We start from the raw sequence: 72,089 nt of genomic DNA on the forward strand, positions 1-72,089 counted from the left end.
ATATGCAAATTGGCCCTTATAAAGGCCTACGAGGCCCAAAACATACATTGGGGGATAGTTCGGGACTAAACCAAAAACTTTCAGAACTTCTGCTACACTTAGAAAATTTTCTTACTTTAGAGAGTCACACGCCCATGTGGGTAGGCCATGTGGTCACACACGGCCATGTGGCTTGGGACACGTTCGTGTCCTCAGCCCGTGTAACTCTCTGACTATGACGTCATCAACAAAATAAGGTCGCACAGCCAAGTCACACGCCGTAGGCCGTGTGGCGAATTAAATTCTCGAAATTAAGTGCAGACTTCACACGGCCTAGGCAGACGCCCATGTCCTGAGGCCGTGTCCTTCACACGGTTAAGACACATGGTCGTGTTTCTGCCCGTGTGTTACTACTGGGCATTCTGTTTGCATTAATTAGGGTGCATGGGACACACTGCCGGATCACACGCCTGTGGGGCAAACCATGTGTCACACACGGCCTAGATACATGCCCATGTGTCTAACTGTGTAGACAATTTTTAGGCTATTTTCCAAGCCATTTGCCACTATTAAACACTCACATACTTACACTCACTTCATGGCATGAAACATGGCATATTTGAATACTCAATCATCTATATTCATGGTTAGATTATGACTTGGTAATGTTCATATATCACCTATTCAATCTCTCATGCTCCCATATGGCATTCCACACCAATTTCATATTTATCTATCATCTTTACTAACCTATTTTTAAGTTACACACTTACATCACCTTTATTGTCATTCACATTAATTCATATTTCATACACCAAACATACATGCCATTCATCACACACTTATTAGCCATAAGCAACAATAACCACATTAAAGCCTAAGCACATTTGTATGCATGCACCAATAAATAGGGTTACAACCCAAAATAATCAATATGAGCCACCTCTCTTGGTCATATACAAAATAATCATAATACTTTCATAAGCCAATACTTTTGGCTAATCAATATGACACATAACAAAAAGTCCAGGTCCCTATACATGCCATACTCAAAATGTTGAGACTTACTATACCCAAATATCCAGTTGATAGTGTGATCGAGCCTCCGATATCCTTCGATCCCCAAGCTAGCTTGGTGATACTACAAGAAAATGGAAAAGAAAAGGGAGTAAACAAAAATCTTAGTAAGTTCATATGCAAATAAATAGCAACATAATCACATATATCTAAATACTGATGACATAACATAGTTTACTTATGTGTTATCATAAACTCATAGGCTTAACTTACACAATTTCAATCTTACCAAAAGTTCATCACATAATAAGCTCATTCATATAAGTTTTTCGTACATATCTGTACCAACTCGTAACACATTGTCACATTTCTTTATCATTGACTTACTTGTCATAATTCACTAATTTACCCGTTGAACACTTGGAACACTATCGGATACATGGAAAGCTTGCACATAGTGCCTCATACGTAGCCACTTGCTACCTCATATCACATATCACACATTGCTCGCTCTTGAACTAATCACGGGCCTACTCACACAAGCTGACAGTTAGGACGTAAATACACGGGCTACTCACACAAGCTGACAGGTACTCACAACACATGCCGGGCTACCCAACCATCTGTAGAACGTACAAGACTAGCACCCGGATTCACATAGTCACATATACACATAATCTCATAAGCTTATAATCACATAGTTCCTAGTGACATGTCACTTGTATCCTAAACTATTCCTAAGGTTCAAACGGGATTCTTCGATACCACATTTCTATCGAACTTGCTCGTAACGTCAATTTCAATACTCATAGCACCAATCCCATATTCATGGAGTAATCAAAGTATAAATCATGATACAATTTAGGAAATAAACACATGATACAACATCACATTAAATATGTTTGTACTTACCATACATGAAATATTAAAGCATTTAAAGTATGGTACATGTTCCATTATTTGCAAATGAACTCACCTCAGCACAAAATATGGACAATTAATTCGGTTTAGTCTAAAATCTTGTTCTTTCCCCGGTCTAGGTCCGGACTCTATTTTTCTTGATCTATAATAGCAAATTCAGCTCATTTAATCATCGTATTATTCAAACCAGTCCAAAAACTATATTTTGGCAAAATTATAGTTTCACCCCTTAACTTTCATATATTTACAAATTAGTCCTTAGGCTCGTAAAATGAAATGTGTTCATTTTCTTTGTTACCCAAGCCTAGCCGAACCTATTCTATGCTTATATCAGCTCACATTTTCCTTTATTTCACATTTTACTACTCATTTTTACACCTTTTTACAAACAAGTCCTTTCCATGCATTTCTATAAAAAATCACTTAGTAAAAGATGTTAAACACACATCAAACTTTCATATTCTTCCATTAAACATCAAAATACAAACATGTCACACATGGGTAAGTTTTTGAACATGAATCCTAGCTCAAAATATGGCTATAAATGGATAGATCATACTTCAAAGACTTCAAAAATGCAAAGAACATAAAAAAAGGGGCTAGGAAGCACTTACAATCAAGCTTGAAAAGTTGAAAAAACCTAGCTATGGAGAGCTTGAGAATTTCGGCTATGGCATGGAGAATATGAACAAATTTTCTTGATTTTTCCCTTTTTATTATTTTATTAACCAAATGACCAAAATGCCCTTTTCACTAAACTTTCAAATTTTATCCATGCATGCCTATCTTTGTCCAAAATTTTAGAACTTGGTCAAATTGCTATTTAAGGACCTCTAATTAATGATCCAATGCAATTTCATGCTTGAAGCTTCTAGAACACAATTTTTACAACTTATTCAATTTAGTCCCTAAAGTCAAATTGGACACTTTACTCATAAAAATTCATCATGAAATTTTTACACAAGCATGGAATCATATCATAAACCTCATAATAATCATAAAATATTTATTTCTAGTTTCAAATTTGTGGTCTTGAAACCACTGTTCAAACTAGGCCGTAATTCGGGGTGTTACAATTCTCTTTCCTTAGGGATTTTAATCCCCGAAAATCTTATCTGTAAATTGGGTATTGGTTTCTCATATTTTCTTCGGTCTCCCATGTAACGTCTTCAACTCCATGTCTTTGCCATAAAGTTTTCACAAGGGCAATACTTTTGTTTCTCAATTGTTTGACTTCCTAGGCAAAAATCTTAATCGGCTCTTCGCCATAAGTCATATCTGGTCAGATCTCGACCTCCGTCAGTGAAATCACATGTGAAAGATCAGATCAGTATCGGCGCAACATAGACAAATGGAACACATCATGAATCTTTTCCAATTCAGCTGGTAAGGCTAATCGATAGGCAATTGACGCTACTCTCTCGGTGATTTCATACGGTCCAATAAAGCGTGGACTTAATTTGCCTTTCCTACCAAATCTCAAAACCTTTTTCCATGGTGACACTTTCAAAATCACCGACCTCAAACTCAATCTCTTTTCGTTTCAAACCGCGTGGGATTTTTGTCTATCCGAAATGACTTTCAAGCAATCATGTATTATCTTTACTTTTTCTTCGACTTCTCAGACTAAATCAACTCCATGAATCTGATTCTCTCTGAGTGCAGTCCAATTCAAGGGCATGCGACACTTACGCCCATACAATGTCTTATAAGGCTCCATTTTCAAACTCGACTAAACACTATTGTTGTAGGCAAATTCTACCAATGATAAATACTTTTTTCAATTACCTTGGAACTCAAGAACACAACACCAAAACATATCCTTGAGAATTTGAATTACTCACTCAGACTGATCATCGGTCTGCGGGTGAAAAGCGGTACTGAAATTCAATTTTGTACCTAAAGTCTCCTACAACTTCTTCCAAAATTGTGGATCTCTATCTAATATAATTGATAAAGGTACTCCGTGCAACCTCACTATTTCAGAAATATACAACTCGGCTAACTTATCAAGTGAATAGTCAGTGTGTACCGGGATGAAATGAGTCGACTTTGTTAATCGATCAATAATAACCCATACAACATCTTTCTTTCTCGGTATCAAAGGCAAACCCATCACAAAGTCCATAGTAATACGGTCCCATTTCTATTTGGGAACCATAACAGGCTGATGTAAGCCTGAAGATACTTGGTGTTCAGCTTTCACTTATTGACAAATCAGACATCTCAAAACGAACTCAGAAATATCTCTTTTTATACTCGGCCACTAATATAATTTCTTCAAGTCATGGTACATTTTCGTACTATCCGTATGCATAGATAAATGACCACTATGGGCCTCAAGCAAAATATTCTGAATCAACTCGGTATTCTTACCATCAGAACTAATCCAAAAATCTGATTCCATACCTAATTCACATTGGACTCTTTTGGCTTGCAAATCATCGTCACTTTGCTAGGCTTCATAAATCTATTGGAGAAACATTGATCTAGCTCTTAACTCGACTAGAATCGAACCGTCATCTGTTAAGGCGAACTGAGTGTTCATAACCCTCAATGCAAACAAGGATTTTCTACTTAATGCATCGACGACCACGTTCGCCTTTCCCGGGTGATAATCAACCACTAAGTCATAATCTTTTATCAACTCTAGCCATCTCCTTTGTCGTAGGTTCAAGTTCGTTTGAGTCATCAAGTACTTTAGACTTTTATGGTCAGTATACACAGGAAATTTCTCGCCATACAAATGATGTCTCTAAATCTTCAACGCAAACACGATGGCAGCCAATTCCAAATCGTGTGTTAGATAATTCTTCTCATATGGTTTTAACTGCTTTGAGGCATAAGCTATGACCTTGCCTTCTTGTATAAGTACACAACCCAATCCATTCAAGAATGCATCACTATAAACCATAAATTCTTTTCCCGGTTTAGGTTGTACTAAAATTGGAACCTCAGTCAACAATGCCTTTAGTTTCTCAAAACTCTGTTGGCATTTTTCCGTCCATTCGAACTTAACATTTTTTTGTAACAATATCATCATTGAAGTAGCAATCATATAAAATCTTTTAACAAACCGTCTATAATAACCGGCTAAGCCTAGGAAGCTTCTAACCTCTGACACATTCCTCGGCGGTTTCCATTCAACAATAGTCGAAATCTTACTTGGATCTACTCGAATGCCATCACCCGAAACAATGTGCCCCAAGAATCCAACTTCTTGAAGCCAAAAATCGCTTTTACTAAACTTAGCATACAACTGCTTGTCTTTTAAAGGTTTGCAAAACCGTTCTCAAGTGCTCGACGTGCTCGGCCTCATCATGCGAATAAATCAGTATATCGTCAATAAAAACAATCACAAATTTATCTAAGTATGGTTAGAAAATATGGTTCATTATATCCATAAATACCACAGGAGCATTTGTTAAACCAAAAGGCATAACCAAAAATTCATAATGACCATACCTCATCCGAAATACAGTCTTCGGTACATCTGATTCTTTAACTATCAATTGGTAGTAGCCGGACCTTAAGTCAATCTTGGAAAATATTGTGGCTCCCTTCAATTGGTCAAATAAGTCATCGATTCTTGGTAAGGGGTACTTGTTCTTTATGGTTGCGTAATTAAGTTGTCGGTAGTCAATGCACAATCTCATTGAACCATATTTCTTTTTCACAAATAGCATCGGCGCGCCCCACGGAGAATAACTGCATCTCGTAAAACCTTTATCCATTAAATCTTGTAATTGGACTTTTAACTGCTTTAACTTTGTCGGAGCCATCCTATATGGAGTAATTAAAATAGGTGAGTACCCGGAACTAATTCAATTCCAAACTCAACTTCCCTAATTGGAGGCAATTCGGGCAACTCTTCCGGGAAAACATTTGGATATTCGCATACTACTGGCACTGACTCAATTTTCAACTCAGACTTCTTTATGTTCAACACAAAGGCAAGATAAGTTTCATAACCTTTTCTTCGACATCTCTGAGCAGTCATAGAAGAAATCACTACAGGTGAGCTATCCGATTCATCTGACTCAACTCAAAGAATGTTACCGCTTTCACATTTCAATTCAATGATTTTCCTTCCACAGTTCACTACTATATCATGCATGGTCAACCAATCCATACCAAGTATAATATCAAATTTATCAAACGGAAAAAGCATGAGATTAGCTGGAAAACAATGACATCTAATCATTAAAGGGAAATTCTTACATAATTTGTCAACTATCACATGGTTGCCTAGGGGGGTTCGACACTTTTATCACAAATTCTGTAGACTCAACGGGCATATTCATACTAGACACCAATTTCACATACATATATGAATGGGTAGATCCCAGATCAATTAAAGCAACAACAGAAGTATCATAGAGAGAAAAAGTACCCGTAATCACATCAGGGGATGAAGCCTCTTCGCAAGTGCGAATGGCATAAGTCCTCACAGGTGCTCTACCCTCGGGCCAAAAAGCTAAATCCCTAGGTGTACTCTTACTACTTGCCCCATTTCCCGAATTCTTCTGTGGTTTCCCTCTAGAAGCAGTATTGTTCGATCTTGCCCTCTGAAATTTTTCCTTTTCAACTGTTTCAGGACAATCCTTGATAAAATAATCATGTGAAACACACTTGAAACATGCCTGGCTATTCATCCAGCATTCACCACGATGACGTCTTGTAATAGCCCAGTTTAGACCCTATTCGAAACAGTGGTTTTGGGACCAGAAATCCAAGTCAGAAAAATATTTTAATATTCTTTTTGGTGTCTACAAAATGTTAATTTATATGTGTGAAATTTTCTTGATTTAATTTTATCGTTTGAGTGTTCTATTTAATAAAAGGACTTAATCGCGTAAAATGTAAAAGTGACTAGCTAATTGTTAAAGTGCTACATTGTTATTGTTTTTATAATGTGGAGTCCTTAAGATGTAATTTTACCTTTGGAAACATGCATGGACGGTTATGGGCATTGATTGTAATGTTTTCAAATTAATTTATAAAGGTTAATTTAGTAAATTATGTGTTAAAATGATATTAAATAAAAATAAAACATAACAAAACATGCATGTGTTCATCTTGGTTGCCAAAACTTCAAAATAAAGAGAAAGAAAAGAGTTTTAAATGTTTGACCTTTGTATTCTTCAAATTAGGTATGTGTTAAACTTGGTTTTTGATAATTTTTACGTTTTTGAGATCGTTGCTTCGTGTTTTAGCTAGCCCATGCTTTAATTTTTAGAATTGATAATGAATTTGAGATTTTTCATTGTTGAAAGCTTGATTATTTTTGTGTTTGATGATGAAAAATAAATAGGTGTTAATAGATTTTCATGTTTGATTAAGTGATTTTTAGTAAAAATGTCTATTTAGGATTAAATTGTGAATTTTGTAAATTGAGGGGTCAAAATGTGAAATAAATGAAAGAAATGGGCTGCTAAGGACCTTAGTGAAATTCAGCCAAGCATAGGTGTGGTGAAATTTTGAATATTTTGTGTTTTGTGAAATAGGGAATAAATTGTAAAAACAGTGAAATTTTAGGGGCAAAAGTGTAATTTTCCCATTTATGTGTTTTTGGATGAATTTGAATGAATATATGATTAAATAAGTCAAATTTATATTGAATTAGATCAAGAAAAGAGGAAATCGGATTTGGATCTTGGGAAATCTAAAGTTGTCGAATAGTCGTTCTGATTCGTTTGTCTTTGTCCGAGGTAAGTTCATAAGTAAATAAATGTCGTTAAATTCGATTGCATATATTTTATTTGTGCCGAATTAAATTATTACTTGAATATATATGTCCAAGCCGAATTTTTATAAGTGTGGGAGAAGTATTTATGAGTCTGAATTAATCGAGTTACGACGTCCGAAAGCCCTGTACGAACCTCAGGAATAGTTAGGATACATATGTCATGATATAGGATTTCGATATGTGTTTTCATGTAAGACCACGTCTGGGACGTTGGCATCAATATGTGATTTACGTGTAAAACCATGTCTGGGACATCGGCATTGTATTTGATTTCATGTAAGACCACGTCTGGGACGTTGACATTGTACGAGCTTTTTAACTATCCGAGTATCCTTATAATTCCGAATGGCTCCACAGGCAATATTGAGTAATGATCGAATGTGAAATCGAGATAAGAGGTCAGGTACGTGCTAAGTTAAATGATTGGGAAAATAAGGTAAGTGTGTACTTGTGATTTATATATGAAATATGCATTATAAAATTGAGAATTATTTATGTTTATGAGTATATGTACATTCGGCCATTGATATTATAATGTTAATGTTTATGAGATAATAATTGAGTTTGTAAGCATAATACATGTACATTTGGTTAAAATTTGTTTGGTTTGGTCTAGTTTAATTAATATATGTATGTCATTAAAATAAATTATTTGCTTATGACTTACTAAGCTATTTAAGCTTATTGTGTGAGTGTATTCATTGTTTTATAGATTTTTGAAAGCTAGTTACGAGCTCAGGGATCGTCACAGAAATCCGTCACACTATCGATTGCTATTTTGGTATTTTTTTTTAAAGTTGAACTTTGAATCTATGGCATGTTTAGGCTAGCTTGTGTTTTGGTTAGTGTTGAAATTGTAAATATAAAGCCATGCAAAAATGACTAGTTATGATGTTTAAGTTTATGCAAATTTCGGTCATGATATATATATATGTGAGGTGTTTGGCATATTTGTTAATGGTTGTGTAATTTGATTATGGTTTAAGCCTATTTTGAAAGCAACATGCATATTATATATATATATGATGTACTTGGTATATGCATGATATAGTCTAGTGGGTTGGTATGATTAAGTAGATGAAAAGTTTATATTATATGTGTATGAAATTGATTTGATTACTTAGGTTTGGATTATAAATGATTTTGGATGTTGAACGAGTGATGTTTAGACATGTTTCATAGTATATGAAAAAGACATGATATGAGTTAATGTGATTGTTCAAAAATGACTCAAATTGATATGATCATATGTGCATAGATTTGTGATGAGTTAAAAGGAATATTTGATCTAGATATAGTGCTTGTTATTTGTTATTAATATAAACGTATGTCTAGTATGCCGTGTGGATATTATAATATAAGTTAATATACTGGCCGAATAGATGATGTGATGAATGGCAAAGTAGGTACATGTTTTAGGCTTAATTGGTTGGCTATATAGGTGCGGTGGATAAAAGAAAATAATTATTATGATTTATAATAAACTTGGTATTTGGTAAATAGGTGTTTTAGGAATGAATGTATTTCGGCAAGTATGTTTAAGTTGGTGGTTAGTGCTTTAGTAAAATGCATATTGAACATTGACATAAAATGTACATTCGGTTATATTATTGGATTCCAAATGTCGCATATGTGATTGGTTGAGTATATATATATTGGTTTGATTAGTTTCAATAAGTGTATGTGCAAGAGTATTAAAATGAAATATTTAATATTATAGCAAATGCATAATGGTTTACTTAGTGATAATTAAACTTTTAAATTGCATTAAAAGATATCTTTATGTAATTTATGTTTATGAAATGGGAAAATGTTTGATTTATTTCATTTGGGTATTCGAATACCATTATAGTGACGAATATATAGGTTGAGTTATGTATTTATAAAGTGTATATTATAAGACATTAAGACATGTTTATTAACTTGAGAACATGATATATGTTTGATATGAATTCGGTCGAACTATAAGATATGAATAATTTATGCAGTATGATTTTTGTTTATTATTTAATTAGTAATATGTTATATATATATATATATGAATATGATCTATGTTTTGCATGATGATTAAAATGTGCTATTATGTTCGGTAATGCCTCAACCCTAGTTTGGCAACGGATACGGGTTAGGGGTGTTACATGTCTGCCACAATGTTGACATTCAAGTCTATTAGGCCGAGCGTCACCCACACTCGCTATCGAAGTAGTTTGAGCCTTATGACCCGAATACTGTTTCCCATGGTCCCTGTCTGAAAACCCAGCTGAAACACTTGATCAAGTATTAAACTCTCTCGGTTTCTTAGTTGAGGACTGAAATGATTTACCCATCTATCTCTTCTTCAAATCTTGAGACTCTAACACAGCTTTTCTCTTCTCTTTAGCCAATTCCTCGGCTTTACAAGCTCTCTCTACGAGCACAATGAAATTTCTCAGTTCAAGACCAACAATCGGATGTCTTCGTTTAATCCATCTTCAAATCTTTTGCACATGATGGCCTCAGTTGATACACATTCTCGAGCATATTTGCTTAGTCTCACGAATTCACGCCCATATTCCGTTACCATCATTCGACCCTGTTTTAACTTGAAGAATTCCTTCCTTTTCTGATCAATAAATCTCTGGCTAATGTACTTCTTACGAAATTCTTCTTGGAAGAATTCCTAGTTAACTCCCTCCCTTGGTTCAACCAACACAAGAGTGTTCCACCACTGATAAGTTGAGTCTCTCAAGAGGGACACAACACACTTCATGCATTCCTCAGGTGTGCATGATAACTCATCAAACACCCTAATGGTGTTCCCGAGCCAGAACTCTACCCTCTCAGGGTTATCATCTTTACTAGCTCGAAACTCTTCAGCTCCTTGTTTCCGAATCTTATCAACTGGAGGTATACTCAGTCTCACGAAGTTCATACCTTGGGGTGCTACGGGGATAGGTTAAGGAATAAGTGGAGGCGGAGGGGGTTGAGCGTTCAGGTTCATTCGAACGAACTCCGTGTACTAGGCATCCATCATGTGGAGAAATGCTTCCCTGCCTTCTTCTCCTCGACTAACTATAGGGGGTCTACTATCAGATGGCGCTACCCCTTCAGGGGTGCAGGCGCGTTACTTTGAACATCATCCGCCACTGCTCTGTCGAGATCCATTTACTATATAAAAACATATTTCTAAATCGTCAAGAGTCGTAACACTATCATAACGTATGTATGGCATGTATAGCTAGACTCGTACACCTGCTATGTTAGTCCAAGAATTGACTAAACCATAGCTCTGATACCACTAAATGTAACACCCTTTATCCGTTTCTTACGCCGGGACATGATTTGAGGCATTACCGGACTTAAATTTAAACTAACATACAATGCCAAGCCATAAAATTTCATCCAAATTTAAAACTTTCAATCACATGCAAATTGACCCTTATAAAGACCTATGAGGCCCAAAACATACGTTGGGGGTAGTTTGGGACTAAATCAAAAACTTTTAGAACTTATGCTACACTTAGAAGAATTTCTTACTTTAAAGAGTCACTGGAACGATGGAAATGTGCAAGTGTACACAATCGCAACAAGTAATAAAGTGACAAGTAAATGTCGAGTTATCGTTATCACAGGGACTGTGAAAAGAATTATTTATGAATGCAATTTAAAACACTTTGGTAAAAAAAATATTTTATTTTGAAAAGGGTGATTAAAAAAATAAGATTTTAAACTTAATAAAAATAAAATTTCTAATGGACGATTTCAAAATATGATTTAATCAAGATGACATAATTGTGTTGGATTAATTATATTTCTTTAACTTAGAATTATTAAACTCATGTTTATGTTGTTACGAATAAATTCACGGCAACTCGGTAATTTGCTAACTTATGAACATACTTACCTACACAAATCCATTCATCTCTTAACATATCCCTATGTTAATTCAATCGATTAAACAAATTCTAATAAGCAAACATGTTATTGCACATACATACTCATTAAATTGAACTAATCTCTTGTATATTCCTATTTCAATTCAAACGATTAATTAAATCTAATAAGCACATAAAAGACTATGTGAGGTAACAAGGTATCCTTACCTTGAAACAGTTTAATCACAATAATCTTGCAAGTTATGCAAGGAAAATGTATCGGCAGATACAATGCTAACAATAAACATGCACTAATTAAGTACTGTATCCATTAATTACAATTTCAATCCATTTAAATAATTAATTCATTAGTTACCTAACAATTGTAATGCAAGAATAACTTAGTCATGATTTTACTTAATCAAGCATCTTACCAAGGCTTACAACAGCATAAACACAACTTTAATAATTTAAGAGGATGAAATGCAATCAGCCCAACATGAATTAAATTCAAGCTAAGCTGATTAAATTAACCATTCCAACAACATAAATATTCATATATATATATATATATATATATATATATATGTGTTCATCACAAAAACAACAAAAATAAAAGAGATAGGGAACAAGAATAAAATCCGGTGTTTTTTTGTAGCTTGACTAGGCTGCTCCGTTCTTTCTTCTTTGTTGTCCTTGCTGATCAAGGCTACTATGAACACTCAATTGCTACTTCAATATGGCTGAAGAAGAACCCTTTCTCAAGGGGAGAAATCGGCAAAAGATTAAGGAACTTTGAATGGAAAAAATGAGAGAAAAAGTGAAAGAGGAGAGAAGAATTGTGAGAGAAGAGATGTGAATGAGGGATGTGTTGAATGATCAACCAAGGGGGGTTTTTATAGCTGAATGTGGCAGCTGATATTTGCTAAAAATAGCAACCAAAAAGCCACCCCTTGGCCGGCCTCCTATGTGGCAAAGTTGATGGCTTCAACTTTGCTAAAAATGGCTTGGGGCAAATCTACAAAGCCACCAATTGTGAAGGGGTTTAATTGCAATTTGAATAAGTCTTCAAAGGCTTCTTTGCAGCTTAAATAATCAGTTAATGAGCTGAATTGGTCAGCACTTGGACAGTTTTGGGCTGTCCTTTTCTTGGCCTATTCGGTTTACTCGGTTCGGTTTAATCGGACCACTTCTTCATAATTAATTAACCATAATTTATTAACCCAAATTAAATTGGATATAAATTAAAATTAATTATATTATGAATAAATACATATAATTTTGGAAAGTCTTAGGCTAAAATTTAATTTTCCTCGATACTTCAAATTGCTTCTCGGTTTCGTGCTTCTAGTAGTGTCTACCGAGCCAATTTTCGCCCTTTGTGTAAATCTGTCGAAAATAACCAAAATTCATAAAAAATAATTATGAAATTAACTAAAATTTAACATGTTCATATTTTAAGTGCACTTTAATTATTTTATAAAAATTAATTATTTTTCGACAAGAATTTAACCGAATTCGCATGAATTTAAGTTAAAAACAGTATGAAAAAGTGTGTAAATTTTTGTGTTTCCAAACCCCCAAACTTAATTCATTACTCATCCCGAGTAATGCATAAATTGAAAAGAATTTCTCATAAACACCTTTGAAAATTTCCTTCAGAACAACATTCTTCCCAGAATTATGAATTTAATATACTTATGCTAAAAAAAAGGGAAATTTGATAGTTATGCTTACTTAAGTATACATATCGTTCAAATTAATCTCAATCATTCTTATGATAGCAAAAAATAGACTAAATGCTTCCTAATAAAGTCATGTTAAACCTTACCAATTTAATTTTATTCCCTTACTTAAGATTAAGCTGCAATCATTAAGTTTAACTTATGCCTTTATATGTTGAACGTAGCAATTTCTCTCCACTAATGTAGGTAGCATTGGAACTTTGAATCAATAGGTCTTTAACAAGGTTGTGACATGTCTCGGCTTAGGGGTAGGTAAAAGTTAGATAAATTTAGGCTTTTAAACCCTAGACTTAGCTTCAATTGGACCTTTGGAATGATTTCCCTTAATACACCAACTTACTTTGCTTTTATATGATCTTTTGTACATCTTATTTTAAGAAATCATGCTCTCTCTTTTTTTTAACACGAGCATTTTACTGAATGTACTATAATTTTAGAGCATTTGATATTTCTTTTCAATTCCCCCAAACTTATTTTTAAAGAATACTTTGAATAATACTGAGTGTAGTGTTTGGGACAATTTTAAGATAGTTAAGAGAGAAGTGATGGCTAAATTTGTAAGGGTTCAAATAAAATTAGGCCATATAGTCTCAAAGTTGGGTTTCAAAGGATAAAAATTTCATCATGGTTAGCTTGAAAGGCTCAAATGGTCCAAACAAAAGTTAACTAAATCATTTTCAATGTTCCATGCTTTCTAGGATTTCGCCTCAAGAAACTACTAAGTCAATTCTAAAGACTTAAATTTTCATGCATGCCTAACTTTCGTAAGGAACTAAAAATTTATGGTACGATTTGCATGATTTATTAGAAATACATTCATATCATTATTAAGCTAAGATAATAATTTATTGAAATAATAGAACTTTATTTATACTGAAGTTTAACATACTTAACAAAATTTCCAATTATTGAACAAAATATATCCTAATCATAATTAAAAGAAAAATTTATTCTGAGTGGAAATAATTTAATTTTTCGGTCCCCCTACTTAAGATGAACAATGCCCTCATTGTTTAAAGTGAATAGATATTATACACCAGGTAGGATTCTAGAAAAGAGGAGGTGAGTGAAATTGACTGCTTAAGTACCAAGCTCTCTCTAGATCCAATCCTAGACATGTATATACCTATTGCCACACTTTATACCTTACGACTTGTTCATTATTCATGATTTCCATCTCTTGCTTGATTATGCGAAAATAAAAATTCCTAATTAAACTTAACCCTAAAATGACCTAAGAACATAAATAAAATAAAGTCAAGATCCCCCTTTTATTTATTTGCAGATCCTTCCGAATTCGACTTATCTTTTGCTCCATCATTATTGCCTTTGCATGAATCGCTTCACTCCTTCTTCGATAATGGAATCCATGGTTCGAATATAAAATCTAGAAATTCAGGCACAAAAATATATGGGTCATTGTAAATTTTCTTAAGAGCACTTCTCATTGAGTCATCCTTTATTTTTTAGTATCTTTAGTAAGCTTGTTGCTACCATTGCATATGCTGCATTATGTCCATCAATTTTGACAGCTCATCTCGAAGATCTGGGCGAGGTGATTGAGCTCTGAACATTGAAGTTTCGACATTAGGTTCCACTTCTGATTCCATTGGTTCCGCCTTATCTGGGACTTCAGCTGATTGCATTGTGGCATCTTCTTCTTCTTCTTCGGGATCCTCACTTTCTTGAACTCGTTGCTGTAGAACAGATTCTCTAGCTATTCGATAGGGGTCCCAATCTGTGATTGTGCCTTGGCTATAACCTGTCTTCTTTACGTTTGCAAGAATTTTAGCTTTCAAGCATAGGATTGTTATTGTAAAATGAAAGTAGGCTGGGCCAGAACGTCTAACGGCATAATTCTGCATCTCTCTCAGGATGATTTTTCCCACATCAATGGTCTTTCCAGTTAAAATCGAGTATAATAAGACCATTATTTTTCCCACATCAATGGTCTTTCCAGTTAAAATCGAGTATAATAAGACCATTCGCTCTAATGAAATTGTAGTGCCATGTGAGCTAGGCATAAGACTGAAACGGATGGAATAAAACCATACCTTTGCCAGTGGTGTCAGATATTCTCTTCGACAAGTGTGGATTCCTTGCTTTGACACAGTTCACTTAGAACCTAGAACTGTAAGTTCCTCGAGAATTTCTTATAAATTTTCAGGCTCTATATTGCTCATGAAGGAAGAATAATCATCGTTTTTGAAATCAGGCAATTCAAAGAACTCATTAATAGCGTTTGAAGTTATTGGTACCTTGATTCCACGAACTGGAACTTCTGTCCACTCGCTTGAGGTTAAATTTGAATAAAATTCGTGCACTAACTCCTCATCCACACTAGGTCTCTTCTCGTAAAACAATTCCCAATTGAGGGCTTCAGTAACTTGACGAATACGTGCCAAAAAGTCTTTGTAGTTGCTCTCTTTCAATGTAAAGCCTTTCTCTGGATGCATCTATTAATTTTTGAAGATACTCTGGTATCTTGCTTTGGCTTCTTCACAATGGAACTGGTTTTATGTTTCATCAATTTAGACGCAGGCAGCGTGATTAACCACCTTTTTTTTAAGAACTCCTAAAAAAATAGTTAGAAAGCAAAAGAGGTCGATTTAAGGTAGAATGGAGGATTTAGCTAAGAATGGGTGAAGGTGTGTGCCGCTCGGGTGTTGGAACGCTACTAGATGCTTGCAGTGGAAGGGCTACTGGAGCAGAACAACAACGTCTTGGAGTGGGCTGAGTGTGGCGTGTAGGCGCTAGGTGCATGTCTTGAACACGACACAGGCAAATGAGGTCGGGCAAGCAGAAGGCCGAAAGGTAGGCAGTGCACGCAATGCAATGCAAGGCGATGGGCAGGCATGCATGAGGTTTACTGGGCATTTGTTGGCTGACTGCTGGGTGATGTTGTGGCTAGAGGCTTGTGACACTTAAGGATTTGGTGCTTTGGGGTTTTGAGTGATGAATTCATAGAGGGAAGTAATGGTGGAATTTATAGTGAGAATAGTAGAAATTAGAATAGAATTCTTAGTATAATTTAACAATTAAAAAAATCTAAATCTAATTCTACTCAAAGTTAACAACAATTAATAATCAAATATATGCATATTAATTTATTAATGCTATTAATTTATTAAAACAAGATTAAAATTAAACTAATCCTAATTTCATGTAAGTTGATAAAAATTAATATATAAATTATAATAGATATAATTATATATTAAAGATTATCATCTTACTATTTTTGTGTAAAATTTTTAATTAAAACATTTATTCTAGATGCCTTTTGGAAATATTTACAAAAAGAGACAGCTAATTTTTATTATTTAAGAAAAAGCAACCAAAATTTAAAATAATTCAATTAAGTCCCTGGACTTAAAGAAAATTTGAAATTGAGTTGCAATTTAAAACTTGGATCAAAATTGACCTTTTTATTTGAAAAACCAAAAATTTAGTTTTCTATTTAGGGAATAATTTCTTGAAAAATTATGTTAAAATCAATTCCCATGAAAGATTGGAGGGGTCACAAGCGGTCCCGCTTAAGTTCCAATCTCCTAGACATAATTTATTTAAACATACTAATCCTGGAAATATACCCTAAATCATTTATTAAAAAAGGAAAATAAGAAAATTTAAACATCCAATAAGATGAACGAAATTTGATTCCGTTCAATCTTTCTCCCTAGTAATGTTTCAGACGCTGAGCATTAACTTGAAAATTACCTTCCTTACCTTGGAGTTCAACAACTCCGTATGGATAGACGCAATGAATCTTAAATAGACCGGACCAACGTGATTTTAGTTTACCTAGAAAGAATCTTAATCTGGAATTAAATAACAAGACTTGCTGACCTGCTTCAAATTATCGAACTCGAATGTGCTCGTCATGCCATTTCTTAAGTCTCTCCTTGAGTAATTTGGCATTTTCGTACGAGAACATTTGGAATTCCTTTAGCTCATTGAGTTGGAGCATCCATTTCTGTTTAGCAAGTTTAAGATCCACGTTGAGTTGTCGAAGGGCCCAGTAAGCTTTGTGATCTAACTCCAAGGGCAGATGACAGGCTTTCCTAAAGACCAGCTTGTAGGGTAACATCCCTAAAGGTGTCTTGTATGCTGTTCTGTAATACCATAAAGCATCATCCAGTCTTTTGGACCAATCTCGTCGGTTCGGGAAAACTACCTTCTCAAGTATGCCTTTGATCTCATTGTTTGCCAGTTCAGCTTACCCATTCGTCTGCGGATGGTAAGCTGTAGCGACCTTGTGTTTCACTCCATGTTTATCTATTAACCATTTCAACCACTTGCTCTTGGGGTTCTAAACATCACAACCTTAGCATCGTTTGTCAGATGTCCTTCAGCCTTAATCTACTTAGAGACGTAGTCTATAGCTACCAAGATGTACTTGTGACCAAAAGACAAAGGGAAAGGACCGAGAAAATCAATATCCCAAACATCGAATAATTCTACCTCAATGATGTTTGTTCGAGGCATCTCATTTCTACTGGTGACATTTCTGACCCTTTGACATCTATCACAACTCTTTACGTAGGCATATGTGTCTTTGGATAGTCTTGCCCAAAATAATTCGACTTGCAATACCTTGGCTGCAGTACGTGTTCCTCCGAAGTGTGCCCCACTCGGAGCTGAATGACAATGATATAGAATCTTATGTACTTCATCTTCTGCCACGTATCTCTTGATCATTTGATCTGCACACTTCTTAAACAAGTACGGCTCTTTCTAGAAATAGTACTTCACATCGTGAATAAACTTTTTCTTTTGATGATACGTCTTATCAATTGGCATAAAACCACAAGCTAAAAAGCTAGCAATATTAGCAAAACCAATGAGTATTATGGACATGATTTACCTTCAATATGTGTTCATCTAGAAACGTCTCTCGAATTGGTATAAGAGGAGAGTTCTCTTCTTACGGCTCCAATCTAGACAAATGGTCTGCTACTTGATTTTTTACTCCCTTTTGATCTTAAATTTCTAGATCAAACTCTTGAAGTAGAAGTACCCATCGGATCAACCTCGGTTTAGCGTCTTTCTTGGCAAGTAAGTACTTGTCAAATTTAAACACAATAGCAAGTAACTCTTTTTCTGTTACCGTTAATTCAGTTGAGCTTTTGTCAGAGTTTGACTTGAGTAGTAGATGGGATGAAAAACTTTGTTCCTTCGCTGACTCATGACAGCTCCTATCGCGAAGTCACTTGCGTCACAGATCAATTCAAATGGCAAATCCCAGTTTGGTGTGACGATTATGGGGGCCGAAACTAGTCGAATCTTCAAATCGTTGAAAGCTCTTAAGCACTCTTCATCAAATTTAAACGTCGTGTCCTTCTCTAATAATTTGCATAAGGGTTTAGCAACTTTCGAGAAGTCCTTGATGAATCTTCAAAAGAAATCAGCATGGCCCAAAAAGCTCCTAACACCTTTTACAGATGTTAGAGCTGGGAGTTTTTTAAAAACATCTACCTTTGCTATATCAACCTCTATTCCATGTCTTGTTATTCGATGCCCAAGAACAATCCCTTCTCGTACCATGAAATGACACTTTTCCCAATTGAGTACTAGGTTTGTTTCTTCGCATCGCCTTAGTACCTTGGCTAGATTGGCTAGACAATCATCATAAAAACTGAAAAATCATCCATAAAAACTTCCAAATACTTCCCAACCATGTCAGTAAAAATAGACATTATACATCTTTGAAATGTAGCAGGTGCATTATATAAACCAAATGGCATGCGTATAAATGCAATTGTACCGTACAGGCAGGTGAATCTTGTGTTGATCTTCCGGTGCTATTGTAATCTGATTATACCCTAAGTATCTATCGAGAAAACAGTAATAGTCTCGCCCTATGAGTCTATCTAGCATCTGGTCCAAAAACAGCAAAGGAAAGTGATCTTTCCTACTCGCCTTGTTCAGCTTCCGATAATCGATGCAAATTCTTCATCCCGTGCCCGTTCTAGTCGGTATCAACTCGTTATTCTCATTTTTAATGACCGTGATACCTCCTTTCTTTGGCACACACTGGACCGGACTTACCCATGAATTATCTGAGATGGGGTAAATTATACCCGCATCTAACCACTTAATGATTTCTTTCTTTACTATGTCATTCATAATGGGGTTCAATCTTCGTTGTCCATCAATCGTCCCTTTCTCGCCATCTTCTAGTATGATCTTGTGCATGCATACAGATGGACTAATACCATGAATATCAGCTTTGGTCTATCCGATAACCTTCTTGAATTGTTTCAATACAATGAAGAGTTTCTCTTCTTGCTCACTAGTTAATTCGGCTAAAACAATCACAGGAAAAGTAGAAGCATTACCTAAATAAACATATTTTAAATGTGAAGGAAGTACCTTGAGTTCTAATTTAGGTGACTCCTCGATTGACACTTTTGGTTGGGCATAATCCCTTTTCTCTAATTCCAAAGATTCAAAACGGGATTGCAGATTAAATCCCTTTTGATTAGCTTCTAACAACACTAAGTATCCATACTCCTCTTCATCATTCAGAGGATCTAATTTCAAAATTTGTTCCAACGGATCCTCAACATAGTTGAGCTCCTTCTCTACTATTAAATCCTCTAAATTGGAGACTGTAGAACAATCATCAATTGTGTCAGGAAATCGCATAAGCTTAAAAATGTTAAATGCTACGTGATCGTCCTGAACACGCATAGTAAGCTCGCCCTTCTGTACATCGATAAGGGTCCTTCCAGTTGCTAAGAACGGTCTTCCTAAGATAATTGGCACTTCTTTGTCTGCTTCAAAGTCTAGAATAACAAAATCAACAGGGAAGATAAATTTATCTATACGTACCAATACATCCTCGATTTTTCCTTCTGGATGTGCTAAGGATCGATCCGCTAATTGAAGTGTAACTGTAGTTAGTCTAACTTCACCTATCCCCAACTTTCTAAATATTAACATAGGCATCAAGTTAATACTCGCACCTAAGTCACATAATGCCCTACCACAATATGTTGCTCCAATGTTGCAAGGTATGGTAAAATATCTAGGATCCTTTAACTTTGGGGGTAATTTGTCTTAAAGATATGCACTGAATTCCTTCGTCAGAGAAACCCTCTCAAATTCTCTAAGCCTTTGTTTTTTGGACAGGATATCCTTAATGAATTTGACGTAGTTCGGCATTTGCTCAAGTGCTTCAACCAACGGGATATTGATATGAAGTTGTTTGAGTACGTCTAGGAACTTCTTGAATTGAATCTCCTGCTTTTTCTTTTGAAGTCTTTGAGGGTAAGGTGGTGGTGGTTTCTTTATTAGAACTGGTTGATTCGTCTTCTGTGGCAATTTTGCATCTAACGGAGTTATTAGTTGACCAGAATTAGCTGGTTTTGAAATTACCTTGTTGGGTTTTGCAGATGCTGGTTCTTGTGAAACTGGAATTTCAACACTCAGTTGAACTTCCTTTGAATCTAGAACGTCAGTTTGCTCCTTTTCAGCTTCAATGGTGTTGGGCTCTACTATCTTTCTACTCCTCAATATCAATGCTTTGCAATGCTTCTTCCCCCGATTCCTCGGATTCTTCATATCACTAGGTAAAGCACCTTGTGGTCTGTTCCTGAGTTCATTAGCAAGCTGGCCCACTTGATTCTCCAAATTCGTTAGAGTGGCCTAGTTTTTCATCATGTATGCCTTCAATAAATTCTCTAAGCTATTGGATGATTTAGCTTGAGCTGATTTTTGAACTTGTTGGGGAAAACTAGAAGGCTGGGTTAGTCTAGGTTGGGCGTAAGTGTTACTGGTTCCAGCTCCTTAGTTACTCTAGGAAAAATTAGGGTGATTTCATCATGATGGGTTATAGAAATTAGATTGCAGTCCTTGCTTTCCTCGATTTTGGTTCCAGTTACCCATATAATACATGGATTCTGGGTCTTATGGGCATTCTTCGAACAAATGTTCTTCCCCACAATAAACACAGGCTATACTTTCAAATTGATTTGGTGGTTGTGCTGCAAAACTATTAGACCCATTAGTAGTAAGATTTTTTAACATTGAGGATATTGATGATACCTGAGATGAGAGTGAAGTAAGAGCATCTACTTCATGTTTTCCAGCAACTCGTCTTCCTAACGCTGCTCGATTGGCTGGCCATTGATAATTTTTACTAGCAATCCTCTCAATGATTTCATAAGCCTCATTATAAGAATTAGAAATGAGAGCATCGTTAGTAAAAGCGTCTACTACCATCCTCGTGTGAGCATTGAGACCATTATAAAATGTCTCAAGTTGGATGCAATGTGGGGTTCCATGATGAGGGAACTTCCATAATAATTCTTTGTACCTTTCCCATGCCTCATACAAGGACTCATCATCCATTTGTTGGAAAGCAGTGATCTCGTTCCTCAACTCAGCATTCTTGCTAGGCAAGAAATACTTCATAAGGAATCTTTCTGCTAACTCTTTCCATGTGGAAATTGAGTTTGGTGGCAATGAGTTCAACCAGGCTCGAGCTCTGTCCCTTAGCGAATACGGGAACAACTTCAATCGTAATGCATCTTCGGGTACTTCAGCTAACTTGAAAAGGTCGCTCACCTTCATGAAATTTTCACACAAGCATGGAATCATATCATAAACCTCATAATAATCATAAAATATTTATTTCTATTTTCAGATTTGTGGTCTAATACCATTGTTCCAACTAGACACTAATTCGGGATGTTACACTATATTTATCCACAATTTGCAATATTTTCTTTGATTTTTACCATTTTCATAAATAAGTCTCTAAACTTGAAAATTATCAAGAATTACTTAACAAATAATTATATTTAACAATCAAGTTTAATAATCTATTATAAAATTTCAAAAACACTTCAATTTCATCCGTGGCAAGTTCCTAGACTTTTAACAAATGTACAAATTGACCCCCGTGCTAGCTAGATTAAGCTAATACGATAACAAAAACATAAAAATTACTAAAAAATATTAAAATCACTTACATGAAAGCAAGATTCTTCCAAGCTTACTTCTAGGGTATTTTGGCTAGAACAATACCAATTTGAGAAGATGATAGCTTCTTTTTCTTTTTAGTCTTTTGTTTTTTTAATTTATTTATTAAATTACCATTATAACCTTTATAATTTAAGTAGAAATGCTTAAATTGACACCTTGAAACTATCCACTATAAAAAATAAGGTATATTTACCTCTTTAAACCCTTAATTCATGGTTCTTTAGCCATTTAATACAATTAAGCTAATAGCGATTAACTTCTGCATCCTTTACGATTTAGTCATTTTTCCTCAATAAACTATCTAAACATTAAAATTTCTTAACCAAATTTTAATAAGACCTTAATAAGACTCCATAAATATTTAATAAAATATTTACAGCTCGATTTATAGAAACGAGGTCTCGATATCTCATTTTCTAAAACTACTTAACTTTAGAAACATACCACTTAAACCTAATTATTCTTTCCTTCAACAAAAATCATTAAATCAAATTTCATTATTACACTATATATTTGACTCATAAATATTAAATAGTAAATATTTACGAACTCACACATTGGATTTATGGCCTCAAAACCACTATTCCGACACCATAAATAAATAGGTTGTTACATTGATTGTACCTTCTTCTTCCCTTTGGGCTTCCATTTTCATCTGGTTTACGTTTATCTTCTCGCTTCCAACACCACTGACGATCATAACCCTTCTTCTGTCGTCAACCATGGGAAACACGACGGTGGATTATCGTTGCCCGACGATGGGTGTTTCTTTTTTTACGTACAGGTTTTGCCATCTTCTACAACTGGAACATTTCCAGCTCAAGCTTTGAATTGGAAACCCAGTTCTGGTAATAACTAGTAAAAAGTCAAACGAGAAGACAAAAGTTACACTGATTTCTCTTTCCAAACCTTTCAATCATCAACCAACACAAATGAGACCATGTAATTCAACTCAAAGTATTATCCTTGATCTTTGAAAATATAAAGGAAAGGATTTTGATTGAGTTTTTTTTTTCCCAATTTGTAGGAGCAACAACAAGCATGGAGCTTCAAAGAGTTTGTAAAGGAAGATGATTTTTCCTCAAGGAAGAACATGGTGAAATCAAAATACAACCATATGCAGAGCTTTTTCCAATGGCGTGCCACATAAACACGAAGTCATAGATGACATCATAGATGATGATTCTCCACCGAAAAATAGCCGGTAAACAAAACCATGTTACTGTGGTACTGCTGCTATTACTGTTGTTAGGGACTAAATTAAGTCATTTGGTGATGAATTTGTGGCAACAACTAGAACATCGAATAAGGAAAGTAAATAAGATTCTGAGTTGCATCGAAAGTGAAAGGGAAAACCATTCTCGAAGAAGGTAAAAAAGCATTCAAAGAAGACGAAGAAGGTAAAGAACTAGTTAAAGAAAGCGAACTAGAAGGTAACAAAGCCGACTGGTCTACCATTGAACCAATTAATCAAACAGGTTCTTGACATTGAGTAATCTTCTTATTAGGTCATTCCGACATGGAAGCTTCACCAAAAATTGACTTCCATTGTCGCTTCTCAAACTCAAAATCAAGCTTGTTCCCTTTCTCAACCTTCCAATCTTGCACATCACCAAAACCCTTGTTAGATTCACCACTATTTTCAATAGCAACCATTGATAAAATATATATTTTAAAAAACCACTGAAAACCATTTGCTCTCTCTATCAAAAAACACAAAAAACTTTCAAAATCAAACAACCCAAATTGGAATAAGGTCAAGTTTCAAAAAAAAATTGAAAGACCAAAATTAGAATCTAGAAACTGAATTCAAAAACTAATAAATATAGAATCTATCGAAAAGAATCGAATTCAAATTCATGATCTTTGACCCCATCTTAAAATAGAGAGAGCGAGCTTTTTTTTACTTAGATTATGCAACGAGCAAATCCAAAACAGGTGTTGAAGGTGTTGGTTTTTTTTTTTAAATTAAGCAAATTCTGGAGGTTTTTTTAGTAGAGTGTTGAGAGGAATTTATGAATTTAGAAGAAACTTTTGGAAAAAAAATGGGAGAGGGCTCTGTTTTTTTAGAGCTTATGTTCGTTGCAGTTTGACTAATGATCAACTAACGTCTTCCATTAAAGTTGGGTTGATTTATAGAAAAATTTTAATGTTGAGGGCGTCAATAAAAAAAGGTCAATGGCTCAAACCCAAAAACCCATAAACGTTGAGGGTCTTTTTTGCAATTATGCCTCTTCTAAATTTTGATTCAAATATGATTATTGTTTGTATCAAAGTGTATAGTAGGTTTAGATTTCTTTGGTTATTGTCTGCCATGTGCATACAAATAGACTTAGGAAAGAGACAAACCAGTTCCTATTTTTATGACTAACAGTATCAAGTTTCTTTGGATTCACATATGACTCAAATATGATTTAAATATGAATCAAATATGACAAATCAGTTCCTAGTTGTTAAGAACATTTTTTAAATGTCGATTCAATTATGATTATTGTTTGTATCAAAGTGTATGGCAGGTTTAAATTTCTTTGGTTATTGTCTGTCATATGCATGAAAGAAACAAATTTTTTTGTATTAAATTGTTTGGTTATTGTACTTGACAAAAATGGATTTCTTTAAATTAAAGTGTATGGCATGTGCATGATAGAAATGACTTTGTTTGTATTAAATTGTTTGGTTATTGTACATGACAGAAATGGATTTATTTGCACTAAAGTGAATGACATGTACAAGACAAAAATGAATTTGTTTGTATTAAATTGTTTTTTGTATTGGTTATTGTCTGCCACTGTCTTTATTGAGGTTAAATTTGTTTGGCAGGTTAACTTGATGATGAATTTAATGAGAGTGAAGAAGAACTGTCTGAATTTGATGTGTCTAATATGGTTAGGGTTAAATTAGATGGCTTAAGCATAGATGATACAAAAGTAGGGGAACTATCTGATAGTGATGATTATGAGAGGTTAAATAGTGCACATGAATTTGAGATGACCAAAATTGGCCTAAGTTCAACTCAGACAGTGACATGAATAATCCAAAGCTTGAGGTTGGAATGTTATTTTCAACTAAAGATAGTCTAAAAGAAGCTACCAGGGAGTATGGTAGATTAAATAGTTATTTTATTAAGTTCCTTAAAAATGATCAAAAGAGGTTAAAGGCAATTTGCATTTCAAATTGTTCTTGGTACATATGGGCCTTTAAACTACACCCTAATAACCCTACTAACCAGACTTAGCAAATTAGAAGTTTAAACCCTAACCATACTTGCTCTAAAGCCTATAAAAATAAAAATATAACCTCAGCTTGGCTAGCTCAACATTATAAAGACAAGTTCATTGTTGATCCCAATTATTCTTTGACATCATTACAACAAGATGTTAAAGGAGATTTATTTTACCTTGTCTCATTAACCAAATGTAGGAAGCCTAAACTTAGGGCAGTGGAATTACTTAAAAGGGGTTATGAGGCATAATATAAGAAGATATATAAGTATCTGTTGGAGGTTAGGACCTAAAATGTTGGAATAACAACAATCTGTTATATGCATAACCGGTTGTATCAAAGTATGTATGTCTATTTGCAAGCATGCAAAGATGGGTATAAGGCTGGTTGTAGGAGGATAATAGGTTTAGATGGATATTTCTTGAAGGGATACTTTGGTGGCTACCTTCTGGCGACTGTTGGGATAGATACAAATAATGACATCTATCCTATTACATATACTGCTGTTGAAAGTAAAAACATAGCATCATTGTGATGATTCTTGGAGTTGCTCACATTGGACTTAGAAATTTTGAGCTCCTATCAGATATATTTCATGTCTGACAATTAGAAGGTAAAACTCCATTTTTTTGCTTTGTTTTATGCTTTTTCTGTTTAGGATGTATGCTAAAGAATTAAATTGTTTCTCTTCTATTTGTAAGGACTTGTAGAAGCAATATCCATGTTGTTTCCTAATGTAGAAACAAGACACTGTATTAGACACTTACATGTTCAAGAAAGTTGGTTTCAAAAAAAAAGAATTGAAAGATTTACTTTGGAAAGCTGCTAAAGCAAGTACTCTAAGGGATTTTAAGGATGACATGGCTAAACTGAAGAACACCAATCAACATGCTTATGATTGGTTAAAGGGAAAGAACCCTGGTCACTGGTCAAGGTCCCACTTCTTATTTAGGAGCCAGTCTGACATATTGGATAAATAATCTTTGTGAATGCTTTAACAAGGTATACCCTTATTTATTTTCTATATGTAGTTCATTAAGGAGCAAGTTCATTAAGAAAGAAGGATGCCTATTCTAACAATGATGATTGTTGGAAAATTGGCTTTGGAAAACGCAGCAGAAAATACGTTTCAGGGAAATAAGAGTTTTAAAAATTTTCCAAAAGAAGAACTTGGTTTTGTTATCTAAAGTAATAAACACTTAATCAAAACCGTACCCTTTGATTTGTCTAGGATGAGCGCTTTGACCGAGTAGTCTTCTCCGCTATCTTCAAGCTCACGTCTATTGAGTGTGGGCTCACTTCGAATCATAATTTTTTTCACAAAAATTACCAGTGGGGTAATTTCACAATTTCTCTAAACTTTTGGGTCAAGTTGTAAGTAAAAAAATATCTCTAGAAATTTTCTAAAATAATTTCTTCAGAGAATTTTCCCTCTACAACTTTCTCTTAAATTCAAGTATGAAAAATAATACCTCATGGCTCTCTTTATATAGAGAGAGTTTTGAGAGTTCAACTATGATTAAACTTAATCACTTTAATATTAAATTAATATAATACTTATCAAGATAAATATTCTATTAATTAATACTTATCTATAAGATAAATATTAAATTAAATTTAATATTAAGATAATCACTTTAATATTAAATTAATAAAATACTATCAAGATAAATATTACATTTAATTTAATATTAAAGTTTATTAAAATAATATCATTTTTTGAATGGTTAATTTGAAATCAAATTATTCGATAGAGTCCCAGAAGTAGTGTGATTCCTCCACTGCTCAACCGCCGAAAGACCACTTGCCGACCATCGGAATGCCACCATCGTCGTCGTCGGCACCGTTGTGTCCAATGATGCCATCGTAGGTACGACACCCTCACGGCACCCTGAATTGATTCGGCTATTGCTGGTTTGGTCCAGGCCAATAACAGTCCAACAGGTTTGGTCTAGTCGGTCAACCAAATTTCACATGCCAGATCTGGTTCAACCAATTTTTGGGTCTCAGTCTCAGTTTTTGGTTCTTAGGCCCAATTTTCGATCTCAAGTTCAATTTTCAAATTCAATTATCCATTGGGCCAATTATCTAACTTGAAAATTAATTTCCAAAAATATCATATTTATTTTAATTAATTTGATTAGTTTAATTTTTCTTAATCAAAATTAATTTTCCCAAAAATCACTAAGATTTTCCAAATTAATTTTTCAAGAAAAATTTTTAATTAAAATTTCTAGTTGAACAATTCTCACAACTGTCTAATTTAATTTCACATCGAATAAATTGACTCAATTAAATTATTTCCAAAGTTGTAGAACTTCCTTCTGATTCAAATGCAGTCCGATCGAGCTTTTGTTAAGCCAGCGGAAGGACTAATTGGATATATATAATTAGGCTCGAATAATTGCAATTATGTCCAGAAGCATTGTTCCGATAATTTACAATTTACTTAATCATGGAGTCAGTTCACAAGAAGTAACATGATTGAAAACTCCTTATTGTATACTTTTTTACGAAAACAATTCATCCAACTACTTTGTACAATGACCTCATCATGTGTGTGCTACCCTTATATGATATCCTTGATTCTTGTGAGTTAAATCCACTTACTCAATATAATCATATTTTATCTCATTATCACCATTGTGTCTTCTTAATGATTAATATGATCACTGTCAACAAATGATTGTGATAAATTACTCGCTCGAGAACAAACAACCCGTGGCCATGTTCCATATTTATCAATCCACACAATACCAATGAGAGAATATCATTAACTCTTAATGTAACACCACTAACCCTTATCCGTTGCCAAAATAGTTTTACGAAGCATTACTGAACTTTACGAAATAAATTCAGACATTTCACAACCTTTATTATACATATAAAAAATCATTTATTTAACACTCATATTGTCTCTTAGATGGGCCCTCGAGGCCCCAATATACAACTTAGAAATGGATCGGGACTAAACTGGATACTCAAAGAATTTTTCTCAAAATCTCAAAACTTTTCTTAGGAGTAGGGGACACACGCCCGTGTGGCCGACCGTGTGAACCATACACATGTGTCTTAGGCCATGTGGGCATTCAATATGAGACACACGGCCACATCCCAGCCCGTGTCCTTACCTGTGTAACTCTCTGACTTGGGTCACACGGCCAACCACACGTCCGTGTGCTAGGCCATGTGCAAGGTGCAGGTGTCACACGACCAAGCCACACGCCCGTGTGCTAGGCCGTGTACAAATACTTGGGCATTTTGTTTTGAAATTTCAAGGTGCAGATGACACATGGCCAGACTACACACCCATGTACATGGCTATGTGTCACACACGGCTGAGACACACGCCCGTGTCTCTGCCCGTGTAGATGAAAATAGGCCATTTTAAGGCAACTTTTCTCACCCTTTTTGACATCAACCTAAACACAATATTTAAATACACTAATATATCCCAACCAAGCAAACAAAACCAACCAATACATGTTCTAAAAATAATATAACGATTACATAAACATCAATTACTTTTATTTACCTATTTAACTCATTTCATTGATTTATCAACTTCTACTACTAATTACACACATACAAACATTTAAGATTCATAACCATAATTCAAACTATTTCATTGCCAAACCAACCCTATATATGCCATATAAACCAAAATTTACATTTCAAAAACTACCGGATTAAACTGGATAGTGTGGCTTGATGTGTTGATTCGATCTCCCAATCACACGTTAATCTACAAGAACATAAAACGACACAAGTAAGCTTAATGAAGCTTAGTAAGTTCAATAGATTAAACGTTGATCTTTCTGAACTTAATACATTAAACTAAATTGTAAATAAATCATACATTATCCCTGTCAAATACAACATAAGTCAATGAATACACTTCCTTCAGATCAATACAATTAATAATCAATATATCTTTCAATTCATTCACATAGGTCTTTGACCAATTCTTATTGAATCGAGGAACAGCTTACGGATATGAGTACATCATTTTCTTTATGCCATAGTCCAACTATAGTCGTACACATGCATTGCCAAGGCCCAGCCATGGTCTTACATTCATAGTGCCATAACTCAGTTATGGTCTTATTGTCAGAATGCCATAGCCCAGCTATGGTCTTACTTATAAATACTGCCATGGTCCCACCATGGTCCTAAATTCAAAGTGCCATAACCCAGTTATAGTCTTTTCATTAAAATGCCATAGCCCAGCTATGATCTTACATAAAAACATTGCCATGGTCCAACCATGGTCTTATCCGTCAATCCATCCTTTGCTATAAAACAATTGTACTCAATCCTACGTTCTACTTGTTTTAAGCATTCATTTCAATTTCTTATTTTAATAATAAATGTTAATTTCAATAATAAAAGTATGAATAAATACATTATATCATTCATAAATTAATAAATAATCATGAAAGTTTAACCTTACGAACTTACCTGGGTTGGATTGTAAAAATGATAATAGTTCAAGGACTACTAGACTAATTTCCCTTTTTCTTGTTGATCTACGAGCTCTTAATATGATGCAAAAACCAGCTTAGAGAACCTTCAATGTCATGGACTGGAAATTAGAAGAAGAAATGTCTAGAATTTAATTTAGTCACTTGTTTTATTTTTAACTTTAACCAATTTATCATTTTGCCCTTAGTTCACACTAATTTTGTTTATTTCTTCTACCCTTGTGTTGTTTCAGCCATCTTCTTTGGCTAATTTGCCTTTCAAGTCCTCTCTCATTTAACACTTGAACCATTTAACCATTTTAGTGAGTTTTGCACCTTTTTCAATTTAGTCCTTTTTAATTAATTAACTATCCAAACGTTAAAATTTCCTAACGAAACTTTAATACTAACTCAATGACACTCCATAAATATTTATAAAAATATGTACAGCTCAATTTATAAAATTTAGGTCTTGATACCTCGATTTCGGAACCAATTAATTTAATAAGTATTTCTAAAGCACAAATCACTAATTCATAAACCTTCCTAAATTCATAATTTTCTCATTAACACTAAATAATAAAATTTTCAAACTCACTTGTCGGATTTAGTATCTCGAACCACTGTTTCTGACACCACTAAAAATTAAGTTGTTACACTTTAATCAATGTATGAATTCCATTATTGCTAGTAAAGTCATGCTATACACAAGTCATGTACCCAACATACCTGCTATGAGCTCGATCATCTTTAGAATATAAGCCTCCACTTATATCAAAGCATATGAGTTGCATACGCGTGGTCAGTGACTAACTCAAGATTTAGGTAAACCACACCATAAACATCACAAGTGAATTAATTCACAAACAAGTTCATAATTTATTCATAGGTCTAGTCCAATGTATCATTCTTCTAATGAATACACTAGGTGTGAGTATTCGATCGAGTCGAATCAAATCGAGTCAAAAAATTTTGAGTTAGTCGAGTTGATGAATCCTATTTTAGCAACCAAACTCAATTTAAATTTTCTTTGAATCGAGTCAAATCGAGTCAAAAAATTTCAAATTGAGTCGAGTTAATGAATCTTATTATTTATACTTAATGTTGCATTTACATGGACATATTATTTAACTAGTAGACAAAGTACAATCTTTTAGATTAATTTTGAGTAAAGGAAAGTAAAACTACTAGGTAAACATTTATCAAAACAATGTAGTTTTGTTTTTTAACTTAATAGTTTTGACTTTTAACTTTGGTTAAGGTAAATATTTATCAAAACGACATAGTTTTTCCTTTTCTTATTTGGATTTTCGAATAACTCAAATTAAATGTTTGATCGAATCGAGTGAAATTATTCGAGTTAAATTAGAAAAATTAATAATGTCAAATTAAAATCTTATTACAATATAACTATTTCTATGTTAGAGCACATAAATTTGAAACCATATATAATTAAAAAATTTTAAAGCATAATAATAACAATAAGATATTTTAGTACGATAAACTTGAATCATTAATAACTTATTTAGATTCCAAAATCATTGTTTTATAAAGTTTTTAATTTTTATATATATTTTAGATTTTTTTTAAAAATATAATTTTTAAAATAAAAATTTTAGAATTTTATAAATATTTTGAATTTTAAAAATTATTTTCAATTTATGAAAATTATTTTGATTATTTTGTAATTTTGTTAAGAGAAAGACCAATTTGCTCATTTTCAAATTGATAGGGACTAAAAGGGTATTTATACTAATTTGTTATGCGAATTATTTGAGTTATTCGAATTGTAAAAATTCAACTCGACTCGACCCGAAATCGAAATCTGAAATTCTTATTCGAGTTTACTCAAATAATTCGATTAACTCGAAATTTAAATTTTTTTCAATTTTTTCGAATCGAATCGAATTTTGCTCACCCTTTGAATACATCTATGTTTCTACCTGTGCAGTTAACTGCTCCAATGGCTAAGACTAGTTATCTTCCCAAATGGAATTGTAGATGACATAATAATCTTTCTAAGTATTTGAATCAAATGATCACTTTGATTCTTTTATGGGATTATAGACTCGTTTAGATTAGTTACAGAAATAAGTTGTCTTTATTGCAATGTAAATCTATGTCTCCACTCATGGAGTCAACTGCTCTGATAGCCAAGACTAGTCATCTCCCCAATTAGAATTGTAGATGACATAATAATCCTTCTCAGTATTTGAATCAAATGCTCACTTTGATTCTTTTACGAGATTACGGGCTCATTTAGATTATCTACTGAAGTAAGTTGTCTTTCTTGCAATGTAAACATTCTTTACAATGCAACTTATCTTCAGTTTGAACTTTAGACAATCAATGAGCTAATATTTTCTTGTCATAATTTCGCTATGCATGCAAAATATAAAATACAGAAACACAAAAGATATAATAGTGAAATGTGAAATTAACTTTATTTATTTATTTATTGTTCAAAGATATAAACATGTTTACTAAAATATGGGCACATTTCCCAACAGATGGAAATAATTAGGACCAAGATCATATTGTTGATTGTTAAGAAGAAAGAAGAAGCTAAAAACTTTTAAGGGCACTTGTGTCTAAAGATCAAGAAAAAACTGGATGTCAATATGAAAGATTCATTAAGGTAAATAGATCATTTTCAAATATATGTATGCCTTTATTCTACCATCACATGTTCGTGGGGCTCATCACATGCTGCCTTTACTTAAGTATGATATGTTTTAGTGATTTTTTTTAGGTGTGTTCCACCACATACTGGTGGGGATAGATATCAGGTTGAATATGGTCCAGGCAGTCAGTATGTGGTGGGCCTAGTTGAGAATTCCTGCTCCTACAAGAATTGGTATCTCACTAGCATCCCTTGAATGCATGTGGTGGTTTTCATTCATCTAAAAGATGAATACCCTGAAACTCATGTATAAACCTAGTACACCAAGCAAACCCAACTTGCTATTTACTCCAACTTCATCAGGCTAGTAAGGGGTTCTAAACAATAAGAATCTGTGGCAGATATGCTGCCAATACTACCTCTTACACTAAGAAAGCCACCTGGCAAACCTACAAGGTGAGAAGGAAAGAACCTGATGAACCACAAGCACAACAAAGCTAACTAAAAATGGGTGGAAATGAAGTGGAGTAAATGCAAGAAATTAGGATATGATAAGAGGAGTTGCAGAGGAGAATTCGTCCAAAACATTCCAGTAAGTCATCTGCCTTAGCTTCATTAGTTACTTACATATGCAATGTATTTGATGGATTTCACTTGTTTTTGTAGATCACAAGACGCAAAGTTTGGTGTTCATAAACAAGTGGTTGCCCCAACTCATTAAAAAGCTACCCAAACTGTAAGAGTCTATTTTCAGTAATGTCAAAAATAGTGGTTTCGGGACCACAAATTCAACAAAAATTTTAAAAATATTATTAATATTTATGAGTCAAGTATAATATTATTTAAATTTTGGTTTAATAATTTTTAATTAAATGAATAATTAAATTTATGTGGTATATCTCTAAAATCAAGTGGTTTTAAAAAGGAGGTATCGGGACCTCATTTCAGTAAAGTGAAGTGATTAAATATTTAAGGAGTATTATTAGGGTCATATTAAAATTTGGTTAAGAAATTTTAATGTTTAAACAATTAATTAATTAAAAGGGCTAAATTGTAAAGATGTAAAATCTAATCACTATTGAATTATAATGATGAGATGGCTTAATTATTAAATAAGGAAGGACTTATATGGTAATTATACCATATATATGGTTAGTGGAAATTATGGACAAGGTTTGGTTGAAGTTTTAACTAATATTGTAAGGGTAAAATAGTAAAATAGTAAATAAGATAACATAAACAAAAAAAAAAAACAATTAAGTGTTCATCTTCCCCATTTTCACCTTAATTGGCCAAATCACCATGGAAGCAAAAACTTCGAGAATTTTGGTTCATATTCTAACTTGCATGTGAGTAATTTTAGCCCCCGTTTTTAGTAACTTTTATCTTATTGTAATCGTTTTAGCTTTAATCTAGCTAACCTAGGGGTCAATTTGTAAAACTGTTAAAAGTTTAAGGACTTTCCATGAATGGTTTAAGTGTGTTTGTGAATTTAATTGATAGATTATTAAGCTTGGTTGTTAAATATATGTATTTTGTTAAGTTATTTTTAATGATTTTAATGTTTAGGGATTAAATTGTTGAAATAGTAAAATTCATTGTAAATTGTGTGAAATAAGGAAAAATATGGGTTGTTATAAGACTAAGAGAAAATCGGCTAGCATGAATTTTAATTAAAAGTGGTTAAATTGCAATTTTCGAGTTTAGGGACTAAATTGCATAAAAGGTAAAATATTGGGGTAATTTTGTAAATTTCCAATTGATAAGGGTTAAAAGTTGTATTAATTATATTAAGTTATTTAACTAGTTTAATTGAATGAAAATTATTATTTAGATCAAGAAACGAATCATACGGATCTAAAAAGAGGAAAAGCTAATATGTCGAGTTAGTCGTCAGCTTCGTTTTTACAACTGTTTTTGTCGAGGTAAGTTCGTATAATTGTTAATTCATTATTTGTAAATTTGTTTAAATGTTAATGAATATTTATGTTAGTTATACTTAAATGATTATTATGTGTTATATGCTTAATGAGATTAAATGATTATGGTGATCAATTGACGAATTGTAGAAAAATGTAAATGTATATGAAATGTTATGTCGAAAAAGGAATCAAAGGATGTAATATGCCCCGTTTGAACCTTGTAAAGACCTAGGATACAAACGACATGTCATTAGGGGTTATACAATTTCGGGTGCTGGTCTTGGATGTCCTAACGATGGCTGAGGTCCTGCATTTGTTGCGGATTCATCATAGTTCGTGTGAGCAGCATCGTGTAGCTTAATATCCTGACCCACAGCTTACATGTACAAGCACACTTTATTTGAGCATGGTTCCCGGGTATCCTACTTTGTTTCATTTGGTTCAACATGTAATAAAGGCTTAAACGAATGAACTTAATTATATAAAATGTTAAGAAACTATAATACATGGAATGAAATGTTTTGGCATAAGAGCTCTGAAGGTATGAACGTTACATATTAAAAATGTAATGAATATTATGTATATGGATTTTCTTTTAGTATATATTCCTTGATATGGATGGATGTTTGAGGTTTCATTATTGAACCCCCTTACTTGCGAGATTGGAGTTGTAATAAGAAATGGATAATCTCTTAAGCATGTCAAAGAAACTATTTATGAAATACATAAATTGAGCCTATTCGGTAAATTTACGTTTAAGATTTATACAAGCTTACTAAGCATTATTGCTTACGTTAGTTGTTTTCTTTTCCTTTAGATCATCGAAAAGCTCGATCGATTGGAATCTCTTCAGAGCACCATCATACTATTCATTCGTCATATTGGTAGTTTTGATTGTTTTGGTTAACAATTATAAATGGCATGTAATAGGAGTTTATTTGCCTATATGCCTTGATGTTGGCCTATAAATGTATATATGTAAGTATGAGTTTTGGTCACTTGTGAATGCCTTGTGATTTAGATGGCATTTGGTTCATTGAAGTGTGAATAAAGTGGTTAAATGGTAGGTGCGTGAGGTAAGCTTGAAGTATGAATTTAGGGCATTGAGTTTGAGTTGATTTGGATGTTAACTTGTGGTACCAATAAGGGCACATTGGATAGAAATTTAGATTAAATGATATATGTGTGTTTTTCCATGTAATAGGGCCTGATTGTAGTTTGGCAATTTGGTATGTTTTGAGTGGTGTCAAGCTTATGTATGCCTTAATGTTTATAGTTAATGGATTGTAAATTATGGTATAAATTGATAAATTGTTTAATACTTATGCATGCCTTGTGATGATAGTTAAACCATGGTTGAATGACATGTATGTTTGAAATTGTTTTGGTATGTTTAATATGTGCTTAATTAATGAACTTAATATGTTGGTTGGATTGATTTGGTGTATGAATTGTAGTGCCTTTGGTAGCATATTAGTTAGGTTCATAGGATGGTTGATTTGATATGTTTTTGGTATGATTTAAAGTGTTTTGATCATATGAAAATGTTTGGAAATGGTATGGTTTGTTGTGCAAGAAAAGGTTAAAGTTTTGGCTAGTTTTAAGGCAAATTATGTTGCACACAGCCTGGGACACGGGTTGTTACATGGTCGTGTACCACACATAGTCACCCACACGGCTATGTGTTTCAAGTTAGTATGTTACATGGCCTGTGACACGGCCGTATGGCCATATTTTGAATACCCACACAGCTGGACACACGGGTTGGGACACAGTTGTGTGTCCCGACTTTGAATGTTCATACGGTCTAGCCACATAGCCATGTGACCCCTGTTTATATTATTTTTCACATTTTTCTGTTTTGTTTCAGATTAGTCCTTGCTTGTTTCTAAATTGATTTTTAAGTTCTGAAGGCCCGATTTAAGTTCCGTTTTTGTATGAATGCTATGATTATTGATTGGACATTGATTTATGATTTTTACATTGATTTTTGAATTGTGTTTAAATATTATCGAATATGTTAATCGTCGTAATATCCTGTGACCTAATTCTGGCAATGGAGACGGGTTAAGGGCGTTACACCAACTCACCAAGAAATAGCCCCAACTCATCAACAAGCTGCCCCAACTTACCAAGAAGCTGTCTTAAGAGAAAAGCTTCAATTTAAAAGGAAAGCAACTGGAGAACCAACCACTGTTAGATGGATGCCTTCTACTTAAGAGTCATCTGTCTCAGACCCATCGATGACATTGTGAACCGAAAGTTTATTTTGTTAACTTTTTGAGTTTATTGTGCAAAGTTGCCTATTACTGCTACTGATTTCTTAACTTAGGCAAATTATTTTTTGTAAATTTGTCTATTATTGCTACTGGTATTTTAACTTAGGCAAATAGTTATTGAATATATTTTTTAATTTGTCACAATTAAATGAGTTGAATTGTACTAAATTGTAGGCAAATTTGGCAATAGTTTGCCATTCCTTTTGTAAACAATTTGGCCTTAATTAATGAATGAAGTATAATTTCTACCAATGTTTTATGCTTTTTGTTTCATCTATTTTGTCTCTTCTACCATTCGAGACAAAGTCCAAAAAAAGATGATGAAAAATGTTATCTTCGGTTGAGGATTCAATAAAAGGGAGCATTGATCGATGCAATATAAGTAAATGAAAAACAATAACCAAATACTCTTTCAAGTCTTAAAAGAAGATTAAACATCCCATAGGGTATTCAGAAAATCAAATGAAGTAAAATACAAATGTATGATATTGACATTAGTCTTTCAACTTTCAAGTCTCAGCTAAAACATACAAGCAAGCTGATACCCTTTCTAGCCCATGACATTTCGGTCTGTAAGCTTCTACTCACCATGAAATATAATCTCCCAAATGATGCAAAGTTCATTTTTATGGTTCTTCACATTCACACAAACACATGTCCGCATGCATACATACTTACATATATACATATTGTTATACATTTTGTAACAACCCGTTTTTAGTCAAATCGGAACAGTGGTTTTGGGACCACAAATCCGAGGTCAGAATAATTACTTTATTATTATTTTAATGTCTACAGAATGATATTATGTATGTGTGAAATTTTCATTAAGAAATTTTATTTTTTGAATACTTAATGCGATAAAAAGGATTAAATCGCGTAAAGTGCAAAAGTGATGTTCTATTGGCTAAAGGTATTAAATGGCTATGAAATTAAATAGTTAAGGGTTTTATGTTGCAATTATCCCATTATTAAATTAAGTGGACACAAATGGACATAAAATGAATGATATTAAATGGTTTTGTAATAAGGTTATTTTAGTAAATTTTAAATACATGTTAATAAATTAGTAAAACAAAAAAATTAAAGTCATCATCTTTTATGGTTCTTCAATCGAATATTGAAAGGAGAAGAATCCATTGTTAGGTTTACATTCGGCCAAGCTTCTCATGCTCAGTTAGGTATGATTTTTGTCCCATTTTTAATGATTTCTATGTTTTTGAGATCGTTCTAGCTTAATCAGCTAGCCTAGGGACTAATTTGTAAAAATGTTAAAGGTTTAGGGTTTTCACATTGATGAATCTATATGTTTTTTTATGTTTAAGGGTAAAAAATGCATGCTTATTGTTAGATAAACAACATTGTTAAGTGATTTTTAGTAAAATGTCCAATTAAGGATTAAATTGTGAATTGTGTAAACTTGGTGGTTAAATTGTGAAATAAATGAAAAATATGGACTGCTAGGGACCTAATTGGAATTCGACTAGCATGGGTTTTGGTTGAATTTCATGAATTTGTAATTCTATGAAATAAGGACTAAATTGTAAAAATATTAAAATATTAGGGGCAAAAGTGTAAAGTTACCTTAATGTGCATTTTGGACTAAATTGAATAGAGTGATAATTAAATAAGTTAATTTTTATTACATTTAGATCAAGAAAAGAAAAATACAGATTTAGATCGGGGAAAGAATAAGATTTTGGACTAATCGACTCGTTTCATCGTTTTTGCATTCGAGGTAAGTTCGTATGTATTAAACATTATTATATTTTTGTTTTAAATGCCTTGATATTGCATAAATTGTGAATACGACATTACAGATATATTCAACGACGATTCGGTAAGTGAGAAAATCCCGGTTGAACCTTAGGAATAGATTAGGATACGAATGACATGTCATTAGGGGTTATGTGATTTGGGCGCTGGTCCGTACATCCTACCGGTGGTTGAGTTATCCGGCATGTGTTGCGGATACTTGTCAGCTTATGTGAGCAACACCGTGTAACTTCGTCATGACCGTCAGCTTGTGTGAGTAGACCCGTTGATAGCTCAAGAGTAAGCATTATATGTGATACGAGATTGAGATAGCTTCGGCTATATATGTGGCACTTAGGGTGAGAGATTCTCGAGTATCTGATAGTATTCCGAATAGTTCAACGGGTAAATCAATGATGTGGATGAGTATGAAATTGATACTAGATAGTTCAGGTATGTACATAAACCGTACAAGCATTGAATTCAAGAAACTTGTGAAATTTGTATCTAACCTTGTGAATGAAATTTGTGGTAGGTTGATGGTTCAAAATGAGATATGTTATGATATGTTTAAATTGCTTAAATTGTGCATATTTGGTAAGTTAAGTTTATTGTTATACGAACTTACTAAGCTTTATAGCTTATTTTGTTTATTTTCCATGTTTTATAGTGAAATCAAAGCTAGCTCGGATTCAGGAATAGTCGGAGACTTCATCACACTATCCAATTATCACTTTGGTACTTTTGAACTTAAGTAATTTGAGTATATGGCATGTATAGGGAGTTTGGTCATGTTGGTATATATATTGTTAATAAATTTAGTCATTTGAATGGCTTGTAAATATTAAGTGTTTGGTTTTGTATATAGTCATAAGAGTTGGCTTATTTTAGTTGATTTGGTTGTGTATATAATTGTGTAAATGACTCTTGTTATGTGCTTGATTATGGATATGTGATGTTAGTTGGTATTTGGTAATTAGGGGTACTAAATGGCTGAGAATTAAATTTGGCTAAATGATGCATGTTTGAAAGTGATTATATTGTTGATTTGAGATTATGAGTTTTGGTAGGAAATTGAATGGCACATTGTGGTATTGATGTGTTTTGTATTGGTTGGTACTGAAATGGTATGAATTATGCTTGATTGAGGTTGGTTGAATGCCTAATTATGACATGTTTTGGTGCCAATTGGGTTGATGTAGGTGTAAGCAAGTTTGGGTGGCAAAATGACTTGGTAAATAGCCTATTTTTGCCCACACGGGTAGAGACACGGGCGTGTGTCTCAACCGTGTATGACACACGGTCAAGTTACAAGGCCGTGTATCCCCTGGTGTTGAAATAGAAATCAAGTCAATATGCTCTATACGGCCCAGCATACGGGCGTGTGACCTAACCGTATGGCATAAGTTAGTGTACCCTACAAGATTGGCATGGCCTAGCACACGGCCTGGTACATGGGCGTGTGTGGCCATTTCTTAAGGCATACGGGCGTGTGTGTTGGCCGTGTGACCCAAGTCAGAGAATTACATGGGGTCAGACACAGGCTGGGACACGGCCATTTGATCCCATTTCGAATGTCCACATGGTCTGTGACACGGGCGTGTGTCCCTGTAGTTTGAAAAATTTTCTACGTGTTTCAAAAATTTCTCGAGCTATCGGTTTAGTCCCAAACCACTTCAAATGCATGTTTTGGGCCTCATAGGCTCGTAATAGGGACGATGTGAATAGTATTGAATGTTGATTACATGATATTGTAAATGAATGTGAAATGGATGGTTATTTATGTTATAAGTCCGATAATGCTCCGTAAACCTATTTCGACATTGAATACGGGTGAGGGGTGTTACACATTTGCTCATGCCTTGGTTAGTATATAAACACTTGCTCTGTTTGGCCTTTTTTTTTTCTCTTGTTGTAAACACTTGCTCTATTTATGCAACTCTTATTTAATCAATTTCATTAGAGAAAATATAAAGAATTTAATCTAAAACCCGAAACCAAATAACGACACCAATACTATTTTCCATTTCAACAACCTCAATACTAACAATCACATAAGCTGGTTTTCCATTTCAACAACAACAGCAATACCAGTTATCATATAAGTTGGTTTTTCATTTAAACAACAACAACATTACAAATAATAACACCAAACACCATGTTTTTCTCTCCCTTCTCCTTCCATGCTTCAATGTTCTAACTTGTTTCTAAACACTCAACAATAAACTTGTGAATCATCAATGGTGGATCAAACTAGGTGAAAAGACATGGATTTCGAAACCCACTCTCATACTTCTTACATCCAAAAAACCTCCTACTTAAGTTGTCATTGGACCAAAAAAATTTTAAATTGGCTGGGTTTCCACAATAGCACATTGGAATCACGGTCGACATCTCTATTTCTTCTTTTCTTCTTCTTCTTTTTCTCTTCTTCTTATACTTTTCTTCTTCTTCTTTTTCTCTTCTTCTTATACTGCCCAGCCAAGGTTTTTAAATGCGATTGTTTAAATAACAACAAACCTACCAACTGGCCAGCTAAATGACAGTAAGAAGTCTGTGATGTCATTAATTAAAAAAAGTTAGTAAGATTAATTTATTATTTTTTAAAAGTTGAGTAACTGATGATATGCTTTACCCTTAGAAAAAATATTGATTCCCATTAATTATGTTAAGATTTGAATTGGGAAAAATGAAGTTATTTTGTAAGATTTGAATTAAAAACGTAAATTCACTTTCAAAAGATCAACATAATTTCTTTATGGTTTTTTATGTGACTTAATCAATCAATTACAATCTACTCATAAATCCTTTAGTTACAAAATTGAATAATTTTCACCTTAAACGTCCAACAGCTTGTTTGATTAAACTAATGTGTCCAATGAAAAATAATAAAGTCTCAATTTCAACTTTAAAGCAATAAGTTGGATAATTTGTACTCTAAATCGAGTAAAAATTCAAAAACTAAATTACACTCCCAAACTACTCGACCAAGTTTCAAATACGTCAATCTCCTATTCACCTCTAAATATCTAATCACAAACAAAGCAAGCCTTAGTTCGGATTTGTCATTTCCACTTCCATACTTGTTCCAGCCACTCCATCCTTACATTCAAAGCTTAATAAAGATAAAATATTTCAGTATACGAATATGTTCAAATTTTTAAGTTCTGTTTTTTCATACACTCGGTCACACACCGAAACCAGTGCCCGAATGAGCTGAAAAAATTGAAATATCATCATAGCTACATATCTATACTTAATCCTATCATACTATAAACCTCCCAACCCCCACATAAATGACACTGAAATTCCACATATTAATCCCATACCAATGGCACAGATATAGTAAACAGTAAACATTGCATATCTTGATAGCTTGGCAGCTCATGAAGTTGTTTAATTCCATATGACGGGAACCATGAAAAACAAGAGAGGTTGAAACATTCTCCCGCAGGCTACATAGTTTATAACAACCGATAAAAGATTTGATTGGTCTCTATTGACTGACTCTCCTACATACACGATTTATAACAATCAAAAACAGATTGAACTGGTCTCGGTTGACTCGGACTCTGCTACATATAAGAGCATAGGTATTATAAAAGCATATGCCCAAGCAACGATACTTCCTCAATAACAAAAGAGGACTACTGGTAATGGCAAGTTCAGGATAGATCAGATCTAGAGGAGATACCTTTTCAAGCTTCTGCAGCTTAAGGGGAATTTTCAGGAGTCTTCAGAACAGTAGCTGTGTTACCTTTGTGTGCCATTACAGCAACACGGAACTCTTCAACTATGGAAGAGTCCTTGAACTTCAAAGCGAATGTAGACAGACCCTCTTTGTCTTCACCAGTACTATTCATGCAGGCAAAAGTGATGCCTCTCTTGTCCATATTTGTCAGCTTCATATCTGGGTAAAGACTTGCGTTCAGAATCAACCTGTAATTTCCTCTAGCTCTCATGAGCAACCTGGCTCTTTCAGCTCCAGCTGTTGAGACATTCACCTTAAGTTCTCCCTTCCCACGCTCTTTCCAACCCCCATCTATGAATTCAAACAGCACAGAATCAGCAGAGAATACAACTTTCTCGTTCTCTTCTCCTGTCTCAACTGGAACCTCCTGCATGGCAGGAAATCCACTTCCCTCACTCTTAGAAACAATTGAAGTCCCTGATGTGTTGAAGAGGGATGAATTTCCATTTGTTGAAAGACCAAAACCAAAAGCACCTGTAGGACCATCCTTTGTGGTAGATCCAAAGGAGAATGAAGAAGTAGAAAATCCAGTGCCAGCGAGTCCTGTGAAGGCATTCTGGCTACTTGAAAGCTGCTGGAATGAACTCAATGATGCACCTTCTGCAGTTGAATCGGCATTTTCACTACTCTTATCTTTGTTATCAGCATTTGCAGTCTCGTCACCTTTCTTATCTTCATCCTTGGCCTCAACTCCCGCCAGTTTTTCATCATTGGCCTCCTTTTGAGTTTCTTCATTTACAGCAACGTTGCTCTCATCCTCAGCACTTTCCTTATCAGAAACAGCATCAGAAACTGGCTCATCCTTCTTACTTTCAGACTGCTTAATATTCTCACTTTCACTCTTTGCATTATCAGGCTCAGTTTCATCATTATTTTTCTCTGGCTCCCGGTCATTTCCTTCCTCACTCTTTTCAGATTTGTTAACATTATTTTTCCCATCTTCTGAAACTTCTTTCTCACTAGAAATTGGTGCATCAGCTGTAACCTGAGACGTGATTGTGCCAGATTCAGGGGCTGAACTAGGTGCAGCAGGAGTAGTAGTTGGTTCAGTAGGGGGGACCAAGCGAATCCCAGAGAAGGGATTCGCTGAGGCAGTTGAAGTGGTTTGATTTCTCCGAACTTTGACAATTCTTCTGTTTGCCAACACTTCTTCACTAGCCCTCTTAAAAGTTCCAGTCTCTTGTTCAGAAGAATCTTCCTCATCATCAAGTCCAGGGTTATCCCGAGAAATTTCTCTTCCAGCAGCCCTCTTCTTTGAAGGTGGAAGGGCATTTTCTGCATCTCCCATTGCAGCAAGAAGCCAAGAAACAATAACTCTTTTTGAGTTTTTTTCTCTTTTTGTGAAAACTAGGATATCTGCCTATTAACAGATGTGGTAAATTCAAAGAAATTATCAGAAATCAAATTATAGTTTCTCACTAGACCACTAAGCTAAACAGCGAAAATGTGTGTAGGAATAGTAGCAAGAACACAATATATAAATAAAAAATTGATGCCCAAGAGGCAGACACTAGTCACCAAAACTTGTGTAACAGAAACAGATATTTACCAACAAACACCATGCCCAGATTTTAATAAAAAAATCTTATTAAACATTCCCCAATTGGAAAATAGCACATTAAGACAAACATACATTCACAGTAACCACCAAAAATGTTATTATTAATGGAACAGTCACCAATCAAACGGAAAGGATATGTTCCAGCATTCAGCTAATTAACAACTCGTCTTCAAATTATAACTAGCAAATGACTGTGCTATGGGAAATATACATGAGAACAGCTTCATAAACTTAGTGGGGGTAGAGTAAAAGTAGAAGAGCCTGCATAAATCCAATAAATGTTTGGATTGGAAAAAGTTACTAGTAAGTACAAATATAACTGTAAGTATCCTACTTGATCATATTAAACATACAGAAGCATTATTGTGCACAGACAATGAAGAGGAGAAGGACTAATGGTATACTAGTCAAATAACCTGTAAACCCAATGGATACTCATTAGTAGAGTTTCAACTATATTAACTTGGAAAAGAGGTTATAAGGTTTACTGATAAGGCAGGCTGATTAGTGCAATTAAAACCAATGTCATTCCTGAAGGGAAGGACACTTGAGCATAGATTCAAATATGGCTAATACATTCTTTCTACAACTTAATCTCAATTTGCAGGCAAGTTGCCTAAGTAGAATGGTTTTTTTCTAGCGTCACATGCAATCAAATACACATCAGTGACAGCAAAAAAACTGTGCAAGCTGACTTCAACATGAACCAGAAATTAAGAAAGTACCATAATAAGACAATGAAAGGGAGAAATTAAAAAGAAAATAAAGGAAAGAGAAAGATGTTTGCTAAAACTTGAATTCCCATTTTAATATCAAATTGCATCTTCCCCATTACCAGACTAATGAAACTGTCAGCACAAGAAACTCTTATGAAAAAAGCAGTAATCTCCAAATTAATAGCCAAGTCAACTTATCTAAAAAAATAGCTAAGGATCCTTTCTTCACTTACATGCATACATAAACAAAAAAAAAAAAAGGAAAAAATAAATACTAGGTTCAGGTTCATCAAGCAGTCTTCTTTTCAACTTATTAGAAAATACCCACAACAGATGACATTTTCTATGTATGTTTCTTCTTCTTCTTCCTTAGCTTAGAGGTAAGAATTACATTTTGCCTCCAACTACTTAGTATCTTTAAAAACACCCGACAATATAATAAAATAAAATGGAAAAGACAACAGGATGGAATCCATATCATATAATAATCAAAGGGGGCACCTTAAAAGATAAGAATCAAAAAAAATGAAAGCTGCTCTTTGAAAGCAAAAGTTGGCCAACAAGCACTGCTATGACAATATGTGCATGTGTAAAGCCCAGAACCAAGGGTTTTGCCATAACTATATATAAACTTAAAATCAAGAAACTCTCTCTTTTTTTTTTCTCTCTATTTAAACATCAATACCCACTATTAAAATGACCTGTTTGAGATAAAGCAGAGACAAAATAGAACTAAAATGAATTAACATTCTCACGTTCAGAAAGCTAGCGAAGCAGGAACCTGACGTTTGGTAGGACATGGATATTCAAGAAAAAAAATGAAAAAAAATAACCGAGAAAAGGGGACCAAAAAAACCCTATGCAAACCTCATTTTGTAAAGCTAGAAAAAAGAGGAAATTAAGAAAGATATATATTACAAAAAAGAAGAAAAAGAGTAAAGTATAAACGTAAAAGAGATTAAGATTATAGAGTTAGATAGTAAAGAAGAGCTAACGGATGGGGACTTACTTACAAATGAGCAGACGCAAAACCCTAGTGATAGAGAGACGAGAGGAGAGGAGAGAGATCCAAATGAATGTTAAAAAAGGAAGGGTGTCTTTTTTTTGTATTATATATTGAGTTTAATCATTAATGGGCTTGGATATGGAAGTCGCAGGCACCCCTCCCACAGTTTAATTTACTTTCGGCTTTTTTGAATTTTTTTATTATTTATAATATTAAGGTAAAGTCCAAACACAATAAATACGATTAATGTAATTTAAACGGAAGGTAATGGACATTCTACATACACATATTTAAATGTATTTAATATAAAAATATATTGATTTTTTATTTTTTAAATGTATAATTAAATTAAAATAAAAATTTTATATATACATTTAAACTAAATTTTAATTTTAATTTATATAATTACAAAAATTAAAATTCATGTTTCAGATTAAATATCAAATTAAATTTGAAAATTAAAATTTGAGTAGACAACCTATTTATGTAAGCGTCTACTCAAATAAATTTAGAGTCATTTAAATTATTGTATCAATATATCATTTCTTTGCACAACTCGAATATCTGAAAAATAAATTAATAAATTTGTATAGATATATTTCTTTTAAGTTTTAGTTTTGAAAATGAATAGATTGAAATTTTCTAAAAAATTATAAAAATTCAAAATAATCTTGAAAAAAATTTAAAAATATAATCTTCTTTTTCAAAATCTATAAAATTAAAACAAACTCAAAATATATAAAATATTTTAAACATTCTAAAAATTCTATATAGATTTTTTTTCAAAATGATAATTCGAGGCTTTAATCTTACGTTAGGGTTTGCTTCAAACATTTAGCTCTCTTCATTTAGTTATTGTCTCTTATTGAATAAACTACAACATTAGTCACCCAATTATGGATAAACTTTTGTTTTGGTCATTCAACTAAAAGAATATAATAATTTGGTCACCAACGTTTTCAAAAGTGTACTTGTTGGTCACTCAATTATGCGTCTTGTTTATCTCGACGAAATGGGCAGAACGACCATTTCGATTCCCAAAATATTTAAGATGTTTAGTATCTTATTCATGGCTTTTCTTACATTACCGAGCATGGGTGGTTTTGTTGTAGAATTGATAATCTTTTTTGGAATAATTACGAGCCAAAAATATTTTTCAATGCCAAAAATACTAATTACTTTCGTAGTGGCAAATGGAATGATATTAACTCTTATTTATTCATTATCTACATCACATCAAATGTTCTATGGATACAAGCTATTTAATGCTTCAAGTTCTTATTTTTTATATTCTAGACCACGAGAGTTATTTGTTTTGATCTTTATCTTTTACCAATAATAGGTATTGGTATTTATCCAAATTTTGTTCTCTTATTATCAAGCAAGAATGTTGAAACTATTCTATATAATTATTTTTAGAGGTAATTTTCATTAATAAAAAAATCAAAAAGTAATCCTATGATTTTTAAAAGTGTTCGTTGTACAATAAAAAAAAAAAAAGAAGAAGTCTTTTTCCTTCTCTTTTAAGTTTAAGTAAAGAAAAGGTAAAAGCATTAAATTTAGTTTTAATCAGACATCTTTGACCCTAAAATAGCATATCCAAACTATAAGAAATCCCATGGAAGCCACAAGTGCGAAATTTGCACCTTCCAAATTTGTATTTGTTCAGGTATGAAAATAAATTGTGAATACGGTCCAAGTAATAAACGCCTAGGTTTCCTTTAGGTCCCAACTCCAATATGATCCCCACACCTAATTAACCTATACGGCTCCCGAAAGAATTCCTATGGTTAAAAAGATGAACCCTAGGTTAATAATACGATAACTTCAAAGATCCAATCGTTGAGTCAATTGATATCTGTAATAATTTTTAGAAGAAAGAAAATAAGTGTTTAGTAAAACATTGCTTCTTTCATTCATGTATTGGATTTTCCCAAACGAAAATGAAAAGTTATTGTTTTCACCAATAATCTTTATGGCCTTTCAAAATGTAATGACTAGAAGAGCTATTGATAATAATGATCCACATAAAAGAGTTGCATAGCCTAATTCTATCATACTTACGTGCATCATTAACCATTGGGATTGGAGAGCAGGTGTTAATATTGTAGATTGATGCATTTTGGTTAAAAGACCCAAAGTGGCAAAGCGTTGGGTAAAAATAGCACTTGGTGCGGTTATTGCACTTAACTTATTTTTGCATTTTTTAAATTTTAAATAGGAAACCATATGAATAAGGGAGAAACCCCATCAAAGAAAGATTAATGATTCATATAAATCACTTAATCAGAAATGTCCAGAATAAATCCAACGAGTGACTAATAATCTTGTTATACAAAAAAAGGTGACTATTATGCCATTTTCTGATGAATCATATAGTCCTACGACTTCATCTATTAATAAGAATAAGGTTAAAAAATGAATTGTAATTACAACTGAAATGACTAAAAAAGATATATGAGTTAATATATGCTCTAAAGTTGAAAAAATCATAAAAATTATGAAAAAAAAACGAGGGTTTCTAAATTTTATGGAATGGTAATCAGGAATGAAATTCATTTTCATTATAGGACTTATTCTATCTCTTTTAGAAGATATTATGCCACCACTCGGACTCGAATCAAGATGCTCTAGCACTACTTCCTAAGAGCATCGTGTCTACTGGTTTCACCATAGTGGCTTGCTTGAAATCATAATAACATATTTTTTAGTCAATCGTCGTGATTGAAGGTGAATGGACCAATTCAATGTAAAATGTCAAATTTATTAGGAAACATTTAATTTTTATTGATAAATAATAACGCATTGAAATAGCAATTTTAAGATTCAAAAGGAATCTTTAGTATTTATTGTATCATTTTATTTATTTAATTATCCTTTCTATTTAATTAGGCCGTCAATAGAAACTTTTTAGTTTGTGGTTTCCTAAAAGAGAACTCCTTTCTTGTAACTAAACTAACTAGTTGTAATGAAAATAATATTATTTTTAGATATCACAATTTCAGTTCCACATCTAACGATTTAAAAATACTTATGTAATTTGTATAGCTTTGTATTAATTGTTAGCATTTTGTATTTGTTTTAAGGATTTATCAAAACAAACTAGATATTAGGTTGTATATGTTACTTTATATAAAAAGCGTTTGATTCCTATCATAAATGTACCATACTTCAAAAAAGTATTTCGAATTTCAAATTCTAAAAATATGTCTTGATTTATTTTCTTACATTTTCTTATACAAAAATATGTCATAAGTGCTAATGAAAGTGTTTTTTAAATTAGAAGCCCATGTGATGGTCGTGTTTGTTGTTTCAATTCAATTCACCATCACATCCAGTTTACCTTTCCCCCTCTTCCCTTCTCCTCCGTCTCACTCTCCATCGCATCCAGTTTTTCTTCTTCCACCAACTCGTCCTATTTCTCTTCCCAAACCTTCCCTGTGAATAATCTCTTGCCCAAATTCTTTGCTCTCCTTAACAACATCTCAGCCGCTCGCTACTTTGATGCACGTCATACTTCCAGTGTGATTGTGATGGATGCTTCTAGTTCTCGGATAAGTTTCTAATTGTGCTCAATGCCTAACTGACTTTTGAGCGAGATAAAATTAACCTTCTAAGGTAGCATAAATAGAAGTTAAAAATAAAAATTTTGCTTAAATTTGTCAGTTTCTTTGTACTTTAAGTCAAATTTTCTCCTTTTTTACATTGAGGTGGCGGTGCAAAATGGGAAGCCTTTTGCTATTCAAAGATGGTGAGGAGTCTGGAAAGAGGCTGATTTTGTATCTAAATAGCGGTGAAAGCAATGTACGAAGCTTGCATTTTAAGATTCAGTAAAAATGAAGCCTTTTTTCTCCTTTTTTTACATCTTTGATGTTGTTCAATTCAAAGCATCAAAGCTAATGTTGCAACCAGTTTTTTTATTGAGTTATGCAAGCAATCTTACAATTTCATCATAGAGGAGCAGTCATTACAACACTTGAATCCTCATTCTCAAAACTTTTTTATATATATTTAGATTTATTATTATTTTTAAATTTAATTTTGCTTCTTTTATAATTTTAAGATTAAATTTATAGAAAATATAAAAAGTGAGGACTAAACTTGTTATTAAATTAATTTAAAAATGTCTTCCGTTAACACTTAACAATCAAGTGACAAATTTTCTTTTTGAAAACTTTGGTCATCAAATTATTATTTTTAATTGAATGATTAAAACGAGAATTTATCTATAATTATTACTTATTTAGATATTAATATTTAGAGAGTATTTTTAAAATATAAAGAACTAAGAACAAATATATAGATCAATATAGAAATTTAATATCAATACTTACAATGCAATGTATTCACCAAAGTTTGTAGTTCTTTTTACACACAAATTCTTCTTATTTCACTCCTTCAACAATGGTGTTTCATTTCTATAAATATCATATTTGGTATTACAATTATTAATTACTATAAAAACTTATCAGTGTGATAAAAAATTTTAAACAAGTAACAAAAATTAAAATCAAATCATTATATGTAATATGTTAGTCCAATAAAGTAGTTAATTATACGATTACTAATAAAAATAACAAGAAAAATAAACATTATATGCAAGTTTATCTAATTGCTCTAGCATTCTATATCTATAGGGCTATTCCCGTATTAACGTTTAACATATACTCCTCATCTTCATCTATTGCCCTTAACCAAGTTCTTCATCATCTAAATCTAAATTTGTAAGATTATCAAATTTTCCTTCTTTCATGTACTCTTCAAAGTATGGAATAACTCAATTCCGTTTGCGAATGAAGTTATAAAGTATGCAATATGCTAGTACAATCTAACCTTGTTTTTAATGCTATATTGAGTTGATGATATTAATATGAGAAATTTTTTAGAAAACCAAATGTCCTCTCTCAACCACATTTCAAAGCTTTGAATTTCTCAAATTAAAAAGTTCATGAGCCATCTCTAGTGCTTGTATTTAACTCTATTCTTTCAAATAGTATCGTACCCTACAATATGGTGCAACAAAACCTTTTTATTTGTATAACTAACATTTATCATATAATACTTGGGCTCATGATACAAATAGTTTATAACTTTAATTATTAAAACTTATATAAACTTAATTTAAAGAAAGACTTATACTAGGTTATAACCATTTTCTATAATATATAAATTAGGTTACAAATAATATAATTTTATAATATATATCCTTTACAAAGAAAGTTTTGTAAAGTGTCCAATAACTTTCATAGCACTTCTTTTAAATAATATAAGCAAAAAATCATAACATTTTTTTATAAATAAGTATATTATTTTTATAATATATAGCATGAACATGTAATAAATTATGTCTATACTTTTTGCCACAACTTTTAAATAATTATATTATAACAATTTTATACCATGTAAATTAATTTTTGTAATATACTTTTTGTCATAATTTTAGAATTTTTAAGATTTAAATATTATAATTTTTGTTAAAATTTTATAAATACACATAAATTATTTTTTATAATATAATTTTTAGAATTGATAATATAAGTTTAAAATTTTTTACTATAATTATCTCAAACACTCATATGTGTTTATGATTATAATATAATTTTAAAATTTGTATAAAAAAATTAAAGTTAAATCATCTATGCCATAGAGTAAATTGATTTGAGTGTAATTACCGTGTAGTAATTCCAAATTCTCACCCTCCCCTTAAGAATTAGAAAGTGTAAACCCCTAATTCAGTGAGACCCACTAATTACAATGGTTAGCTAAACATCCCACTTTTGTGCAATTACAAGCAATTGCACCTAAATCCAATTACTTGGTGACTTTCCAAACACTACCTAAGTCACCCTAAGCCTCGAAAATTGAGAATATCAAAGAGAGGTCTGTAAGGCATTAATGTTAAAAAGAAATCAAACGAAACAAGCAAGGCAACAAGAAAGAAAGCACAAGAAGGCTTTTAGAGTAAATGTTCTTTGTATTGATTACAAGATTGAATGATTACAAATGAGGTGAAAAAGATCTCTATTTATAGTTAAGCTCCCATACATCCAACAATATAGATTAAATTACATTAACGACCTAGATTCAAGCCTATCTACAAAATAGAGTCCTAAGGAATTTAAACAGACAATAATATTATCTTTAAGATCACAAATTTGCCTTGGTAACTACAATTTACTGAAGTGTTTTACTATGACACTAGACTTCAAATAGATAGGCTTTCCAAATTTTTCTAACAATTGGGAATGATTACCTTGGGTTATTCTACAAACCTTGTTTGTTGTTTTTTGAACCTTATTCATGATCCTTTTGTTGAGAAATATGCTTATATTGTAGTAAACATGTAACTATTTTCTATGTATTTGAACTATGAATAAATGAATAAAGTTAATTTCACATTTCACTATTATATCTTTTGTATTTCTATCTTTCATATTTCGCATACATAGCAAAATTATGGCAAGCAAATATTAGTTTATTGATTGTGTAAGTTTGAATTGATGATAAGTGGCACTGTAAGAACATTTACATTGCGAGAAAGTGAACTTATTTCAATAGATAATCTAAATGAGTCTGTAATCCCTTAAAAGAATCAAAGTGATCATTTGATTCAAATACATAAAAGGATTATATGTCATCTACAATTCCAATTAGGGAGATGACTAGTCTTTGCTATGAGAGCAATTGACTTCACGAGTAGAAACATAAATACTCATTGGAAGAATAATACATTGGACATGATCCAAGTTGAATTAGTTCTGAATCTATTTGTGGATTAATTCACTTGTGACATTCATGGTGTGGCTTACCTAAATCATGAGTTAGTCACTGACCATGTATATAAAACTCATGTGCTTTGATATAAACGAAGGATTATGCTCTAAAGATGATCAAGCCAATAGCTAGTATGTTGGGTACATGATTTGTGTATGACATGACTTTACTAGCAATAATGGAATTTATAACTCGATAAAAGAGTTAACGTTATCCTATTATTGACTTGTGTGAATTGATAAATATGAAATGTGGTCACGAGTTGCTTGTTCTGGAACGAACAATTTATCACAGTCATTAGTTGACAATGATCATAATAATCATAAAGAAGACACAATGGTGACAATGAGATAAAAATGATTGTATTAAGTTAACGGATTTAACTCAAAGGAATTAATGATATTATATGAGGGCAACACATACATGACGAGGTCATTAGAAAAAATAGTTGGATGAATTGCTTTCATAAAGAGTATACAATAAGGAGTCTTCAATCATTATACTTCTTGTGGACTGATTCCATGATTAAGTAAATTGTGAATTATTGGAACGATGCTTCTAGACATAATTGCAATTACTTGAGCCTAATTGTACATGTTTGATTATCCTTCCACTAGTTCAATAAAAGCTTTATTAGATTGCATTTAAATTAGAAGAAAATTCTACGACTTTAGAAATAATTTATTTGATGCGGAATTAAATTAGGTGGTTGTGTGAATTGTTCAATTTGAGAATTTGATTAAAGAATTTTCTTGAAAATTTAATTTTGACAATCTCAATGATTTTTGAGAAAATTAATTTTGATAAAGAAAATTAAATTAATCAAATTAATTAAAATAAATATGATATTTTTGGAAATTAATTTTCAAGTCAAATAATTGGCCTAATGGGTAATTGAACTTGAAAGTGGGATCCGAGATAAAAAATTAAACCTGAATACCATAACCCGAGACTAAAACCCTAAATTTAGTTGAACAAGGCCTTGTGTATAAAACTGGATCGACGGTCCAACCAGTGGCTAGATCGGACTGGTCGAGTTGTTATTGGCTCAGATTGAATCGGCAGCAGCCAAACCGATTTGGTCTATTCGGGCAAATGGTAATAGTTCGTGATGTTGTGGGAGTCGCACTGGTGATGGCATTACTGGGCACGGCGATTGTGACAACAACGATCCTGCAACCGACAGATGGTTGATGGCGGCAGTTTTTCGATGGTAAAGCAGTGGAAAAATTAGACTCCTAGTGGGACTCTACCAGTTAACTTGATTTTAAATTAACTTTTCCAGAGATAATATTGTTTTAACGAATTTATTAAATTTAATATTTATCTAGGTATTAATATGAGATATTACATTTAATTTAATATTTCTCTAGATAGTATTTTATTAATTTAATATTAATTTGATTAATTCTGATCTTAGTTGAACTCTCTCTAAACTCTCTCTCTATATAAAGAGAGCATGAGTCATTATTCTCTTACATTTGAATTTAATAAAAGTTGTAGAGAGAAAATAATCTGAAGAAATCATTTCAGAAAATTTCTAGAGATATTCTTGTTATTTAAAACTTGATCCCAAAAGTTTAGAGAAATTATGAAATTACCCTACTGGTAATTCTGTGAAAAAATTTCTAATTTGAAATGAACCAACACTCGGCAAACGTGAGCTTGAGGATAGTGAACAAGATTACTTGGTCGAAGCGTTCATCCTAGACGAATCATAAATGTACGATTTTGATTAAGTATTTTTACTTTAGATAACACAATAAAGTTCTTGTTTTTGGAAAAAAAATAAAACTTTGGTTTTCCCTTAAACATATTTTCTGTTGCGTTTTCCGAACCCTTTGTGTTAGGATTTTGTGTCCTTATTATAGTGATTTCATCATTTGTAATTTTTTGAACTAACTGGATAAATAAAATTCCATAACTAATTTATTATATCTTTGGACAATTATCTTTAATGATTTTTGCATGAAAAACAATGTGTATAAGCAAATATTTTTTTCATTAATTACCTAAGGGTTTAACTAATATTAAATTGCATCATATGGAAGGATAATGATTCGAGAAGACAACTTATATTAGTAAGAATATAAATTGTCTATAGTCCTTAGAATCAAAATAAGCAATTGATTCATAAGGACTATTATGTTGTCTATAAGTTCAATTGAGGTATTACCTTGCCTTCGGTAACGGAGTAGTTGACTCCAAAAAATAGAGGTATAGTTGTGATTATTTAGATTGACAATACATCAGACAAAACCCAAATAGAATTTATCCTGGATCCGTTTATAGATTTATTCACTTGTGACATTCATAATGTAACTTACCTCAATCCTTAGTAAATTGTTGACCATGTGTACTTAACTCATGTACTTCGATATATTGAAAGTCTGTGTTCCATTGGTATTAGAGTCAAAAGTTGATATTTGGGTTGCATGACTTATGTATTGCATAACTTCACTTATAATAGTGGAATTCGCAACTCGATTAAAGAGTAAATGGTATCCTTTGACTAACATAACATGAATTATGAAAATGAAATGTCGTAACGGGTCATTCGTCTAGGACAAATGATTATCATTACTACTTGTTATCAATGATCTTTTTCATTTGGAAGAAGCATTGGTGATTGAGATAAAATAAGATTAATTAAGTGAACAAATTTTAAATTAAAGAGATCAATGATATCCTATGAGGGTAACACATAAATGACAAGATCATTGGACAAAAGCATAAAATCTAAGTTGCTTTGGTAATAGTATGTAATGGGGAGATCAATCATGATATTTTTAGTGGATTGGCTCAATGACTAAAAAAATTGTTATTAATAGTTGAAAAGTCAGAACTTAATTATAAATTATTTAATACTAATTATATATGTCTGATCGATTCCTCTATTAGCTCAATACAACTCTATATGGAATGCACATAAGAATTATTATGATAAATGGATGAAAACGATATCTGAGAAATAAACTGCATGAATTACTATTCGTGGTAAATGCATTTTCTCGAAACAACAGGAGATGACTTAAAATTAATTTAATTTCTTTAGATTATTATTTAATTGAATGTAATTAAATAATTAAATCCAAAGTGAAAAAACAAAATAATTAGTCATATTATAGTTTTATTAAATAGAACAATTAATTTTTTACTCGAGATTTTAATATGGTAAAGTTATCATCACTTTGATGGAATTAAAATTGGGTTAAGAAAATAATTTAATTGGATTAATTATTTTAATTAAATAAATAATATTTTGGAAATAGAAATATTGTTATTGAGTTGGATAATTTTAATTTAAAGCTACTAAAACGAACATATAATTGTACTCAATCTATGAAAGCCTAAAGAGCCTAGTATTTGGGTAAGTGTGCGACACATTGAGATGGGATACCCAATATGTGCCATCCACCCCTATGAGTTCTAGTTGAACTCTAGTTTTCTATTAAACTATTATTTCCCCCTCTTTCTACTCTAGTAGAACTCTTATGATTCCTCCTTATATATCGGGACTAGGGGTTGTCAAAAATCATAAAAAAAATATATGAGGATACTATGTCGAATTTTAGTGAAAATTTTATTTGAGTTATTTGAACTCAAATAAATTCTTTTTTCGTGATTACTTGTGAGGTTAAAATTGCATTCTCTTTAACAATTATAATTTAAATTTGGGAGACTAATTTTTTTTTTTTGGATTTCACGTAGAGAAAGTCAACTTTTCCCACTGGAAAGTCTCGATTTTCATCTTATGTATGACTTTTTAAACAGAGCCTACTCTCTACACATGTGAGGGTTTGAGAATAGCGAAGAAGATCATTCCATTAAAAGTCAGAAGGATTTAGACACTAGATCTAAGATTTGATGTATTTCCTTAACTTAGAAACATAGGTATTGAATTTGGTGAAATTTATTATTGTTAGTAACACAACCTAGGTCTAGTTTTTATAAGAACTTTTAAAATTTCACTGTGCAACAAAGTTGTTTTTCATAACCAATTTTTCCAACACTTTGTGCATGAGCCACGACATTTCCCCCTACCAGATTGAGCAACGCCTTAATTGTGTCTTTATAATGATACTAGTTTATCTCATCTTAAAATTGCCACAATGTTTTGGTTGATTCCCAACTAGCCTTTTTATCAAGTAGTCCTCTAGACTTGTACTTATGTTGCCATTTAATTTGATATGTTTTGCCACATTGTTCATCTTGATCACCTCATTTTGACTTACCTTGATTTGGATCCCCAAATCCTCACAAAAATATGTAGCTACTATTGGAAAATTTTCAATTTGAAAATAGTTTTCTTACACAACGAAAAATTAAAATTTTGAAATCGACCCAATTTATGATATTTATAGAAATAAACCCTAACCGAATTTATACTTGTATTTTCGGCTTAGCAGATATTCATTGTTCCCAGCTTTCAACCAAATAATATTTTTCGCTATTCTCGTACCGCGAACTGCTTCGAGTGTGGGTTTGCACCAATTAAATCAAAACATAAAACTAGAAAAAAGTTCTCTCTTTTATTTAGGGTGAAAACAAAAATTCTCTCTTCTTAATAGAAACCGATAGAATTGTTATTCTGGAAAAATATATTTGATAGTTGAGAATAAATTTTTCTATTTTTCGGTAGAGTAACAATCTGTATCATCCTAAATTTTTAGTTTAAAGTTTGTAAAATTATTTCAAGAATGAACTATTAGATCGTGTTAGCTTAAAGACTCGAGTTTGAATCCCTTCCCGAGCAAATAAATTAATTTTGCTATTTTTGTTCCCACTCCCCTAGTTTTGTGCCGCCCAACCTAGCTAAACCCTAGGTATATATGTTATTTCTATCATTTTTTCTATCTTTCCTCTGTTATTGACGTCCCTCTCATCTCTCTCTCATTCTTCTAATTTTGTTTCTTTTTCCCCTTGTGCCATCCCAAACACAGTGAAATTCACCATTGTTGTGCCGCTTCTTTGTCTATTATTTTTCTACCATTTTTCCAGCTGTATTTTTGTCATTTTTAATCCCTAAATCAGCCTCCCTTTACTGTCCATTGCCGTCCCTCTCCTCCATTTGTCGTGGTACCAATTAGTTTCATTTTTCCTTCTCTTTTCTTTTCCTTTGCTTGTCAATTTTTCTGTTGTTTTCACAACCACTTTACTGATATTTCCAGCCCTAAAAACCATCCCCTCTGCTGCCCAAAGATCTCTCTTTGTGCCGCCTAAGTTAGCCTCTTTTTCTGTTGTTGTTTGTGGTGTTTTTTCCCTTAGAACACCTATGGTTTGGGCTGCTATTTTCTCTTCATTTGTCACCCCTTACTACAATGTGTTCTTTGATTTTTCTTTATTTAAAATAGCCTTTAATGTTCCAAATAAATAAGGTATCCGAACACGTTCATTCGACATCTCTGATCTGGTTATCGGGTAGTGTAAGTGCGGATTTATGCAAGATCTTGTGTCATTTGATTTCGTTAATGGTTACTATTTTGGCCGAATGCTCAAGGCATTAGGTTAAATTTTACTTATTGATTTTTGTGTGTTATTTCCAAGTTAGGAATTGATTTTGATGTCCCAGATCAGCAGTGAAGTCGAATTTCATTTGCACCCTCATTTCGCATCAAATCAATGCAAGTTATCTTGTCGAATTGATCTAAGAAATTGTTAGTGTAGCACTGATTTGGCCGAACCCTTAAAGGGTGTTTCAAGGCTGGTTTTAACCTTAGTTTAATATGTTAAGTGCTCTAATTTGGATTTAGGCTCATCTAAGGCTTAGGTGTGGAAGCGCGAACTTTACGGATTAGTGTTGTGGACTTGCTAATTAAGGTGTGGATTTTTCCCTTTGCTAAATTAGTCTAAAAACCTAATACGTGTTTAAATGGTAAATTTACTTGCTGGTTTTGACATGGTTGAATGGCCTAAGTGCTACTAGACGAGGTGCTAAGCGAGGTACGTATTTAAATAGATAGCACGATTGTTAAGGGCCTTATTGGAACAGAATGAATTGTGTATGAGATGTATGTGATGTATGATTTTGAGTTGTAATTGGTTGACTGTACATTGGTGTCAAATCTTTGATTGCTAAGTCCTAATGAAAATGTATGTACTGTATGCATGTATAGCATGCTGAATCTTTAAACACTAATTGATATACATGTAATATGCCATTAATGACATTGAGCTTGTATGTATTTAAATTACATACCATATGTGAAAATGACTGTATGAAAAGCATGTATGCATGCCACTATTACTGTTAAATGAAAAGTATGCAAAGCAAAGCATACACTAATTATGTTTACTGAAACACATGTTAAGCATGTTGTAATACTGAAACTGTAATGTTAAGCATGATCTGCTCATTGATTGTATGACATATTGCATTTGTATGGTGTGGGTATTTGTGGTTGACAGAGGAGTTTTGGGGAGTACCGGTGGCATTTAAAGTCTGCGTATTGAGTCAGTATACTGCACTTAGAGTACCGAGGAGATTGGGCGATTTAATTACATTACTAGCAGCTTGTCTACATCGTTATTGACAGTTTATCTGCATTACTAAAATTGGTGGCTTGTCCGCATTACTAGAATCTTTTCCGCACCATTACTGGCATTTTAATTGCATTACTGATATTGATGGTTTATCCACATCGAGATTTTGCTCGCACTGTTTGGATTTCGGTAGACGGATTCTGGGAAATTTGTGGTGCATCTTGTTGGACAAACGGGTTTGAAAAATGCAATGGGAAATAAATTTAGGTAAAAACTAGAGTTTTAAAATTTTTCTAAAACAAGATATTGGTTGTGATTTCTAAAGTAATAAATACTTAATTTTTTTATTTGTCTAGGATTAGCGTTTCGACCGAGTAGTCTTCTCCGCTATCCTCAAGCTCATGTCTGTCGAGTATGGGCTCGCTTCGAATCAGAAAATTTTTCACAAAATTACTAGTGGGGTAATTTTACAATTTCTCTAAACTTCAGGGTTAAGTTGTAAATTAAAAAAATATTTTTAAAAATTTTCTAGAATAATCTCTTTCGAGAATTTTCTCTCTACAACTTTCTCTTAAATTCAAGTGAATGTAAATAATGACCCAATGCTCTCTTTATATAGGAAAAGTTTAGAGAGTTCAATTATAATTAAATTTAATCATTTTAATATTAAATTTTATTAAAATATATAATGTTTATCTAAAAATAAATACTATTAAATTAATATAATAGAATGTTTAATTTAGTTTAATATTAAGATAATTAATTCAACGGTAAATTAATAAAATACTATTAAAATGAGTATTAAATTAAACTTAATATTAAACTATTAAAATAATATTTTTTTTGGAATAATTAATCTGAAATCAAATTCTCTGGTAGAGTCCCAGTAAGAGTGTAACTCTTCCATTGCTCAACCACCGATGACTTACTGCCGTCGGTCATCGGGGTGCCGCTGTCGCAGCCATCGGCACTACCATGTCCGATGATGCAGGTGTGACTCCCTTACAGCATCCCGAGCTAGTTCGGTCTGGGTCAATGATGACCCGATCGGTCCGGTCTAGCTACCTGTTGGACTTTTAGCCCGGTTTCACATGCCGAGCCTGGTTCGACTAGTTTTTGGATCTTGGTTTGGACTTTGGGCTCTCGAACCCAATTTATGATCTCAAGTCTAATTTTCAAATTCAATTACCCATTGGCCAATTGGCTGACTTGAAAATTAACTTTCAAAAATATCATATTAAGTTTAATCGATTTGATTAATTTAATTTTACTTGATCAACATTAGAGGTGAGCATGGGTTAGGCCACCCGGCTCATCCCAAGGCCCGCTCGAAATGTGGGAGGGTTTGGAAAAAATTATAGGCCCGAAAAATGGGCTTAGACAAAAAAAAGGCCCGTTTAAAAAATGGGCTCGGCGCGACCTAAATTCACTAAAGGACAAAAAAATCTGATTTTTTTAATATTATTTTCTTGTTATTTTCTACCTATTTTGCTACCATTTTACTATTATATTGCTACTATTTTGTTGTTATTGTTTGGATATTGTATAAAACTTATTTTATTGTTAATTTTGTTATTAGTTTAAAGACATTTGTTAATTTTGTTATTATTTTAGAGACATTTGCTTGTTAAATTGCATTTATCTTAGTGTTATTTAAGTATATATATTTTTAAAATTTAATTTCAATTTGTTGGGAAATATTTATTTTAATGTTTTTAGTATTTTGATGTATTATATATATTTCAAAATTATATAAAAATAATATAAAAATTAATATGGACGGTCGGGTCAAGCCTGGGTTTTAGCATTTTATCCGGGTTGGATTTGGGCAAAATTTTAGGCCTATTTTTTGGGCTAGGCAAGGATTAGGCCTAGCAAACGGGCCTAGTTTTTTAGTCAGGCCCGCCTCATGCTTAACTCTAATCAAAATTAATTTTTTTCAAAAATCACTTAGATTTTTTAAATTACTTTTTTAAGAAAATTCTTTAATTAAATTTTCTAGTTGAACAATTCTTACGATCACCTAATTTAATTCCACATCGAATAAATCGGTTCAATTAAATTATTCCCGAAGTCGTAGAATTTACTTTTGATTCAAATGCAGTCTAATTGAGCTTTTGTTGAGCTAGCGGAGGGACCAATCAGACATATACAATTAGGCTCTTGCGATTGCAATTATGTCCAAAAGAATCGTTTCGATAATTCGTAATTATTTAATCATGAAGTCAATCCACAAGAAGTACTATGATTGAAAACTCCTTATTGTATACCCTCTACAAAAGTAATTCATCCAACTGCTTTGTCCAATGACCTCGTCATGTGTGTGTTACCCTCATATGATATCCTTGATTCATTTGAGTTAAATCTGTTCACTCAGTACAATCTTATTTTATCTCATTGTCACTATTGTGTCTTCTTAATGATTAATATGATCACTGTCAACAAATGACTATCATAAATTGCTCGTTCGAGAACGAACAATTCATGGCCATGTTCCATATTTATCAATTCATACATGCTAATGAGAGAATATCATTAACTCTTTAATTGAGCTATGAATTCCATTGCTGCTAGTAAAGTCAGGCCATAACAAGTCACGTACCCAACATACCGACTATGGGCTCGATCATCTTTAGAGCATAAGCCTCCAATTATATCAAAGCACATGAGTTGCATACGCATGGTTAGTGACTAACTCAGGATTTAGGTAAATCGCACCATGAACGTCACAAGTGAATTAATTTATAAACGGATTCATAATTAATTCATCTTGGGTCAAGTCCAATATATCATTTTACCAATGAATACATCTAAGCCTCTACTCGTGGAGTCAACTGCTCCGATAGTCAAGACTAGCCATCTCCCCAATTAGAATTGTAGATGACATAATAATCATTCTCAGTATTTGAATCAAATGCTCACTTTGATTCTTTTACAAGATTACGAACTCATTTAGATTATCTACTGAAGTAAGTTGTCTTTCTTGCAATGTAAACATTCTTTACAACGCAACTTATCTTCAGTTTGAACTTTAGACAATTAATGAGCTAATATTTTCTTGTCACAATTTCGCTATGCATGCAAAATATAAAAGACAAAAAATACAAAAGACATAATAGTGAAATGTGAAATTAACTTTATTTATTTATTTATCGTTCAAATAAATAAAAAATAGTTATATATTTACTACAATATGGACACATTTCTGAACACATCTTACACATGACATGCTCATACATTGATTGATTATGCCATGTTCGATACTAAAATGTTGTTATTGATTGTTAACTATTATAATTGATTGCATGACAGTTTATTGTTGACTCACATTGAGCTTTCATAACCTTACCCTAATAGTTTTAAACTTTTCAGGTAACCCTCTTAACTAAGATCAGACTCGGCATTCGGAGCATCAACTCGGACATCAGACTATTTTTAAGTTTATTATTTAATTGGAGTTTTCCTTTGGTTTTGGACTGTAATCATTTTTATTTGGACTGTGGCTTGGTAATTTCATATTTGGAGATTTATGCATGCATGGGTTTTTGAAACTTAATAACCGACAATTGCATGTTATTCGGCTTAAGAAAAATTGTCATAATTCATCGATTTCTGTTGCATTACAAAGATTCAGTTTTTGAATAACAAAACGTCAACTCAACTGGTTTTCTTAAACTTCGCAAATGATTTCTGAAGGAAAACAACACCCAAGGTTTTCTAAAATATCACCATCAACAATAAAATGAATCCTGAGTACAGACGACTTGAAAACCAATGTTTTAATCTAATTTGAAACGACAACAATAATGATTTTTCCTAAAATTAGTCGAATTAGAGTTTTTAAAAGATTAGCGGGTTTACTTAGCCATTTCAGTCGTCAATGTAGCTTTCATGATACGGTTATAACATCTAGGTCGGGTTAGAGAGGTTACACAATCTCTTCAAGTTATGTTAATAGCTTTACTGGTGCCATCTATTTATAGGAAGAGAAGATAGAACCTTATTGAGTTGTAGTGGTTTATTTAAAATAGAAAAACAACATCATAGTTAGAGTAGGAGTGGGGTGGATGGAACACCCTAGTATTCCTACTAGGGTTGTCTCTCCCTTCATGTTATATGAGGGGTTTTGGGCCTCTTTCACATCGGGTCTAATTACGAGTACTACTTAGGCCTTTTGACCTAGTACTTTGCAATGTGATCCAACTCTATTAGTTTTTTTTCTATTTCCCAAAATAAACTTTAATATTCTATATTAAACAATTTTCTCATCCCTATTTTACCCTTGGTAAAATTTTGACAATTTTACCCTTGGTGAAATTTTTGACCATTTTACCTCTGGTAAAATTTCTAGAAAATATGTTTGGTATTTCATAACTCAACATGTTCACTGTGACTGAATAGTTTATTTTCATTATCAGCTTCAAAACAACTCAAAAACATAAACTCATCCTTCCGATCATTTTTAAGTAATCCATATAGAACTGCAAATGGATCATTTCCATTTCTATTTCCATTTTTTAGAAACCTACATTCATTTCGAAATGATTCCATTTTTTCCATTTCGGAAAAAATCATAATCAATCCTGAATGTTTTTCATTTCTCTTTTCCTATTCATTCTGTTCATTTCTATTCAAACTCCCAATTCATTTCCAATTTCAACGAGCTAGCGGAGGGACCAATCGGACATATGTAATTATGGCTCAAATGTTTTATAATTAAGTTTTGACTTTTCACCTATTAATTATAAACTTATTTAATGACAAATTCATTCCACTATAGTATCTTGACTGCTCCTCAACAACATACCATTACAAAAGCAACTACTTAGTGCTCGTCCAATAACCTTATTATAAGTGTGTTACCCTTATAGGATATTCTTAATCTCTTTGAGATAATATCGTTCTCTTAATATGGTCTTATTTTATCTCATAGTAACCATTACATCTTCCTTCATAAAAAGTCAATTACTATCGAATAGTAATTAAGTCATTCATCACAAAGACGAAAGACCCATGACCATGTTTACTTTTCATCAACCATGTAATGCTAATGAGAAAATATCATTACCCATGTTTTAGGCTATGAATTTCACTGTTGTGAATGACAATACATACTATAGAAGTCGTACACCTATCATACCAGCTTTCGGTTTCTTATCTATTTGAACTCAGACTTTTACTTACATTAAAGTGTACGAGTCACGCATACATAGTCTATCATCCACTCAGGACTTAGGTATGCTACACTCTGAATGTCACAAGTGAATAAATTCATAAATAGATTTAGGATCTATTCTTATTGGGTTCAGTTCGATGTACTATCAGTCCAGTTAGTCACATCTGTAACTCTATCTTCTGGGAGTCATCTACTCCGATGCCCAAGACAAAGCATCTCCCTAATTGGACTTTATAGACAACATATTTGTAACACGCCGTACCCGATACCGTTTCCGGAGTCGAACACAAGGTGTTAACGGACTTAATTCATTAATTAAACAGCTCATACAATTCATTTTAAAAATTTCCAGACAAGCTGGCTAACTGCATCACAGTCGCTTTAAAAATCATATCTCGAGTTACGAAACTCGAAATCCAATTCCGTAAATTTTTCCTGAAACTAAACTCATATATATATCTACTAATTTTTTTCTAGAATTTTTGGTTGGGCCAATTAGTACAGTTTATTAGTTAAAGTCTCCCCTGTTTCAGGGTTCAACTACTCTGACCTCAGTGTATTACGAATCAGATATCTCCCTATACAGAGCTTCAATGACTATGCCGTTTATCTCTAATAAAACTAGACTCAATAAGGAATCTGTACATATAAAGCATGACTTCTAATTATCTTTGTAAAATTTATGGTGAATTTCCAAATTCAGAACAGGGGATCCAGAAATCGCTCTGGCCCTGTTTCACAAAAATTTAAACATCTCATAAAATATAGCTCATATACCTGTTTCTCTTATTCCATATGAAAATAGACTCATCAAGCTTCGATTCCATAACTTATTCATTATTTAATTCCATTTCTACTATTTTTAGTGATTTTTTAAACTCACGTCACTGCTGCTGTCTGAATCTATTTTATGGTAAATTTTACCTATTTCATGGTTTCCATGGATTAGCTAGCAATTTGACATACATAATACCAAATATGATCATGATTAGCCATTCCAATGGCTAATCATTACCAAGCATTTCTATTTCCATACTGCTCAATAACCATATCATAAGACCATATATACAAAATGATTATAATGCTATACATGCCATACTCAAAATATACAAGCCATTATGCCAAGATGGTATACGGATAGTGTGAGCGTGCCTCCGACCGCTTCCGATTTCCGAGCTGGCTTGTCAACACTACAAGGAATGAAAAGAGGAGTAAGCATAAATGCTTAGTAAGCTCACATGCAAATAGCAAGTAACATAACCATATAAGCAAACATAAAACATCATTTGCATAATCATCACCAAGACATTCATATCACCTTTTCATTTATCATCTTACCATATTGTTGTTATATCGAGTTTTCAACCCGAGGGTTAAGTACATACCTGTTCAAAGTATCCATTTCACAACACTTACCAATACGTCCCTTTCATCTTGAGTATTCCTCCATTTGAGTAGAACTTTACCCGTTGAACACATCGAATATAATTCGGATACATGGAAAGTTTGCACATAAGTGCCACATATGTAGCCAAGCTACCATGTAACCCGCCCATAAGTGAACTCGGACTCAACTCAACGAGCTCGGGCGTCAGATCCATAAGTGAACTCGGACTCAACTCAACGAGTTCGGATGCCTAGTTACATCTCACGAACTCGGACTCAACTCAACGAGTTCGGACGCCGATCCATAAGTGAACTCTGACTCAACTCAACGAGTTCGGATGCCCAAATATCCCAAAGGACATGTCACTTGTATCCTAATCCATTCCTAAGGTTCAACGGACCTTTTTCCAAATCATGTGTCTCAACCATCTTCTACGGAATGCCGATACCGATACTCGGTAGTATTTCATATTTTCCAAGTATATCACATAATTTGACATATTATCAAACAATTATCACAAGTATAATATTTCATAATAATTATGATATCATTTAAAAACATTAAAACATTTAAAATAATAACTATGTTACCAACATTTACATATGAACTTACCTCGATGCTAAAATGGCTATTTTACCATTTCGCCCACCACTTGGTATTTTCCCCATTTTAGCCCGAATTTCAGTTTTCCTTGCTCTATCATTTAAAATATAGTCTAATTAGGACTCACATTATTCAAATTGACCCAAAATCATATTTTGGAAAAATTACAATTTTGCCCTAAACTTTTGCATATTTACACTTTTGCCCCAAAGCTCGAAATTAAAATTCAGCCTATTTTCTTATGTTTTATGACATGCTGATCATTTTTCCTTCTATGGCAACATCAAATTCTCACTCTAACATGTACTTATGACTATTAGGTATTTTTACCGATTAAGCCCTTTTGCTCGTTTTCACTTAAAACCGAGTAGCATAAGTTGTCTAACATAATTTAAAACCTCATATTCTATCATAAAACACCAAAATACACAAATTTCACCTATGGGTATTTTTCCAAATATAAACCCTAGGTTAAATTATTGCTAGCATAAGCTAAATCGAGCTAACGGACTCCAAAACGTAAAAATCATTAAAACGAGGCTAGAACGGACTTACAATCGAGCTTGGAAGCTTGAAAACCCTAGCCATGGTTTCTCCTTGCTATATTCGGCCATGGGGTTGAAGATGAGCAAAATTGGCTTTTAATTTTGTATTTTAATTCATTTTACCCTAAATGACCAAAATGCCCTTACTACTAAACTTTCCAAAATTCCATCCATGTCCAATTTTTGTCCATAGACTTAGAAATTGGTAAAATTACTCTTTAAGGACCTCTAATTAATAATCTAATTCAATTTTATGCAAAATACTTCTAGAACACAAGTTTTGCAATTTATTCAATTTAGTCCCAAATTTCAAATTAAGCACTTTATGCATAAAATTTCTTCACGAAATTTTCACACAATCATGCAATCATATCATAGACCTTAAAATAATCATAAAATAATTATTTATATCTCGGATTTTGTGGTCACGAAACCACTATTCCGATTAGGCCCAAAATCAGGATATTACAATATTAGTCTCCCAAACGGTTTGCTCTTACTACAGAACTTTATAAACTTTTCATTTAATTTCATTTCACTTGTTAACCATAGAACACTTCAATGTTAAGCTTTTATATCACCAATTTCATTTATCAGTAACATCACTTTTTCTTTAAGTTATGCCACTTTATCCATGCTCATTTGGCACAGATATTGCAATTTATAAGTCTAATTATTATTAATATAAACACTTAGCCCTTAGCAAGTGCTAGCAAAATAAGACTTGAATACTCAAGATTTCAACCGAATGCCATAGACTTATTGCACTAAAAGTGCAATCCAGTCATCACACCAAAGACTAGAGTCCTCACTATAAACAAGGCATAATTTTGTTTTTCTAACACAATGCACACACATTAATCCCTAGTGGTATGCTAATTGAACCTTAGCTATTTCACTTACAAGGGTAATTCACTTCATAAGCTAGGAAAATATTTAAGAATTTATACAATCACTTTAAAAGGCCACATTTAGGAACACATTTCACTTTAACAATCCCTTTTTACTCTTTGTTACCATTACCACTTTTCAAGGGCTCTTCGAGCCTTCCATTGTCATTTCATGCACTTCTTATTAATTCACTTATAATTTTGGTGATTTATCATCAAAACATATTGAAACACCTATGCACATTTATAATTACATTGACCTTTTTCTCAATAAGTCTTTCTAGGCATCACTTGAAAATATTGCAGGTGACACCTATTATGTACATATTCATTTTTACTACTCACTTATAAACATTGTATGTTATCAACTTTAGGATATTACAAAACATATTTTTCACTTCATCGAATAAATTTCCACATTTACCGCTATTTTGTTTTGTTGTATCAAATTTACATTCAATTATGACATTTAAACACTTTTCATCTCATGCCAACAAGTTTTCAAATTTTTAACACGGCCTCAAATTTTTATCACTTGAATCCATCCTCACACTATCTTGAAATTCCATTTCTCAACATTTCCTCATTTGTTCAGACAAAAAAAAAAAAAAACCCAAATATTAACACAATATCTTTCTAAGCTTTCTCACAACACCAATCTCAAATATTAAATTAAAAGAGATGGAAAACACCAGTTCTTACCTCTTCAAACCTTCTTTATCTAGCTTCAATTTTCTCTCTCAAGAGCCCATTGATCTATCATATTTATTTACGTCAAATTAAGCTCTTTAAACACTCAAAGAGCCTATTCTTGATTATTTTATAGTGTCTTTTATTATATTTCTGCACGTTATAGATTTTAGACTTAATTTTAGTTTTTATCATGTTTTAATGCTTTTATGAATAAAATGGCAAGTATCTGCCATTAGAAACTTAATCTTTGAGTTAAGCTTGTTCCAAGCACTTGGTTGAGGTGAAAATGAGAAGAGGAGCCTACACTAGGGCCTAGGTCCCGATACTAATGTGCTAGTGTTGTGACACTAGTGCCTCCACCGTCAACTGAGGAGTTAGACCCTACCAAGTTGCACACCTTAATGGACTGTCTCTGACCCAAGGATACAATGTCATGAATTCGGCCTATAAGGTCACAACTCTGAATTATTGAGGTCCAAACCAACCACAGTCTCCAAAGTTGAATAAGTCGAGTTGCTTGAGTACGACGTTGTGACACCAGAGGGTTGATGTCGTGACATTGAAGCCCAAAAGCACCCTTAGAGTAAACTCTCTTTAATTTCGTAAAGCCTAGGTGTGGATGTCACGACAACAACCCTGACGTGGCTCAAATGCTAAAAGGCAATTTTAAGTTCATTAAGCCTTTGGTCAAAGTTTAAGTGAGGGAAAATTTGTCCTTTATAGGTCAAACTTTGTGAGAGTATAAATAACATTTTTTAATTCATTTTACATATAGATTCTTAAAGTAGAAAATTAGACTAGACATTAGACAAGTTTTCTCTTCTCTTCTCCTCTTTTCATTTTTAAATTATGTTTTCTTTTCTCTTTTCTTTTTAGAATAGATTTTATTATTATCATTATTTCTTCTTTCTTATTAAAGACTCTATAAATGGAGATGTATCAAGCTTTTGGGTTCCATTGGTTCCACATCTAAATGAGAATGTCTTACCTTTACTTTTATATTTTGCATACCAATTGTTCAATGAAATGTTTATTTAGTTGTTAAGATTTATCATGTGCTAAATCATTTTGTTGGTTGATTGATGAGTTGGTTGTATAACACCCGTAACCTGTCTTTGTTGTCGAATTAGGGTTATGAAGTATTACGACAATTAACGAATTCAACAACAATATAAAACAATTCATAAATAAACATAAATACCAAATATTCATGACCAATCATTATTCATTATTTATAACCAATACTAGTGTCATCAAGCTTTTCATCTATGCACTTATGATGCCACTACAAAAGAGTGACATCAATTAAATACATTGAAATAGATATTACCTTAGTATCATCATCCTCGATGCTCACAACACAGAAGTATTGTGTCATTCCCCACAAAAAGTTGTCTACGTCCTTCGTAGACCTTGTCCCCTTAAACTCTTTCGGCTCAGAGATATCAATCTTATGTTTGGTTGTCATAGCTAACACCTTATTACCCACAACTGCTTTGCATAGAACAAACTCCTCGAGTTGTTCTACCTATTTCTTCAAAGCCTTCACCATGGCTACGAGAGCACTATCCCTATAAGTTAGCTTATCCACAATGGAGCTAATAGCCTTCAACATCTTTTCCATAGTAGCGTTGAAAGTGTCTTACATCTACTCCTTGAGCTCATCTCCTACATAGTCCAACTTTACAATGCAACCCTCAACTACCTTAAGGCTTTCCTCCACACCACCCATGGATTCCTCAAGCTTAGCGACCTTGTCATATATTGCCAACAACATATCCCTCAAATTTGCTTTCTTGAACCTCCCATGGGTTTCTAGTGAGATATCTTAACTATTTGATTAATTTTACATCTCATCTAAACACTTTAATGGACCTAACATTGATACCAACTATCACGGACTTATATTGTAGCTTAGCAAACCGCACACCTTAGGTAGTGAATTCGCTTCAAATTTTCCTACATCAATTTGTATTGTAAAAAATCTAGTATCTCAAAAAGGATTCTCTAAAACGCTGATGCTAAAAACCAACGAAAAGAAACAAGCAAGGGAACAAGTATAAAACACAAGAAAGTTTTTAGAGTATTACACAATTGAGTGATCACAAATAAGATGGGAAAGGCCTCTATACAGATCAAATTACATTAAATCCAAATTCAAACCTATCTACAAAATAGAGTTCTAAAGAATTTAAACTCTCAATAATTTTATGTTCAAAATTACAAAATTAATCTGGTAATTACAATTTATTACAGTATTTTATTGGAGCACTAAACTTTAAGTAGATAGTCTTTCCACAATGTTCCAAAACTGAGCCAATCTTTGTGGGTTAAATAAGTCAAATATCCTAGAATAATTACCTTAGAGTATTCCTCGATTCACGAACCTTTGTGTGGGGGCCACAAGACTCAGCAAGTTTCCTATTGTTTGTGGACAACATTAGGGCTTTTCTTGGTGAAACTCTCAAAATAATAAAAAAGAGCCCATCGTTTGTTCTTTTATTTATCTTTTTTAAATCTGGTCTTAGATATATCATTTGTAGACAAAAATTTCTGCAATTTTATGTTCCAATATCATGTTTAAAGCTAATGTTGCTCAAGTTAAAACACAATGGCACAGCTAACTGCAACTGCAAGAGCATGAAAAGTCATTTCTTTTAATAGATATATGTTTAGATTACAAGTTTCATTTGGAGGAGAGACTGCAAATGTAATCCCAAAAAAGATTGCAGCCTCAAAAGGGAGAACCAAATTAGCATCTAAGATTTAAAACAATAAAAGTGGACTGAATTGGGTAAAATCATCACTAATTCTCAGTTTTTTTTCTACATTCAAAGTGGCACTCGCCTCAAAAAAACAATTGTGATAATGCCTCCAAAGAATATGCTAAAAGTTAAGAGAAAGTAATAAAATTGTCAGCACTTGTATGTTCAAACAATGCGCTTGACAGATCCAAATCACCGGGAATGCAAAGATAAATCGGTCCCTCAGTAAAATCTTTCTAGCTTCTAATTCAAAATCTGCTGTAGTTCAATAATAACAAGTTAAGAACAGTAATAATGACACGAGTATGAGAAATCCAAGGAGATAAGAGATTCGCTCTAAAGGTTGTGATGTGTATTTTAACCCATATGACTGATACTGCTTTCTCCTTTAAAGATAAATAATGATTATAATAATGGTTTCTCACCTTAAAATCCGAGCTGAATGGCGCCCAGATTAAATGGCTTCCTGGAACCTAGTGATCTGTTGTAAGAACTACCAACAGTGAGAAATATGAGAAAACAGGAATCGGGGAATGACATATAATAAAAGAACTATCAAAAACACCAAAAGGAAAATAACAAAATTTAAGACATTAATGTTGCGTGATACGGAGTGGAAACAACATTATCATTTTGATGATAGAATACAATAGATTGATACACAAACACAAATTAGATAAGAACTTTCACAAAGAACAAAGATATGAGAGTTGAGCAGCCCATAGATGTGCATCATAATAGTCAATATTAATAGGCAAATTTTGAGAAAAAAAAAAAGTGAATGAGAAAAAAAGAAACTACTAGTAATATCATAATTTAAACAAAAGCCGATCGTGTATTTAGCACCCATTAAAAAACACGTACCTAATTCCAAAGACTCAAGAGAGAAACAAGTTTGGAAAACTCTTCAGGATTTAGCTGGCAGTAGGTGTTATGAATAGTGCTTGTGATTAATGAAATCACAAAAATGAAGTCAGAGAAGCTCAAAAGCGAAAGGGGTTAAAGATGGCATCGTAGAAACAGTTAATCACCAGAGACAAAAGTTTCGGTTTTACACTGCATCAACCAATTGCTTTTGGGTTCACAGGGCTCCTTCTTTATTCGTACCCCACTCTTCTTCAGGCTCGTTACTATTAACAAGTACTGCACCGTCACTAGATGCATCCACAACAACAGCCTCCTCTTGGCTACCACTATCTCCATTTTGTTCTGCAGCCTG

The 72,089-nt window shown here is 32.9% G+C and overlaps 1 protein-coding gene, 1 long non-coding RNA gene, 1 other non-coding gene and 1 pseudogene across 4 annotated transcripts; 2 read left to right on the forward strand and 2 right to left on the reverse strand.

Annotated features, from left to right (window-relative positions):
* Positions 1-21,546: 21,546 nt before the first annotated feature.
* LOC128289644 (small nucleolar RNA R71) lies at positions 21,547-21,653 on the forward strand. Its single transcript, XR_008279288.1, has one exon. It is a non-coding gene; the product is annotated as a small nucleolar RNA R71 (small nucleolar RNA).
* Positions 21,654-41,863: 20,210 nt separating this feature from the next.
* LOC108467045 (nuclear pore complex protein NUP50A-like) lies at positions 41,864-45,692 on the reverse strand. 2 transcript variants are annotated; one of them, XM_017767507.2, is made up of 2 exons: positions 45,562-45,692; positions 41,864-43,631 (listed from the first exon to the last, which is right to left on the reverse strand). In XM_017767507.2, the coding sequence occupies exon 2, from the start codon at positions 43,557-43,559 to the stop codon at positions 42,234-42,236; it is 1,326 nt and encodes a 441-aa protein (XP_017622996.1). In that variant the 5' UTR covers positions 43,560-43,631; positions 45,562-45,692; the 3' UTR covers positions 41,864-42,233. The 2 variants fall into 2 exon arrangements, with proteins under 2 accessions (XP_017622996.1, XP_017622994.1); XM_017767505.2 differs by having other exon boundaries at positions 45,558-45,686.
* An 11,381-nt stretch (positions 45,693-57,073) lies between these two features.
* On the forward strand, positions 57,074-59,361 carry LOC128283420 (uncharacterized). Its single transcript, XR_008273762.1, has 2 exons — positions 57,074-59,078; positions 59,168-59,361. It is a non-coding gene; the product is annotated as an uncharacterized LOC128283420 (long non-coding RNA).
* Positions 59,362-70,870: 11,509 nt separating this feature from the next.
* Positions 70,871-72,089, reverse strand: part of LOC108462435 (coatomer subunit beta'-1-like) — an 11,051-nt pseudogene continuing 9,832 nt past the window's right edge.

Source organism: Gossypium arboreum, chromosome 2 (genome assembly GCF_025698485.1).
Source record: "Gossypium arboreum isolate Shixiya-1 chromosome 2, ASM2569848v2, whole genome shotgun sequence".
Lineage (NCBI taxonomy): Eukaryota > Viridiplantae > Streptophyta > Magnoliopsida > Malvales > Malvaceae > Gossypium > Gossypium arboreum.

Coding starts and splice junctions, on each gene's coding strand:
- LOC108467045 (XM_017767507.2), bottom strand. CDS start 43,559: ATGGGAGATGCAGAAAATGCCCTTCCACCTTCAAAGAAGAGGGCTGCT.